Source organism: Lycium barbarum, chromosome 1 (assembly GCF_019175385.1).
Source record: "Lycium barbarum isolate Lr01 chromosome 1, ASM1917538v2, whole genome shotgun sequence".
NCBI lineage: Eukaryota > Viridiplantae > Streptophyta > Magnoliopsida > Solanales > Solanaceae > Lycium > Lycium barbarum.
In genome coordinates this window covers 156,117,394-156,188,782 of record NC_083337.1, presented here as the reverse complement: position 1 = coordinate 156,188,782, position 71,389 = coordinate 156,117,394, and the positions used below count along the sequence as shown (strand labels likewise).

General features: G+C 35.4%; 7 protein-coding genes across 8 annotated transcripts in view; 4 read left to right on the top strand and 3 right to left on the bottom strand.

The window, feature by feature from the left end:
- The window catches only part of LOC132616829 (uncharacterized), an 11,082-nt gene extending 9,655 nt beyond the window's left edge, over positions 1-1,427 (bottom strand). The window contains exons 1-4 of the mRNA XM_060331528.1: positions 877-1,427; positions 486-797; positions 342-408; positions 1-251 (exon numbers count right to left, since the gene is read on the bottom strand). The exon at positions 1-251 is cut by the window's left edge and continues 466 nt beyond it. Coding sequence (XP_060187511.1) covers positions 1-251; positions 342-408; positions 486-797; positions 877-1,427 — 1,181 coding nt within the window. The remainder of the gene's footprint in view (positions 252-341; positions 409-485; positions 798-876) is intronic.
- A 640-nt stretch (positions 1,428-2,067) lies between these two features.
- Positions 2,068-3,081, bottom strand: LOC132616822 (uncharacterized). Its single transcript, XM_060331518.1, has one exon. It carries the CDS (start codon positions 3,079-3,081, stop codon positions 2,068-2,070), a length of 1,014 nt encoding a protein of 337 aa, XP_060187501.1.
- A 23,329-nt stretch (positions 3,082-26,410) lies between these two features.
- Positions 26,411-28,391, top strand: LOC132599040 (chaperone protein dnaJ 8, chloroplastic-like). Of its 2 annotated transcripts, XM_060312257.1 has the most exons (3): positions 26,412-26,875; positions 27,284-27,352; positions 27,982-28,391. In XM_060312257.1, exons 1-3 carry the CDS (start codon positions 26,663-26,665, stop codon positions 28,162-28,164), a joined length of 465 nt encoding a protein of 154 aa, XP_060168240.1. In that variant the 5' UTR covers positions 26,412-26,662; the 3' UTR covers positions 28,165-28,391. The 2 variants fall into 2 exon arrangements, with proteins under 2 accessions (XP_060168249.1, XP_060168240.1); XM_060312266.1 differs by lacking the exon at positions 27,284-27,352 and having other exon boundaries at positions 26,411-26,875.
- Positions 28,392-32,459: 4,068 nt separating this feature from the next.
- Positions 32,460-45,391, top strand: LOC132599025 (magnesium transporter MRS2-1-like). Its single transcript, XM_060312230.1, has 6 exons — positions 32,460-32,784; positions 34,255-34,874; positions 43,939-44,067; positions 44,153-44,494; positions 44,575-44,622; positions 44,839-45,391. The coding sequence occupies exons 2-6, from the start codon at positions 34,284-34,286 to the stop codon at positions 45,067-45,069; spliced, it is 1,341 nt and encodes a 446-aa protein (XP_060168213.1). The 5' UTR covers positions 32,460-32,784; positions 34,255-34,283; the 3' UTR covers positions 45,070-45,391.
- A 683-nt stretch (positions 45,392-46,074) lies between these two features.
- LOC132599034 (protein LPA3) lies at positions 46,075-53,552 on the top strand. Its single transcript, XM_060312242.1, has 12 exons — positions 46,075-46,471; positions 47,775-47,805; positions 47,979-48,071; positions 48,163-48,225; positions 48,531-48,642; positions 50,820-50,905; positions 51,470-51,528; positions 51,654-51,756; positions 51,854-51,914; positions 52,715-52,797; positions 52,879-52,959; positions 53,147-53,552. The coding sequence occupies exons 1-12, from the start codon at positions 46,161-46,163 to the stop codon at positions 53,204-53,206; spliced, it is 1,143 nt and encodes a 380-aa protein (XP_060168225.1). The 5' UTR covers positions 46,075-46,160; the 3' UTR covers positions 53,207-53,552.
- A 1,625-nt stretch (positions 53,553-55,177) lies between these two features.
- Positions 55,178-58,619, top strand: LOC132599017 (phosphatidyl-N-methylethanolamine N-methyltransferase). The gene is made up of 2 exons (XM_060312218.1): positions 55,178-55,535; positions 58,101-58,619. Exons 1-2 carry the CDS (start codon positions 55,291-55,293, stop codon positions 58,348-58,350), a joined length of 495 nt encoding a protein of 164 aa, XP_060168201.1. The 5' UTR covers positions 55,178-55,290; the 3' UTR covers positions 58,351-58,619.
- A 1,590-nt stretch (positions 58,620-60,209) lies between these two features.
- On the bottom strand, positions 60,210-62,314 carry LOC132599006 (probable WRKY transcription factor 40). The gene is made up of 4 exons (XM_060312209.1): positions 61,987-62,314; positions 61,386-61,805; positions 61,141-61,257; positions 60,210-61,011 (listed from the first exon to the last, which is right to left on the bottom strand). Exons 1-4 carry the CDS (start codon positions 62,059-62,061, stop codon positions 60,565-60,567), a joined length of 1,059 nt encoding a protein of 352 aa, XP_060168192.1. The 5' UTR covers positions 62,062-62,314; the 3' UTR covers positions 60,210-60,564.
- Between the last annotated feature and the right edge of the window lie 9,075 nt (positions 62,315-71,389).

Genomic DNA, 71,389 nt, shown 5'->3' with positions numbered 1-71,389 from the left:
TTTTTGCCACCACCAGAATATTCCAGTTCTAGGATCTCCTTAATTACACCATAATAATCGACCCCGGCTTGGTTTCCATCGCCACCTTTAACCCAAACCCCGCTGTTGTTAGTTTTCGTATGCTTAGATCGTTCTTCGGTAGTAAATTTAAAACCATTTACCACATATTTGTCCATAGAATAGACCATACCGGGTCCCCAAGATATGTCCTTTAAAAGTTGGTCATGGTAACCATACTCTGTACTGTAAACCTATTAGTAGTTAAGAAATAGTAAGTTAGCAATAATATAATGCGCACTTTTTAAATTATATTAGCTTTGTGAAAAGGCTGCAACACTTACATAATTGTTAAACCACTTCCCAAACTGGTCGTACACTTTTTCAATGCCATTTAGATGCACAAAGTAGCTGTCCGACAAAATGGAGTTTGAGTTAGTTGTTATGCTTTGTACTTGGATATTTAGTGCAAAATAATAATAACTTACTCATAATATCGTTGAACTTCCGGGCAATTTAGCAAGACATGTATCGATGCAGATTTAGACTCCATATCATTAAATTGTCTTGTACGTTTTTTTGAACCTGAACCCGGTTGATTGAAGATTGATATTGGCTTTGCTAAAGCATCATTCTCACCTCCTTCATAATGCCGATTGGGTCTGTTTCGCAAGCATGGCACATCATTCCCAAAGTAGTAAGAACAGAAATGAGCTGTTTCCTTAGCAAGGTAGGCTTCGCAAATTGATCCTTCAACTCTATGTTTCTGCTTGATACCCCATTTAGACTTGCCAATAGTTCTACATAATATTATTTTAAGCGTTATTTTTTTTACAATAAATTAGCAGAGAGAAATAAATAAAAATTTACACCTATTACCTCTCGAAGGGACACATCCAATGACAATGAACTGGGCCTCCGAGTCGAGCTTCCTCCGCAAGGTGAATTGGAAGATGTTCCATCACATCGAAGAACCCCGGTGGAAGAATTTTCTCTAACTTACTTGTTATTACAGGAATATTCTGATGCATCCGATCCAGGTTGTCTACCCTCAACATAGTGGAACACAAGTCTTTGAAGAACAAACTAATTTCTGTCATAGGCTTCCAGATTCGGGCAGGCAAGCTACTAAATGCAATGGGGAGTAAAGTTTCCATGAAAACATGACAATCATGGCTTTTCATCCCATGTAACTTTCCTTCCGCCATATCAACACGTTTTTCCAAATTTGATGCATACCCATCAGGCATCTTCAAGTTCTTAACCCATTCACAAATCTTTCGCTTATGATCCATTGTGAATGAATAACTAGCCTTAGGCTTGAAGACCCCGTTCCCTTTGTCCTGCAACCATAACTCTTTACGCATACAATATTCCTGTAAGTCCAGTCTTGCCTTTGGATTATCTTTTGTCTTGCCCTTGACATCCATTACTGTATTGAATAAATTATCAAAGTAATTTTTTTCAATGTGCATAACATCAAGATTATGCCGGAGAAGATTATCCTTCCAATATGGTAACTCCCAAAATATGCTCTGTTTGGTCCAGTTATGTGCAAGCCCATACCCATCGAACTTGTACGGTGGTTCTTCAGTAACTTTTGGAAAGTTCTCAACCCTCTCCCATATTTCCACTCCCGAAAGTCTTGGAGGTGGATAGCTTCGTTCAATTTTGTTCTTCCTAAATGCATTTTTCATACTCCTAAATTCATGATCCATTGACAAGAACTGATGGTGACAATCAAACCATGAATTTTTTTTGCCATGCTTTAAAGTGAACGATTTAGTATTCTCCATGCAATAAGGACAGGCTAACTTTCCAGCAGTCATCCACCCAGACAACATCCCGTAGGCAGGAAAATCATTAATAGTCCACATTAAAGTGGCCCGCAAACTAAAATTCTGCTTAAGAGAAACGTCAAACGTCTCAACCCCTTCAACCCACAACATTTTCAACTCATCAATCAAAGGTTGCAAGTATACATCAATCAAAACTTTTGGATTACGTGGGCCAGGAATGATGCAAGTAAGGAATATATATGGACTAGTCATACACAACTCAGGTGGAAGATTATATGGTGTTAAAAAAAACAGGCCAGCAAGAATATGGTGCAGCAGAAACAGAATGTGGAGTGAATCCATCGGAACATAAACCCAACCTAATGTTTCGTGGTTCAGCCGCAAAGTCTGGATATGTTGTGTCAAAATGTTTCCAAGCCTCTCCGTCTGATGGATGACACATAACACCAGGCGGCCTTCTATTTTCACTGTGCCATCTCATATGAGGAGCGGAGCTATTTGATGCGTACAACCTCTTTAACCTTGGTGTAAGAGGTAAGTAATGCATTGCCTTAACGGCAACCCTCTTCCCGCTACGAGTCCGCTTAAAACGAGCTCTTCCATAAAACTTACAAGATTCTAGACCTTCGTCATCCTTATAGTATAACATGCATCCATTTTCACAACAATCAATTCTCATCGACGAGAGCCCTAACTTAGACACTAGTCTCTTTGCCTTATAGTAATTTTCAGGTATCTCTAAATTTGGGTCAACTAATTCATGTATAAGGCCAATCACAGCATCCATTGCACCTTGAGGAACATTCCAATCTGCTTTGATGCTTAATAATCTAACAGCAATAGACAATTGAGAGTGGGGACTCCCGTCATATAAAGGCTGACTAGCCTTTTTCAACTGTTCAAAAAAACGACTAGCTTCTTCATTTGGAGCTTCTTCACCATGGTTGCCGGATTCAAAATCGGAATGCATCCCATAAGCATCTTGAACCATGTCGTGCATTCTAGAATTTTGGACATTAGGTTCCACCGCCCTACTACTTTCACCAACAACAAAGTCTTGAAATCTACCAAAACTACTATTCATTTCTCCATGACTAGTCCACACTGTATAATCTTTTTGAAAGCCGTCTTTATAGAGATGAAGCCTAACAATCTCTGGATTCTCGTAATTCCTACATTGACATTTCACACAAGGGCACCTAACCAAACCATGACTTAGAAAAGTTTCAAGTGTCATTGCATAGCCAACAAAAGCATCGACACCATCTACAAATTCTTGCCTCATCCCCCCTCAGTTTTCGTTTGTCCTATTATACATCCAATTACGAGATTCCATCTACACAAATAACACCAAATTTGAAATTGTTAGGGAACAAATTCAATGTCTAATTTAATTCAATGTTCAAAATCCAAATCACCAGTTCCCCTAATTATCCTTCATTAATTATTTTCTTTTTATATTTATTTTTTTGTCAAAGTCCTACACGAACTTTACTAATATGACAAAATAGTCTACTGTTTTGGCCAGTTAAGAATGCCATCATGCCCCAAATAAAGTTGTACAAAACAATGGAAGACAAAAGAAAGCAACATAACAATTACGGTGTTTCTAATTCCAAATTACATGATAAAAGACAGCAACATAGCAATTACGGTGTTTGTAATTCCAAATTACATGACGAAAGACTGCAAGATAACAGTTACAGTGTTTCTAATTCCAAATTATATTAAGCATCAATTCAACAATTAAAATAGAGAAAGCACATTTTGAGATAGGAAAATACACACCAGAAATATTAAGGAGGCTGTCTACTAATCGTTAAAGCTGTCAATAGAGGCAGCAGCACAATAATCTCCTAAATCACTGAGAAAAGAAAAGGAAAAAAAAATAAGGGAAAGACTGGGTCAATTCCAGCCAAGGCTAAACATTTTAGTAAGAGTAACAAAAAAAGGGGAAGTAACTTTGGGAATTAAAATGAGAAAGGAAATTAGCGAATCAAAGGAGAAATTAGGGCTTACCTAGAAGATGGAAAATGAAGGTGGAGAGCATTGGAAGAAGAAAACGGGCGTGAGATATGGTTCCAAATGAAGTGAACAAAGTTTGAGAACATAGAAAATGGGGGAGAGATCTGGAAGAAGTAGTCTTTTTTCAGGTGGGTAGGGACGGCGGCGGCGTGGGGTGACCGGCCAAGCCGTGGTGGTGACGTCGCCGGAGTTAGGGTTAGAGTGAGAGGGGGAGAGAACAGTGAGAGGAGTGGGAACGAGTGTGTGTGTATTTTTGTTAGAGTGGGGGAGAGAACTGTACATGGGTGTGTATTTAATTTTGTTAAGGATTATACCGACCTCATCAGGTCGGTATACTTAATAATTTTATTTTTATTTAAAATAATACCACGAGGTCGGTATTATTTTAAATTAAAAATAACGTTATAACATTTATCATGAAATAAATTCCCGACCTAGTGAGGTCGGTATATTATTTTTTCAAATTTTGGTATAATATTACCGACCTCATGAGGTCGGTTTATTTTAAAAAAAAATAAAAAAAAAATATTACGACTTTACCGACCTCATGAGGTCGGTTTTTTGAGGTCAGGAAAATCTGTTTTTTGAGGTCGGGAAAATTTGAAGATAGATTTAATCCACACGTATATTGGTACAAGTGATACCTATCACAGAATATTCAAAGTACGTGAAATCTAATAGAATAGAAATATCATATTGGAAAGAAAAATACGAACACTATAGTGGTTCTCTGTCACGATTTGGATTGTAGTATCATAATTTCGAATTTCGGACTGTCAAATTGGACATTTTCAACATTTGTGTTAATTATGTAAAACACGAGCTGGTTGAAGGGCATGTTCGAGCTAAAAACGTAATTGAGGGTAAATTTGATCTATTTCAAATAGTGCAGCGGTATATTTGGCCTTTTTCCCAATATGAACACTATAGTGGTAATCTGTCACGATTTGAAAAAGCAGCACGAATCCAGCCTAAATAAATAAATAATAAAAATATGTGACAGTTAGATGTAAAAGGAATATTCATCAGCCACATATAAATAAAGGACAAGATATATAAGAAAATACAATTTTTGTTCAAGGACAGATAAGGTTCCATCCTATTTACCTTTTCTCTGATGATTTACAGTGGTAAAATGCAATTTGTTAATTAGGTTATAATGCTTAGTTTCTGCTCCCTCTGCATAAATAAAGCTTCAATTCAATTTCTCAAGCTTCATTAGTGAATTTTACATGTTAGTTTCAATTACTTGCAATTTATGTGACACTTTTCGCTTCTCGAGATTCAAACTGAACTTTGACCAACATTTTAAGATGTAGGTTTTCACCAAATTGATATGAAAAAAGTTGCAACTTATAGTACTTGTCATGTAGTTTTCAAATATATAAATTTAATCTTAACATATTGAGTAAATCTAATCTAATTGAACTTCAAAGGTTAGTCAAATTGACTCTCGAAAAGCAAAAAATGTCACATAAATTGGGACAAAGGGAGTAAAATGCTTTTCTGTCAAAAATACTTTTGAGTTTCTCAAGCTTCAGTGCTAATTCAAATGTTTTCTTTAGGAAATCATTTATTGATGTTGGATTGGGTATTGAAGTACGTAGCTGACAAGTAGTAATTGTACAGGTGTAGGACAGGGTATGAGAATAATATCTTGTTGATCCATTTTAAAAAAGAATATGACATATAAGTTGAAACAGGAGGAGTAATGTCAGTTTATATAAGTTAACTCATAAGTTAAACCAATATGGAATTTAAGCTTTTAGGACAAGCAAATATTTTGGTTCCATTTCCGTGGTTGGGCATATATGCCCTTATAAAAAGTGAATGGAGAGTAAGAAAGAAGGAAATAAAACATTCAAATAACGTGTACACCATCCTCCAAGTAGATCCGTATATAACCCCATCTTGTACTCGACCAAGACACTTTACACACTCAGATATCCCTAGATTTCTCTAATTCTCTCTCCTTTTCCAACAAAGAAGAGACCATCAAAATTATTTATCTCTAAGTAAGTAATTAAGAAATATGAAGAAGTTTGGTTTTGGTCCTTGCTTTATGATCATTTTGTTATGCGCCATAGCCTTAACAAGTGCAGCTGCTTCTGAAATTTCTCATGATGCACCAACAAACAAAAGCAAAGCTGTCAAAAAACATGTCTGTAGCGTACAAGAAAAAAACATGAGCCAAAATGATGGAAATAAGTTTGAGTCTTCAGAAAAGAAGCATAATTTGATAGTGGATGTTAAGGAGGTGCAGGAAGGAGCAGTAATTCATCGTCGAGCTGCTCGTCCTCGTCCTAATAGAAGTTCAGCACAATCCCTGAAGAAACAGCCTTTCATCTTTGGCTTGTCTCGTCTCCTGGTTTTGCCCCTTATCCCCATTCAATATTAATCCACCTACTATATATATCTTTCATCTTTAATATGTCAAATGTATCCCAACTGCACTTGTGATCATGTCGTGACTTATGATGTATAGCAACTTATTTTATTGATAGTAAGCTTCTGTATGTATGTGAGTGAAATGTCTTTATGTAACATGCATGTGTTTTCTATGCATGATTGCATGACTAATTATCAGTTGTTTTATCCTTTTTCTAAATGTCTTTACTCATCTTTGTTTTTTTTATTGAGAAAAGACATGTTTTAACCCCTGAACTTGACACGAAAACTCAGTTTGGAAACTAAACTTAACTTCTATTTATTTACCCCCCTTAACAACTTACGTTTCAATTATTTTCCACCCCAAATGCTGACGTGGCAAAAAAAAAACAAAAAAATAATAATTAAGAGAGTGAAAAACAAAAAAAAAGTGGACCCGCTCATATATATATATATATATATATATATATATATATATATATATATATATATATATATATATTATAAATTAAAAAATAAAATAAAGGTTATACAATTAAAAAATAAAATAAACATTATACAATTAAAAAATAAAATAAAAATAAAAATCATCTTCTTCACAATCCCCCTCCCACTCCACAACCCCACCCACCATCTTCTTCCCACTCCACAGCCCCACCCCCCACCCCCCGCCACAGCCCCGCCCCCAGCTGCTACTTCTTCTTCTTCTTCTTCACAAATCCCTCTTTCTCTCTATATTCTCATCATTCTTTTCTTTTCATTTTCACCATTTTTTGGTTTCTTGATTTTGATTTTTATTTTCTTTCAAAAATAAAGTTATGGAAGAAATGAGTTTGCTAATAATAATACTAATAATGGCCAACAATAACAACCAAAACAACCAATTTGGACGAATTTAAGTGTAAGTGGGACTAATTTGAGAAGGAGTTGGATGAAATTTGTTGGGGGAGATGATGGTGGCGGTTGTGGATGTGGGTTAAAGATGGTGGTGGTGATTTTTTTTTTTCTTTTAAGGGCATTTCGTCCAAACTAATGATGGCCAACAATAACAATCAAAACAATCAATTTGGACGAATTTGAGTGTAAGTGGGACTAATTTGAGAAGGAATTTGATGAAATTTGGTGGGGAGATGATGGTGGTGGTGGTGGATGTGGGTTAAAGATGATGGTGATGATTTTTTTTTGAAGGGCAGTTCGTCCAATTTTAAGGGCATTTCGTCCAAAAAAATTTTTGCGGTGGTGGTGGTGGTGGCGGCGGTGGCGGCGGCGGCGGTAGCAGCAGCGTAGTGATTGATAAAAGTAGGGTGAGGATGAGGAGAAAGAAGAAGAAAGAGAAAGAGAAAAAATAATAAAAGAAAAACAAAAAATGAAGTGTTGGTACAATGATGTGGCAACGACGTAGCAATGATGTGGCATTGACGTGACAATGACGTGGCGCGAGTGTAATACACCTCAAATTGTGAGAGTGATATTATTTTTTTAGGGTGAAAAATAATTGAAATGAAAATTATTAAGGAGGTATATAAATACAACTTAAATTTAGTTGCTAAAGTGAATTTTCGTGTCAAATTCAAGGATTAAAACATATCTTTTCTCTTTTTTATTTTGTGTCTTGCTTAAACAATATGCCCTACGGAAAGTGTGCGATGTTGATTAGTAGTCCTAAATAAATGGAAGAAGAAACAACAAATGAAAAACTTCGAGGAAAATGTGGGTCCGAAAATGTGTAAGCCCAATTCCCTGACCATCATTGACTTCTCAAATTTTTCGTTTTTGCTTTATTAGTATTCCCTATTCCCTATATGCACATATATTTGTCATACATTAAAATTTATTTATATATTATTTAATATTTTATAACGAATTTTTATTTAAAATAAAAGAATGAAAATATTAATTTCTTGTTTAAAATAAAATATTATCAAATATAACTAGACTTATCCAATCAAACATGAGATTAGGGATTACACTATAATGGTATAAACAAGATTGTAATTACTAATTACTATATTATGTAATTCCTTGATTGTCAATCCAGTAATTATATGGTGGTTTCAAATTATTTATTTAGCAGAACAATTTTATCAGGAATAAAGCTTTAGTATGTTAGAAAAATGGGTGAAAAATCATTCCCCCCAACCCCCAACTTTGCTTTAAAAATCAAACTCACTCCTCAACTTTGAATAATAAACATCCCTCCCACCCCAAACCCCTCCTCTTTATTCTATGCAATGTCTATTTCACCCTTGTTATTTCAATCTTCTATTTATTTAATACATTTTTATATTATATATAATATTTATTTTTTAACCTAGGTATTTATAGATTCTTATTTAAGTTTATTAACATTGTAAATAGAATACTACTTTTATAAATTTGTCACAAAATCTTATGTTACTTTTATGATTGTTATTTCACTATTATAGACATTAAGTATGTATATATGTATGTACATACATGTATCTGTATATTTAAGTTTCACTTCTTTCTAATTCTCTGTTGGTTATATAAATAAACAAGTTTTGGTTTTTATTAATGGAATATATCTTAAATTATAATTTAAATTTACTTACAATATTAGTAAATAATTTTTAAAAATTTGTCTCTATTTTTTTGTATTACCTGCATTGAAATATATTTACAAAGTTATTATTATATGTTATTTTCACTTGCATAAATAGATATTAGAGTTTTGATTATTATTATTAGTAATTTTTTTATTCTGCTAATTTATTCATTATAGAACATCATTAACTTATATACTTAATTAGTATTTCTTAGTTTTTTCAAGATAATAATTATTTATTTTTTAGAAATTTGATAAATATATCAAAAAATGAAAATATCATAATTTACAAAAGTTGATAATGTAAGGGTAAATTGGGGATGAAAATCCTTAGAAACATACAAGAAGGAGCCAAATTAGTTGCACGCGGTTGGTCAAGGCTTGTAATTTCGTAGTCGTTTCCTTCAACGTACAGTTCTATCACAATTCACAGCTATGCAACCCCATGATCCATGTAATTAAAGATTACAACAATTAAGAATTCATCAAGCTTAGGTTAAAGAGATAATCCACATCCACATTGCATGTACACCACGCATCTAGGGCCGTTCAAAATCAAACTGTAATCGATAACTCAACCGCAAAATCGGTTTATTGGTATTGGATTATCGGATTAACGATTGGTGAATGAATTAAAATTTTATTGTTAACAGCTTATCGGTGCAGGGTGGATTACTCAATTTTCTTATCGGATAAACTGTTAACCCGTTAAGAATTATTATATTTACATTTTTACCCCTAGATATATAAAATATCTATTATAAACCTAAAGCTAAAGCCCCATTAAGTATTATATTCCCTCTAGCAAAGGAGTTATTGATGTTTTTTATGAATTTTTGAGAGTACATCCAATTAATTGCTGGAAAGAAATGCCGGAACTTGACACTAGATACTAGAAAGCGGGATAGAAGTCTTAAAAAATGGTAGGCAAATGTACTCTATCAAAAGTAATAGAAGAAATACTAGCAATTTACATGTTGATTTTAATTTTTATGATCTCCAATATTTAGCTGATACATCGTTCGATAACATCTCAATAATTGCTAACCCGTTACCAAACCAACCGATATCTTATCGGTTAGCTAGCCGATTTGCACATTTAAAAGTCGATAACCGATAAGCCGATCCATTAAGTGTAATTATCCGCCGTTCGATAAGCAGCCTACACGCATCTCCTTAATTTAATTAATTACTATCTCCAGATCAAAAAGAGTGTGCACTTAGTCATTTGCACACCTCTTAAGAAAATATTAACTCGTAGACCAAAATAGGTAATTTGACTAAATTATATTGTCCCTACTTTAATAGGTATTGGCTCTATTGAGATTTAATCACGTAACACTTAATAAAAATAAATCTAAAAAAATAAAATTAATTATTTCTTGATTTGATAAGTAGATCAGGAGGGAACGGTATTAGGTGGCTGAGACATAGTCGTTGTTGGCTTCTACACCCGCTAAACCACATTCCAAATCCGCGCTTTTAGCTCCCTCGTACCGTACTATCACTATTCAGCCATGTGTTTTATGACCTGGCTCCACGTTGGCAGCAATCTTGTTAACTCTGTTTTTTTTTTTTCCAATCGACCAAGTACTCTTCTTAAAACCTTAATCAATAAATACACGATAACCGTGTATTTACTCATGAATTTTATTACTCAAGTATGATTAATTAATATGTCAAATTATCGGAATCGAACTTTAAAAATATCTAACCGAACACCGAATGTTCACTCCTAATTATGGGTGTAGAGAAATAACTATTTTCCTAATATATCTTGTGGGCAAACAAATTAAACGATGACTAGAGAATATCTAAGATGTGAAATCTAAGAAATTTATCTGTTTTGTGATAATTCCTTCCAATCAGTAATTCAACTGTGGTTGCAAAGAATCCACTTTCATAAGCTCGGAAAAGCCCCTAAATCTCCTAAACTAATATCTACATTGAAGTTCTACGAAGTACGGTACTTAAAAAATAGTCCAATAATATATTTCCTTAGAGAATATTGTGATTCAAATGTCAAGTTTGATCTCCTAATTTTATCGAAGTTTCAATCTAAAGCCAAAGATGCATTGACCAGAGGCGAATCCACGATTTCAAGAGGATGAATTCACCATTAGCTATGGGGTGTTTTGATTTCTTTTGCTTTTGGTTTGTTGCAGGTTAGCGCCTATGGAATTTTTTTATTTCTTTTGCCTTTTGGGATTTGCATAATTAGAAATAAAGGGGGAAAAATTCATTAGATGTAATATAAAAAGAACACGTTTTTTTACTTTTAGGTAATTAGAATTATAGAAGAAAAGGTATTCAGAATAATATAAAAATGAAAGTTAAAAGGCTGCTTTAGAAAATAAAAGTATAGAACGTGCAAGGGCTCGGGTTTGAACCCAAGACCTTGAAGAAATAAACACAGCCCCTAACCAGTGCTCCACTCAGCCTGGTTTAAGCATGTGTTCCTTCAGGTAATATTAAATATATTTTCAGAATTATATACATAATATATTGAGTTTAGTCGAGTGACCATGTGTTCACGTGACCCAAAATTAATACATAAATTCTCCTCTGGCATTGACCCCTGTTAAAGCTTAAGGAGTACTTATAATTTTAGTCCACAACTTGAGATCAACAGGATATACAACTCTTTGATAGGATATTCTTGTATTAAGGGAAGACTCGATCAACTTGGCTACTAGTAGTCGAAAGAGGGGAATAACTAATAGACAAAATTCTATCCGCCAACTTGTATGAATGTATGAATGAATCTAAATCGAGTCAGACAGTAGATATTTTCGCATAATATCTTGAGAAAAATAGAAAAATTAAATCTTCGTAATCCAGTAAATAAGAGTTTTCAGAATGAAAATTACCCCGTCCCTTCGATTTTATGTGTCTTAATTTAATTAACCAAAGTTTAATAATGTAAAATAGACTTTTGTATTTTGTAATGTTATTTAAAAGTGCGTATAATATACATATAGACATAGTATAAAATATCAATTGTCATGATCATTCCATTCCTTTAAGAGATCTTTACGTAAGAATAAACTGAAATATTGAATCTAAAAACTTATTTAAATACAAAAATGTTAATCTTTTTTAAAATATAAGAAAGTCACCTCTTTTAAAACATACTACTGTCTCCACCCCAATTTTGTGCAACTGTGTTTCCTTTTTAATCCATGCGGAAAAATGACATTTTAAACTTTCTATTTTATCTTAAATGAGATGATTTATAGTCCTAATTCTTTTTATTTAAACCTCTAATTTAAATTTCCTTAAAAAGAAGGTTTGTGCCCAGTTTGTTATAAAATAAAACTAAGCACTAAAATAAGTAAGTAGTATGATTCACACACACACAGAGAAACGAAGAATACTTTGTTTTACTAATTTTTGTTCTACCATCCATCAACAGAATGAATGGATATATATAGCCTCATTACTTGAGAATGATATATTACTACAATGATGGTCATATGGGCTCACATGGCAACATCATCATGACTTTGTCATCATAACTTTGGTCATGTTATACCCCGTACATTTATACGACAAATTACCCGCAAACAAATCGACTCAAGTTAAAGACGGGATCATTTTCGGGCACGAAGTAGAAATCTTTAATTTCCGGTTTCTATTAGAACATGAATTGCTTATAAATTTTACTTAGTGTATAAATATTAATGGATATTAGGGATTAATTAACCATGATTAGATTATTAAGTGGGGATTAAAAATTAATTATTCACGAATTAGGCACTAGTGGTCGTGTGGGCCCCACCAAGACATGTGGCCAAATTTGATGGGCTCAAGCCATGAGTGGGACATGTGTCCAACTAGTAGGCATGATATTTAAGTCAAATTGATGACTAAGGAACTCATTTATCATCTTTCAAACTTGAGAAAACTTAGAGTTAGAGAGAGGGGCTCTCAAGCTTAGAGAGAGAGAGAGAGAAGTTCCCGGAGCCACTATTCACGGCGGCGCACTGTTCACGGCGCCACTGTTCATAGTGGCGCACTGTTCACTCGCACTGTTCATGCCACCACTGTTCACGCGCCACTGTTCACGGCCAAGAGGAGAAAAATCCAACCCCATTTCTAGCCTTCCCAAAAATAATTCCTTGGTGTTAACCCACTATTTGGAGGTCCCTAAGTAGCGTGGAAGCATTATTGGAGCGATCAAACCATCCATTTTTGTAAATCGCAAACCCTAACTTTCTTGTGGAGTAAAGAACAAAGGTAAGAATTTCTATTGTTTTATGGGCTATAAATATTTTATGCATATTGTGGTATGTTAATATGGATGAAATTGGTGAAATATTGTATGTTGGAAGTGGGTTGTGTGCTTGGGGAGCTAGCCGTGTAAATGGGTGTGTGATTGGGTTAATGAATAAAATTTTTGTAGCATGTTTGATTGTTGTAGAGTGGAGAAGAGAATAAAAACCATCAATATATGTGTATGTGTGTAGTGTGGCCGTGTATAGCCCCAATGTTTGGCAAAGGATGAATCAATATCGCTTAGTGTTTTAGTTGTCGTCGTTATGAATTCTAGTTTGGAAATGAGAGTTTAATGTCCCAAATTAATATGGTGAATGTTGCGGACTGATTTGGAGAATTTTGTGAAATTAATGCAATCTTTATATTTATGAGAATTATATCGTTATAGTGTGGATTGTTGATACAAATCATGACTTAAAAATGAGGAATGTGGTAAAGGGGCTGCTCTCGGTTTTTGGGGCTGTTTTCGGCCCAATTTGGAGAAATTGTTGGATCGTTGGAAATATTATGTGAATTGCTTAGAATGTTCTTGAATGTTGTTAGTATGGGTTTGGGTTAGTATTTGAATGTATAGGCGTTGATGTTGGCTTGAAGGTAAGCCGTTGAATTGAATATTTGGAAAGTTGTCGAATGATGAAAAAGAGAGTATTAATGTAATATTGTCTTTCAGATTGGTTATTGGAGTTGCTAGGTTGGTTATTGTGGTTGTTGTTGTTGATTTTGAGCGAGTTAAATTCTCGGGTTGGCCTATTTACAGGGGAAATGCTGCCGAATTTTCTGTAGAATTTAATGTTAGTTTGGAATGAATGGCTTAAGTGCCTATGTTTAATATTGGATATTCGTTGGCATATTTGTAGACCTTGGGGAGCCCGAGGCGTAGATTGTGATTTACTTTAGATTGGCTATCTTGGAGTGCGTACGAGGTATGTAAAGCGCAACCCTTCTTTCTTTTGGCATGCCTTAGTTTTCAATAGGCTAGATTATAAGCCTTGAGGAAAATTCTAAGATTCAAAATCCGAGCATGTTATGACCCTTATGTATCCCTTGGCACTCTTATGTATGATTTGATGAAATATGAACCATTATGTCTTTGAAATAATCGCTTTCCGAACTTTGCATAAAAAGATTTCACTTTAAGGAATTTCGAAATTTTTTTTAACGCCATATCTTTCACAGAAAGGCTCGGATTGCTTTGATATGTTCGTAGAAGTTTGTATGGCGTATGATAAGTATGTTTTCCATAGGCGGGCCCGGCTCGGGTCAATACCCGTCCGTGGGTCCCGCGACTTTCCTTTATGTAATTCGGACGACTTTTGAAAGAATTTGGTATGATTATCATTTCGAATTTCAAGTATGGTCATTTACTTATATTTGAGTCTATAATAATGATTTTATGCATATGGTTACTCATGACTCTACTCGTGCGTTCTGTTATATCTTTCGCCGGTTCCCGGGCCGGTTCTGTTATCGTGCGCACTTTGATATACTCCGGAGTTATGCTGTGTTTATGGTTCACCGAGCTACTCGCAAAAGAGGGTCGGGTTCCACCTATATTTGGTGTTATGCTGTGTATGGCGTTATGTTGTGATATGTGACGGGGATACGGAGATTTGAAACATTCTGGTGTTATGCTGTGTTATGGCGCCATCGACGGGCGGGCGACCATATTCTTCTGTACCCTACGCATGACTTACATATTTTTGAAAGTAAACAAATTTTGATATGTTGGATTTATACTTATGTTCTGTACTACTATTTCGTTTATGCCTCAGATTTGTTTCTGTATTTTCTGCTTTGCATACTCAGTACATATTTCGTACTGACCCCCTTTCTTCGGGGGGCTGCGTTTCATGCCCGTAGGTACAGACGCACAGTTTGGTGATCTACCCATTTAGGACACCCTCTTCTGCTGCTTGGAGTGCTCTTCTCATTTCAGAGCACACATTTTGGTATATATATTCGTTCGCTATGTATATATGTATTTGTTCAGGGGCACGGCGGGGCCCTGTCCCGCCATATGATTCGGTTTGTCTGTTTAGAGGTCTGTAGACGTATTTGTGGGTGTGTGTGCCTACTTCTGTACGGATGTGTTTGCATGACTCTATTCGTTATGGCAGCCTTGTCGGCTCGCACATGTATATGTTGTTCTGTTGGCCCTGTGTGGCCTTTGTTGGTATTTGCTGTGTACAGGGTTATTTTGGATAGTCCGAAAAACAAAGGAAACTCTGCCGAAATTTTCTTTGAAAATCTCATAAATATGAAACACCGCCTTGTCGGCTTCTGTTATATGCCTGGATGGGTTTGATATAATCTGAGGCAGTGTTTGATATTTGTGTCGGTATAAGTTATCTGTTTGCCACTCGGATTTGTGATTGTGTTCGGGTGCCCAATTCGGGCACTAGTCACGGCCCACGGGGTTGGGTCGTGATAGGTCATCCACTATCTCCCTCCACTATCTCCACTACATGGACATCCACTATCATTTCATAACACTCTCCCTTGGATGTCCATTAATTAGATGACGTGCCTCGTTAAAACCTTATTAGGAAAAAAAAAACCTGTGGGAAAAATTTCTAGTGAAGGAAAAAGAGTACACATATCTAGTAATACGCTTTGAGAGCTGCCTCATTAAAAACCTTACCAAGAAAAACCCAATGGGACAAAACCTTGGTTAAGGGAAAAAGAGTACAACACGTATTTCACTCCCCCTGACGAAGACCAAAATTCAGATGTCGGAGTCTTCGCATTCCAATCTTGAATATCATCTTCTCAAGATTTGAAATTGGTAAAGATTTGGTGAACAAATCTACAGGATTGTCACTTGAACGGATTTGTTGCACATCAATATCACCATTCTTCTGGAGATCATGTGTGAAGAATAACTTTGGTGAAATATGTTTCGTTCTATCTCCTTTTATGAAACCTCCTTTCAATTGGGCAATGCATGCTGCATTATCTTCATATAAGATTGTGGTATTTTATCACATTTCAAACCACACTTTTCTCGAATGAGGTGTATCATTGACCTCAGCCACACAACTTCACGGCTCGCTTCATGAATAGTTATTATCTCAGCATGATTTGATGAGGTAGCCACAATAGACTGCTTTGTAGATCGCCAAGATATGGCAGCGCCCCTACAAATAAATACATAGCCTGTTTGAGATCTAGCTTTATGTGGGTCAGATAAATACCCTGCATCGGCATAACCAACAAGATCGGGACTGCAATTGCTAGAATAAAATAAGCCCAAATTGATAGTCCCCTTTAGATACCTCAATATGTGTTTAATTCCGTTCCAGTGTCTCCTTGTAGGAGTACAACTATGTCTCGCTAACACATTAACTGAAAATGCTATGTCAGGCCTTGTGGTATTGGCAAGATACATTAGTGCACCAATTGCACTAAGATATGGTACTTCTGGACCAAGAATTTTCTCATTCTTTTCTTGAGGTCGGAACGGATCTTTATTCGCATCAAGTGATCGAACAACCATCGGAGTACTTAATGGATGTGCTTCATCCATATAAAATCGTTTCAACACTTTCTCTGTATAGGCAGATTGATGGACAAAAATGTCATTTGTCAAATGTTCAATTTGCAAACCAAGGCATAATTTTATCTTTCCAAGATCTTTCATCTTAAATTCCTTCTTTAAATAATCAATTGCCTTTTTTAGCTCTGCAGGAGTTCCAATAAGGTTTATGTCGTCAGCATATACAGCAAGTACAACAAACTCCGATATTACTTTCTTTATAAAAACACATGGGCAAATTTCATCATTTGTATAGCCTTCCTTTAACAAATATTCACTAAGGCGGTTATACCACATGCGCCGGGATTGCTTCAAACTATACAATGATCTTTGTAATCTGATTGAATACATTTCCCGAGACTTTGAACTACATGCTTCAGGCATCTTAAATCCTTTAGGGATTTTCATGTATATTTCATTTTCAAGTGATCCATATAGATAGGCTGTAACCACATCCATCAAATGCATCTCAAGTCTCTCATGGACAACGAAACTAATGAGATAACGTAATGTTATTGCATCCATAACAGGGGAGTATGTCTCTTCATAATCAACACCAGGCCTTTGTGAAAATCCTTGTGCAACAAGACGTGCCTTATATCTTTGTATCTCATTTTTCTCATTTCTTTTTCGCACAAAACCCCATTTATAACCAACAGGTTTAATGCCATTTGGTGTTTGGACTACAGGTCCAAAAACTTCCCGTTTGGTAAGTGAGTTTAACTCTGATTGAATTGCCTTTTGCCACTTTGGCCAATCACGTCTTTCTTGGCATTCTTTAACAGATTGGGGTTCAAGATCCTCACTATCTTGCATAATTCTTGTTGCAACATTATAGGCAAAGACATAATCCACATTTATTTCCAATCTATTCAAATTAGTCCCAACATTAATTGGATTAATTGATATTTCCTCATTTTCTTGAGTCTCAGGCTCATTGATTTCTTCAAGAATATCATTATTGCTCAAATCTCGAATTTCTTTGTGTGGTTCCTTCGTAGTGTCATCTTGACCATTTGTTTTTGTTTTTCTAGGATTTCGATCCTTAGAACCCAATGGTCTACCACGCTTCTGGCGTGCTTTGGACTCGTTTGCTATGACACTAGTAGATGGTCCTACAGGGACATCAATCCGAATCGGGACATTCTCTGCAGGGATATGTGATTTGGTAATCCTTTTCAAATATGTAAATGCGTCTGGCATTTGATTTGCTATTTTCTGTAAGTGAATAACCTTTTGAACCTCTTGCTCACAAATAAAAGCACGTGGATCAAGATGAGACAATGATGAATTATTCCACAAAATTTCCCTTTTTATTTCATTATTCTCTCCCCCTAATTTTGGGAAAATTGTCTCATCAAATTGACAATCTGCAAATCGAGCAGTGAACAAATCTCCAGTTAATGGTTCAAGGTAGCGAATAATGGAGGGCGATTCAAACCCAACATATATTCCTAATCTTCTTTGGGGACCCATCTTGGTGCGATGTGGTGGTGCTACAGGCACATATACGGCACATCCAAAAATTCTTAGATGGGATATATTAGGTTCTTGACCCAAAACCAATTGCAACGGAGAAAATTTATGATAGTTTGTCGGTCTGAGACGAACGAGTGTTGCTGCATGCAAAATAGTGTGACCCCAGACAGTCGTGGGCAACCTCGTTTTCATGAGTAATGGTCTTGCAATCAACTGCAAACGTTTAATTAATGACTCTGCAAGGCCATTTTGAGTGTGAACATGAGCTACAGGATGTTCAACTCTTATCCCAATTGATAAACAATAATCATTAAATGTTTGGGATGAAAACTCTGCAGCATTATCAAGGCGAATAGACTTTATCGGATTATCAGGAAATTGTGCCCGTAATCGAATTATTTGTGCCAATAATTTCGCAAACGCCAGGTTGCGAGATGACAGTAGGCATATATGAGACCATCTAGAAGAAGCATCTATTAGGACCATAAAATATCTAAATGACCCACTCGGGGGGTGAATTGGTCCACAAATATCCCCATGTATACGTTCCAAAAATTCAGGGGATTCAAACTCAACCTTTGTAGGTGATGGCCTAATAATTAACTTGCCTTGATAACAAGAAGGGCAAGAAAATTCATTGTTTAAAAGAATCTTCAGGTTCTTTAATGGATGCCCATTTGAATTTTCTATAATTCGTCTCATCATTATAGATCCAGGGTGTCCCAATCGATCATGCCAAAGTACAAACGTATTGGAGTCCATAAACTTCTGGTTTACGACAGAATGTGCCTCAATTACTCCAATTTTTGTCCAATATAAGTCAGAAGACAAAGCAGAAAACTTTTCTATAACAACTTTCTGGCCAGAGACATCCTTGGTGATACCAATATATTCAAGATTCATCTCATCCATTGTTTTAATATGGTATTCATTTTGACGGATATCTTTAAAACTTAATAAGTTCCTTCTGGACTTAGGAGAGAACATGGCATCCTTTATAATGAGTTTTGTTCCCTTAGGCAAAATTATGGCGGCTCTTCCGGAGCCTTCAATCAAATTAGTACTACCAGAAATGGTATTAACATTTGCCTTACCCATAAGTAAATGAGAAAAATATTTCTTGTCCTTGAAGATCGTGTGTGTGGAAGCAGAATCAATCAAACATATGTCTTCATAATTGGATTTTAATCCAAACTTACTTTGAGAGTTATCCATATCTTCTAATGAAATGACACAAACAAAGCAAAATAAATACTAAGTATTAGAAATTCCAGTAAACTAAATACAAACCAAAGTTGTACAAACAAATGAAACTACATACCAATACAACGTTCCAATATAATAATCCAAGTCAATATATCATTTAGGATATTTACTTAACTTATTAGGTCAACAGACTAATTTAATAACACATTTCTGTGGATAACCAAAAATTTCTTATACCGAAATAAGGACTCGAAATTAAAAATTATGATTAACAGAGCTGCTGTAAACAATCGCTATAAATAGTACTGTACCCATAATTTCCTTTTCTTTAGTTAGGAAAAATAAGCATTTACGAGGTGTAAAGCAAGTACAAAAAAAAAATTGTGATTTGATTGCTCATCTTCTTGTGGCTGAACAAAATAATGATTTGCTGATGAAAAATCACGAGAATCGACCTACTGGCGTTGCACCACTCCCCGAAGTGAATGAGGTGTATGCCCACTACTCCAGGCGTGGAAAAGGTCGTGGCCCCGGTCGTGGTCATGATAATAGTTGTGGTCGTTATAATGGTCAAAGAAGAAATTATTTTTCTAGTGTTAATCACTCTTCAAAGAAAAATCACCACCAAAAGGGGAAAAAGAAGGATGATAGGCAAGAAGTGCCAGAAACACGTGGCTCAGAAAACAAATGCTATCGATGTGGTGGAAGTGGACACTGGTCACGTACCTGTCGTACGGCAAAGCACTTGGTTGAGCTTTATCAGGCATCAATTAAAAGAAAAGAGAAAAAATCTCGAAGCTAATTTTATCTCTGAAAATCAAATTGACATCACACACTTGGATGTAGCTGATTTCTTTGAGCACCCTGAAGGAAAGATAAATCACTTGATTGGTCATGGTTCTGTGGTTAGAGATGATTGAGTTGTTTATTTTAATCTTTACTAGTCGTAGTAGTTGATGAATAAAAGACCATGTGACAGTAGCTGTTTACATGAGTACTATTTTTAATTGGTCTAGATTTAGTCAGCTTGTTATAGTTAGTTATTAATAAAATTTTAATCTGATTTGTCGTGAGTAAATCATTAATGAAGGTGCAAATTCTATAACCAATTTGGTTAAACATTATAACTGCAGCTGCATTGAGTTCTATTATATACATATAACTATTTAATTTCCATTTTTTTTACTTAATATATATGGAAACGGAAGAATAGAGATGTGGTTACAAAGTGATTGGGTTGGATTAAAAGTCAACCATGGTTTTCACCGCATATTGTTACTTCTTTACACCACAATTTTTGCCGCAATTGTGATATGATGTCAATAGGAATTTAGTTTACAGTGAAAAAGATCCGAGGCAAGTATAATTGATTAGCAAAGCAATATGCAGAAAGCTTTACAAATGATGTCAAGAGAGAGTGAAAGAAAAGATGCTGAATGCGAACAAATTATTTTTGATAGTAGAAGAATTTAATATTTGTTATTCCCGTCTCTCCATACTGCTTTACGATTGATTCTCACGTGATTAAGGAATAACATGTGTAAATTTTTTATTTTTTTTTGAGAAATGTATTGTGATTTGATTGCTCATCTTGCTTTTTCATTTAAATTAAGACGGAATGAGTAAAAAAGAAAGAAATGAAATAAAGAAAATGGGGCCGAAGTCAAAAACAAAATATTTTCTCTGTTTCAATTTATATGAAACATTTTATTTTTTAGTTTATATAAAAAAAAGATACATTTCAATAATATTTCTATAGCTTATTTTTTATTATAATTTTTTTAAATTATGTATCTAATCAAACTATATCACAAAAATTAAAAGGGAGTTACAAAATAGAGTCGTCATATAATGATTCGAACATCAGACCCCAAAAGTCGGATAAGATCGTGAAGAGCCGTCTCATTTTTATTTTTCTGAACAGCTCCTATAAAGCACAAAGGCAGACACGTCAGCTTCCCATCATACAAGGCACCCACTTTGTCCCCTTTTGTGGACCCTGATACAATACCATTTTCTCTCTCTCTTATCCCTTTTTCTTCATCTTTTACATGTATTTAAACAGACTCTCCTTAACGCAAAACATATTCATACATCCACATTCTTAATTCAATTCTCCTCTCCTGCTGTTGACCTTTACATGAACAATTATTCGGCCTAATATTATATTAGCAAAACAGTCTCATTCACATTTGGTTTGCCCTCTTTGATCCGTTCTCATTCAATATTCAATTATTAACTCATAATCTATTTAAAGATAGTACGTGTTCTTGGTCCTTACAATCACATAAAAATTTCAATCTTTTCTAAAAATTACCTGATTATTTGTTAAAAATATTACTCAATGGCAACTGCTATGGGAAATGTTGGGGGTTGTGGGTCAGCCTCTGCTTCTTGGATTAGTTTGACAAAGAAGAATTTGAAGGGTGATAAAATTAGATTTAATGTTTCTTGTATATATTCGCTTTCTCTGAGTTTGATTGGATTTGGTTTGGTTGAAAATGATTTGAACAAAAATGGATTGGGTTTCAAACCGCCCATATTTTATGTGGGTAAATATGGGTTGGGTGATAAATGACTAGGTAGGTTATGGGTTAACCCATATTATACAAGTGTAAATATTATTTCAAGTGTATGTTTATGATTTTTTTCTTTTGTCAAGTTAAATTATTTTTTTCATATAAATTTCAGGGGTGAGGGGTGGGGGTCGTGGAGGGGGTAAGATTTTTTTTTTTTTTTTGGCGGGGGTTGGGGTGGGGGACCAGAAATTCTTTTCCATTATTTATAAATTTTTTATACAAGTAATATATATGAAAATTGAAATTTGGGGGGGGGGGGGGGGCGTGGAGGGGGTGGGGCGGGGGTAAGATTTTTTTTTTCCAGTTTTTATAAAAGTAAAATATTTGAAATTGATTTTTTTTTGGGGGGGTCCGGGGGGGGGGGGGGTCGGAGAGGGATGGGGTGGGTGGGGGTAAGAATTTTTTTTCCATTTTTTATAAAACTTTTATAAAAGTAAAATATTTGAAACTGATTTTTTTTTTTGGGAGGGGGGGGGGTGTTTCGGAGAGGGGTGGGGTGGGAGTAAGAAATTTTTTTCATTTTTTATAAAATTTTATAAAGGTAAAATATATGAAATTGATTTTTTTTTTCGGGGGAGGGTATGGGGGGTGGGGGTAGGGATCGGAGTGGGAGGTAAGAAAAAAGTTCTCCTTTTTTATAAGCTTTTTATAAAAGAAAAATAAAGTATATGAAATTTAAAAAAAAAAAAGTGTGTGGGGGTAGGGGGCATGGCTGGGTGGGTGGTGGGGTAAGGGTTGGGGTGGGAGGTAAGAAAGAAATTTCTCATTTTCAAAATGAGTTGTTATTGGATCAAGTGTGTTCTTATATGGATACTCATATTTTACCCGTATTTGCCCATATTTTTATGGGTTAAAGAGAGACTTCAAACCCATACTTACCCACCTAAAATATGAATGACCCAACTCACTAACATATGGGTAAAATGAGCTAATTTTCTAAATATGAGCTCAAATTACCACCTCTACCCTAGATATATAAAATATCTATTATAAACCTAAAGCTAAAGCCCCATTAAGTATTATATTCCCTCTAGCAAAGGAGTTATTGATGTTTATTATGAATTTTTTAGAGTATATCCAATTAAATTGCTGCAGAGAAATGTCGGAACTTGACATTAGATACTGAAAAGCGGGACAAAAGTTAAAAAATGATAGGCAAATGTACTTTATCAAAAGTAATTGAAGAAATAGTAGCAATTTACATGTTGATTTTAATTTTTATCATCTCCTATATTTAGTCGATACACCGTTCGATAATCGCCTGATAATTGCTAACTCGTTACCAAACCAATCGATATCTTATCGGTTAGCTAGTGGATTAAAATATTTAAAAGCCGATAACCGATAAGCTGATCCGTTAAGTGTAATTATCCGTCCGATCCGTCCGATAAGCATCTCTACACGCATCTGCTTAATTTAATTAATTACTATCTCCGGATCAAAAAGAGTGTGCACTTAATCATTTGCACACCTCTTAAGAAAATATTAACTCATAGACCAAAATAGGTAATTTGACTAACTTATATTATCCCTACTTCAATAGGTATTGACTTTTATTAGAATTTAATCACGTAACACTTAATAAAAATAAAATTAATTATTTCTTAATTTGATAAGTAGATCAGAAGGAAATGGTATTAGCTGGCTGAGACAGAGTCGTTGTTGGCTTCTACACCCCCTAAACCACATTCCAAATCCGCGCTTTTAGCTCCCTCGTACCGTACTATCACTATTCAGCCATGTGTTTTATGACCTGGCTCCACGTTGGCAGCAATCTTGTTAACTCTATTTTTTTTTTCCAATCGACCAAGTACTCTTCTTAAAACCTTAATCAATAAATACACGATAACCGTGTATTTACTCATGAATTTTATTACTCAATTACGATTAATTAATATGTCAAATTATCGGAATCGAACTTTAAAAATATCGAACCGAACACCGAATGTTCACTCCTAATTATGGGTGCAGAGAAATAACTATTTTCCTAATATATCTTGTGGGCAAACAAATTAAACGATGACTAGAGAATATCTAAGATGTGAAATCTAAGAAATTTATCTGTTTTGTGATAATTCCTTCCAATCAGTAATTCAACTGTGGTTGCAAAGAATTCACTTTCATAAGCTCGGAAAAGCCCCTAAATCTCCTAAACTAATATCTACATTGAAGTTCTACGAAGTACAGTACTTAAAAAATAGTCCAATAATATATTTCCTTAGAGAATATTGTGATTCAAATGTCAAGTTTGATCTCCTAATTTTATCGAAGTGTCAATCTAAAGCCAAAGATGCATTGACCAGAGGCGAATCCACGATTTCAAGAGGATGAGTTCACCACTAGCTATCGGATGTTTTGATTTCTTTTGCCTTTGGCTTGTTGCAGGTTAGCGCCTATAGATTTTTTTTATTTCTTTTGCCTTTTGTGATTTGCATAATTAGAAATAAAGGGAAAAAAAATTCATTAGATGTAATATAAAAAGAACACGTTTTTTTACTTTTAGGTAATTAGAATTATAGAAGAAAAAGTATTCAGAATAATATAAAAATGAAAGTTAAAAGGTTGCTTTAGAAAATAAAAGTATAGAACGTGCAGGGGCTCGGGTTTGAACCCCAAGACCTTGAAGAAATAAACACAGTCCCTAATCAGTGCTCCACTCAGCCTGGTTTAAGCATGGGTTCCTTCAGGTACTATTAAATATATTTTCAGAATTATATACATAATATATTGAGTTTAGTCGAGTGATCATGTGTTCACGTGACCCAAAATTAATACATAATATATTGAGTTTAGTCGAGGGGAATAACTAATAGACAAAATTCTATTCGCCAACTTGTATGATTGTATGAATGAATCTAAATCGAGTCAGACAGTATGTATACGGTAAAAATCGAATATATGCTAAACCGGTAAGACCGGAGTCCGAGGGAAGAAAGAAATTAGCACGAGCATGAAGACTTTCTTTAAGGATCAGAGGAGTGCTTGATTCGAAGAAAGCGAAGGATATCGTTTGGTCCGGTTTCTCCATAGCCAAGATGATCGTGGCGGTTGATTCGGTTGATCCGTTACGCGATTGCCACGCGTCGATACCGTCCTGCCATGTTTAACTGTCAATCGTACGGGTGTCAGACCGTACGACCAACCTAATCCAACCTAATCCATTTTAGAGTTTTTCTTTATTTTTTAGGGCCTCTTGTTGTATGAAGCTCATGGGACAATACTATAAAAAGGGGTCATTGTCCCACTTTTGAGGGGTTGGCTTTCTCATATCAAGAACATCTTGTACTAGAAAATATATATAAATCTCTCTCCCAATATCAGATTTTGGTCCGGATTCATTGTGTTCATCTCTTAGATTTGTTCATATAAGTAATACTCATATATTAATAGATACATTGATCTATAGCGAATCTCTGATCATTATTACTCTCTTCATATCATATCCATACATACCTTTTTCCACCAAATAGATTGAGGCTTAACCACATATCCTATACCTACTCACAAATTTAATTGATTATTCAAATTTGGGGTAAACACAGTAGATATTTTCGCATAATATCTTGAGAAAAATAGAAAAATTAAATCTTCGTAATCCAGTAAATAAGAGTTTTCAGAATGAAAATTACTCCGTCCCTTCGATTTTATGTGTCTTAATTTAATTAACCAAAGTTTAATAATGTAAAATAGACTTTTGTATTTTGTAATGTTATTTAAAAGTGCGTATAATATACATATAGACATAGTATAAAATATCAATTGTCATGATCATTCCATTCCTTTAAGAGATCTTTACGTAAGAATACACTGAAATATTGAATCTAAAAACTTATTTAAATACAAAAATGTTAATCTTTTTTAAAATATAAGAAAGTCACCTCTTTTAAAACATACTACTGTCTCCACCCAATTTTGTGCAACTGTGTTTCCTTTTTAATTCATGCGGAAAAATGACATTTTAAACTTTCTATTTTATCTTAAATGAGATGATTTATAGTCCTAATTTTTTTTTTAAACCTCTAATTTAAATTTCCTTAAAAAAAAGGTTTGTGCTCAGTTGAAAACTTTCACTTAAATTAAGACGGAATGAGTAAAAAAGAATGAAAAGAAATAAAGAAAATGGGGCCGAAGTAAAAAATGAAATATTCTCTCTGTTTCAATTTATATGAAATATTTTATTTTTTAGTTTATATATATAAAAAAAAGATGCATTTCAATAATATTTCTATAGCTTATTTTTTATTATAATTTTTTTTAATTTTTTTTTAAAATTATGTATCTAATCAAACTATATCACAAAAATAAGAAGGGAGTTACAAAATAGAGTCGTCATATAATGATTCGAACATCAGACCCCAAAAGTCGGATAAGATCGTGAAGAGCCGTCTCATTTTTATTTTTCTGAACAGCTCCTATAAAGCACAAAGGCAGACACGTCAGCTTCCCATCATACCAGGCACCCACTTTGTCCCCTTTTGTGGACCCTGATACAATACCATTTTCTCTCTCTCTTATCCCTTTTTCTTTATCTTTTACATGTATTTAAACAGACTCTCCTTAACGCAAAACATATTCATACATCCACATTCTTAATTCAATTCTCCTCTCCTGCTGTTGACCTTTACATGAACAATTATTCGGCCTAATATTATATTAGCAAAACAGTCTCATTCACATTTGGTTTGCCCTCTTTGATCCGTTCTCATTCAATATTCAATTATTAATTCATAATCTATTTAAAGATAGTACGTGTTCTTGGTCCTTACAATCACATAAAAATTACCTGATTACTTGTCAAAAATATTATTCAATGGCAACTGCTATGGGAAATGTTGGGGGTTGTGGGTCTGCCTCTGCTTCTTGGATTAGTTTGACAAAGAAGAAGATGAAGGGTGAGAAAATTAGATTTAATGTTTCTTGTATATATTCGCCTTCTGCGAGTAATCCTTACAAGACGTTGAGGATTCAACCTGATGCTTCTGAAACTGATGTCAGAAAGGCTTTTAGACAGCTTGCTCTTCAGGTATATATCTTCTCTCTTCTAATATATATGTCTGATATTTTAATTTCGTAGGTGTAAAAATAGTTATTCCCCTTGATATATGAGTTGGGGAAAAGTAGCAGAATATCGTAAACTTATCAGAATGCGTGTATGTTGATCCAAACACCAGGATTATAAAAAAAAAAAGTAGTTTATGGTAGAAAAAGTTGATGATGGAGTAACAAATACGAGTATTATGATTCGTCCTATGCATGGTATTTCTCTCTTTTAATGGAAAAAAAGTGTTTTTTGTTCAAATATGTATCCTCTTAGGTGAATTAGTTAGCTTTCTGTGAAATTGTTGCCTTTTCATCTTGCTATTTTAGGCTTTTTTGCTTCTCTGTTTGTTAGACTTGTTAATTAATGAAATGTGTTTTGATGGGATTTCAGTATCACCCTGATGTGTGCAGAGGAAGTAATTGCGGCATTCAATTCCACCAAATTAACGAAGCATACGACGTAGGTTTTCTGCATCTAGCCAATTGACATTTCTTTTGGTCCATCTCATTTTTATTTTTTTAATTTTTATTTTCTTATTTTATAGTTATAAAATTGTGGATTATATGTTGCTTTAGCTCTAACTTTAAATTAAAAAAAAAGTTGGGTGAAGCAGAGAACACAGTGAACCAAAATGAAAGAAGGTTGACAAAGATAAAGCTTGGATTCTTGATACTTGATAGTGTGATTTGTATTTTTCTACTAATCCTACTAATCTATTCCTAATAATAAAATAAAAAGGGGACTCTAGTTTAAGCCACTAACAGAGCCTCAAAGGATTAGTATGAAACTTTATTCCGTAAACAAATGCTTGGTAGGTATCAATCACTTCATCCTTGGATTATTTAATCATGTAGGGAACCAGTGGACACGTTTTAGGCAAAAGGTCCTTTTCACTTTATGTTAGAAAATTGAGAGGTGTAAATTACATTATCTAATAATGTCACTATCCAGATTTTCAATTAGTATTACGTACTAGAACTTCTTTGTGTGGGTCCATTTCTTTTAATATAATATTTTAGGATCAATTATGTTAAACTTCTCAATTATTCAGTCTCTTTAATTTCTTTAATGTTTGGTTATTGGTGCAGACTGTGATGAGTAACTTGAGAGGTGAAACCAAGAGTGCAGAGATATTTGAGGAATTTGCTGATGATGATTATGATTCCATGAGAGGAGTTAATGATCCAGATTGGGATATGTGGGAAGAGTGGATGGGATGGGAAGGGGCTGGCATTAGGGACTATTCTTCACACATCAACCCTTACATTTAATCTTTAATCTGGATTACTATAGTGTTTTTGTGAAATACTAAAAAGAAAACCCATCCATCTCTTCAATTTAAAGATGGTTTGAGGTTTCTGTACAAACTCAAGTGGGAAGATGGAGGAGTTGTATATTTTGTACATAGATGGAAGCCTATCCTCCTTTGTATTTACCGATTATATAATGATAATAATGCACGGATTATATATCAATGAGAATTTACATTACTGGAAAATATTCTATTGTCCTAATTCCTAAAATAATTATGAATATTACAGCTTCAAGAACTTTTAGTTGTTTAATGTTTCATAATCCGTTGAATGTTTATGTAGAATAGGTCAATATGGATTGAATAATGAATTGAAATTCAAGAAGTTCAATTGTAACAGAGTCAAAATCAACATTCTTATGTGTCGAATTGGTGGATTTGGTCAATTTCAGGGGATAAAGTCGGATTGAACCAGTAAATGGGGATATTTTTTATTTCGGAAAAGGGCCAGATATGCCCGTGGACTATACGATATTACACGCATATGCCCATATTTTAAATATTATCCCAGACGTGGCCTTATCGTTATGTTTTGCAGTCACTCGTGCCCTTGATTTAACAGAAACCCGAAAAAAATATTTGAGGGCATATTTGTGCACTTTCACATAGTATAGGGGCATGTTTGATCAGTTGAAATTCCTGAACTACATATTGTAGCAACAGTTCCTAGATTTTTTTTTTATAGTGCACTTTATGCTAGTCAATGTTCTTTTGGCACTGCATTTTGAAATTTCACGCGTATAGTGCAACTCCACACTTTGCTCCTTATTCTTTCACTTACTTATACAATATCCGATGCTTCGAGTTCTTCAAATAGTCATGGAAGAGTTTGTGGATGTGGAGTTGCGGCACTCCATCTCACATCATGGACTTCAGATGTCATAAGTCTGATGTAAGTTATCTCTTTGTCCTTGTAATTATTTTTTTGCGGCAGATCAATGAATTTTTTTATGTTTATGTTTATGTTTTGTTGTGGCAGATCTGTCCCCTTGTGATTTTTGTTGCATGCATTATCATGTAGATATTTGAATTGAGAAGACGAAAAATTTCCAGAAGGAACTATCTAGGTCATTAACAAATTGAAAAATAAAAAAGATGTTAGTAATAGTGAAAGAATATTTGAAAAGATAATATGGTGCTCTTATTAGCAATTTCCGAAAAAATGGTGCTCTTGTTAGTAAAATCAATCTTCAAAAGATGGATGTAATTGCATTTAATCTTTTAGTGGTATAATTTAGATGTAATGTAATGGTGGATGGATTGTAAATGTTTTTTTTTATGTTTTGGAAATCAATGATATTTTGTGCCGTATTGTTGTTTTTGTGCCATAATATTCAGGAATCTCAATAGATTGAACATGCCTTTATACTATGCGAAACTGAACAAATATGCTCTCCTATATATTTTCATTAAATCAAGGGCACAAGTGACTGCAAAACATAACGGTAAGGGCACGGTTGGGACAACATTTAAATTATAGGCAAAAGCCCATAATATCGTATACTCCAAGGGCAGATCCGGCCCTTTTCCCTTTTCATTTTGAGCCAATTTTTTTTAAAAAGCATGTGGAACCAAATTAACAATTTATGTGAAGTCTCTTTCCGAGAGAAGCACAGCCGGTGGGGGTGATGACTGATACTGGGATGTGTGAGGGGGTTCCTTTCTATTTTGTCAGACTTTATTGCACAAGACAATATCGTAGTGGTCACTTTCGAACAATAATAAGATGAGTAAAATTCATTGCACCGAGCAATTATTGATTCATTTGTAACACATTGATAACATCCTTTATGACTTTTGGGATTGGGAATTTGGAATGTGTGAGCCGTGTCGTTTTGGCTGGCTGTTTATCAAAAGAGAGAGCAAAAAGAATGTCATGGAAGAAGCACCGTGGCAAAACAAACACAAACGCCTTGTGATGAATACCTTGGGAATTTTTTTTAATACTTGTGATGTTTTACTGACATTAATTGTGTGAGACTCCTTTTTGTGATATAAAAGGTTGCGAATTGTTTCCTTTTTTTTTTAGTTATTATTCTCTCATTAAAAATGGCAAAGAAGTTCGCAGAGGTGGTAAAGAGTTGACTCCCTCCGTCCATATTACTTGCATGTTAGCTCAAAAAAATCAATTTAAAAAAAAATAGTTACTTTAGAAATTCAAAAATAAAATTGACAATTATTTTCAACCATATCCTCAATATTAAAGAAGTTGTTCTTTTTTAATATTGTTTAATTATAAAAAAAATATTATTATAGAGATAAGTGGTAATTTAATAATTTATACTTTGTATTTATTGTTTTTTCTTAATGTGCGTGAAAAAAGCAAAGCGACAATTAAAATGCTACATATTGAATAATAACAAGCAAAAATTGATAAATCAAAGTATGAAAACTATGGAAATACCAAATATTTAACTGCATATCCATTTCATTAGTATTACTAAACCCATCCTAATAGAAAAAGCAAAAGTAAATGAACAAGAAAAAGAGAAAGAAATAAAGAAAGCAAGCAATCAAAATTATGACCTAACGATCACCAAAGTTAGGAACTTAGGATTATTATTATAGGAGATTTGAATTCGAACCTCAGTGAAGATAAAATATTACAAGGTAATTTTTTTTATTTGTCTAAATTTTTTTATGATAGATTTACTCCACACTTATATTGGTACAAGTGATACACATAGTAGAATAGTTAGAGTACATGAACTCTAATAGAAATACCACCATGATCTTGAAAAGGAAAAATATATTTTTTATCATATTGGAAAGAAAAATATGAAATTACCACCTTGTTTGGACAGTTGTTTCCTATTGTATTGTTAGTTTAAATATAACGATTCAGTGTCGGAGCCAGAGTGTCGAAGACGAGTTCGGCCGAACCCACAACCTTTTGTTCAAACCCTATATATTTTTTAAGAAATATATGTAATACGTATAAATTAGTAATTTTGGAACCCAGTAACTTAAAGAGTTTGAATTCGGAACCCACAAACCTCAAATTCTAGCTCTGCTTCTATAATGATTGTTTCGATTGTCACTTAAATTTTATTATATGTATCGTTAAATCCATCGTTACATAAAGATGAAAGTCTCATGTTATGTAACGACTGATCTGGTGCGATCAGGTCATGAAATTATTTTTTTCTCATTTTATCTTTATTTAATAGCTAATAATCATATTTTACTATGTACCATACTTTTTTTATTATACCTCTATACTGTTGAATACTCTTCTTGTAGGTTTATCCTTCAAATTGTTGGTGTCTGACATAAAGTAACGACGAAAAACTACTTATCAAAATAATACAACACAAATACAATACGACAATATGTAACAATCATCCAAACAAGATGTGGTTATCTCTCACGATCAGAAAAATATGAATACTAAAGTGGTTAGCTGTAAAGATCTAGATTATATCGATCGGTGTTTTGAAAGGCATTTTTGGGGCGAGCCTTGGGGCGAAAGTCTCAAAAGGCGTATGCCTAACGATTCGGGGCATATGCCTGGGCGTGTGGGGCGAGTTTTTTGTGTTGCGACGTACGCCCAGAAAACTTCTCCAAATTAAAACAAAATTTGTTAAATAAGTCCTTAATATAATGCCCAAATTCTCAAAAATCAACTTGTAATTACTTAAATGTTTTAAAAGGAATTAAAACATTAAATATAAAGGTCAAGACCTTTTTTTTTATTGCTGGATGCCTAATTTATGTTCTTCCCAATTCTTTACCTTGTCTTCTACTATATCAAAAAAAGTTCCGAACAATTACTTGTGCTTGTAAATAGCATATAATAGATTGTTTTGATTAATTTTTTGTGGTGATGGAGCACATATATATATATTTTTCACTTAATTATAGTTTTCTTCAGTTATTTATGCAATTTTACCTATATACAAATATTTATTATAATTATATTATTTTATGAATATTAAAAATTAAATACCCATGGGCTTACACTCTGTGCCTTGCGGCCTCGGGGCTTACGGCTAAAACGCTTCACCTTACGCCTCCACCTTTTAAAACATTGGTATCAATGCATGCATCATAATTTCGACGATCGGACTATCAAATTGGACACTCCCAAATTCGTGTTAATTATGTATTAAAAAAAAAAAAAAGGAAAAGCAGCACGAATCCAGCCTAAATAAATATATAAATAAAAATGAATGACAGTTAAATGTGTAAGGAATATTCATCAGCCACATATTATTATTATTATATAAATAAAAGCAAAAGATACATAGGAGTAAGAAATATACAATTTTATTTTTTCAGGACAGATTTTTATATTTTCTGCAATTGCAAATTGCGTAAATTACAATTACTGTAGTGCTGAAAAGAAATCAATCTACACTCATTTGCTCTATACTATCAGCTTATTAGGTCAGGTGACTTCTACGTTTTTTCTCAATCGGCGAATTTCCGGTGTGCCACGTGGCGGCGGAGCTACAGTGACAGTTCCAATCGAAACCCTAACCCGTAAAGTAAAATCGGGTCGAAATTTGTACTGATTTAGGCCCGCAATTTCAAATGAGGGCCCGGTTAATTTGGTGAACACCGATCTACAGTAAAGGTTCCTTCCTATTTACCTTTTCTCTGATAATTTACAGTGGTAACATGCTGTTTGTCAACTAGGTTATAGTAATGAAGCTTCAATTCAATTTCTCAAGCTTCATTACTGAATTTTACATGTTAGTTTCAATTACTCCCTCTGTCCCGTTAGTCCCAATTTATGAGTGACTTTTCGCTTCTTGAGATTTAAACTGAACTTTGACCAATATTTTAAGACGGAACATCTTTTTTTTTGACAAGGTAACAGACTTAAGACGTAACTTTTCACCAAAAATTGATATGAAAAAAGTTACAAACTTATAGTACTTGTCATGTAGTTTTCAAATATATAAATTTAATCTTAACATATTGAGTTAATCTAATCCAATTTAACTTCGAAGGTGGGTTTAATTGACTCGAAAAGCGAAAAATGTCACATAAATTGGGACAGAGGGAGTAAAATGTTTTTCTGTCAAAAATACTTTTGAGTTTCTCAAGCTTCAGTGTTAATTCAAATGTTTTCTTTAGGAAATCATTTTCTGGTGTTGGGTTGGGTATTGAAGTAGCTGACATGTAGTAATTGTACAGGTGTAGGACAGGAATGAGAATAATGTTTTGTTAATCATTTCTGAGTTTTGATTAAAACAAGTAGGATTGAGTAAGAGTTGGATGTTTGTAAAGGAGTATGATACCTCACTCTTATGTGAAGAAGTAATGGAAAATATTTGCTGATACCTCACTCTTATGTGAGGAAGTCATGGAAAATATTTGCCACATTTCAAGGTAACCAACTGCTCCTAGGAAACATTCTGCTTCATACCTAACACACTCTTGATGTCATTTACTATATCTTTCATAGTATCCAAACAGCCTATTCCACATATACTGATTTGGGATGCCATTAAATCCCAAAACTAATTTAGCCACCGGGTGTTGTATTACAGAACTTGATAAGGTAGGGCGGAACTCATAGGCAGAATCGATACTTTCCGGGAAGCTGCTGATGCTGAATGTAGACTAACTGTGTTTTTTAGTACAATTGATGATGTGTATACAGTTAGCATTGGCTCACCTTTGACTCTGGCCTCTTAATTAACTCGCTACTTTGTCAACTTCTCAGTACCTCATGAGTCATGAGTGTGGCACACACATCTACATCTTTTCCTATCTATAGTCAACGGACTGCTGCTCATAACTACTAACTATCCATCTAAGCCACGATAGCAAAGGCTAAAAAAAAAAGAGTAGGCAGTTTCATCCATTGAAGCTTCACGTAATTTATTGCTGGCATAATGGACCAACTTATCTAAATTCCTACATGGCCCCTACAAACCCGATTAAACTTAATGAGGGAGTCTATGGAGAATCATGGGTGGGGATGGAGGTTTCTTTCACAGTTACTTGTTTGGGTTTTCCAGTTTTACTCTTGAAGCTCATTAATTTTTCATTTGTTCCAGCATCTAAAAGTTTTTTTTTTTAATCTTTGAAACAGTTAACATTAGCATCTAAAAGTCTTCATTGATGGCTGAAATCAAAGAACGCCTGCTTCCACCAAAACCTGCATCAGCAGTAAATCTTAGAGAAGTATCTTATAGGCCCCCGGGGGCCTCTGGTCGTCAACCTTTTCAAGGTATAGATGTCTTGGGCCTTAAGAAGCGAGGTCAAGGACTTCGATCATGGATTCGGGTTGATACATCTGGCAATTCCCAGGTCATTGAGGTTGACAAGTTCACTATGATGCGTCGTTGCGACCTTCCAGCTCGTGATCTACGTCTATTAGATCCATTGTTTGTTTATCCATCAACAATCCTTGGCAGGGAGAAGGCAATTGTTGTAAATCTTGAGCAGATTCGATGTATCATTACAGCTGATGAGGTTCTCCTATTAAATTCTCTTGACAGCTATGTCCTGCAGTATGTAGTGGAGCTGCAGCGGAGGTTGCAAGCTGCAGGAGCAGGTGAGGTTTGGCAGTCAGAAGGTGAGTTGAGCAGAAGAAGAGGAAGCAGGAATATTGAGAATATTTTTGGTACTCCATCCCCGGATTATTTGCCCTTTGAATTCCGGGCTCTTGAAGTTGCGCTTGAGGCAGCTTGTACTTTTCTTGATTCTCAGGTATGTAGTGAAAACACCATCACGGGGACTTTGTTTTCATCTATATATTGTATGAGTATATGGTACAAGTTTTGCAATAAAAATCTACTAAGACCTTATGTCTGAGTAGCCTCAAGTTACATTTCACCCGTGGAAATATATATGCATTAATGCAATAGTATGGAAACACAAAGTGCGCCAATGGCATTAGTTGCTTTGAAGGGGAAAAATACAAAGATACTTCTTCCAATTTTTGCCGGAAATAGCTTGAGTTTTTTTTTTTTTTTTTTTTTTTTTTTTTTTGTGATAACCGAGAAATCCTCGAGCGCCCGTGGTGGTGCACGGTTCGAAACTCGAAGGATAATGGGCCTGTTTCTCTATCGTTCTCCACTTATGTATCAGGTTTTTCCCTACAGCGGGATTCGAATCCATGACGTACGCCTAACCCACACATCACAAACTGCACTCTTATCACTAGACCAAAGCCTGGGGGCTAGGAAATAGCTGAGTTATTGCTCTGCATACTTAATAACCCCATATCCTTTCCCTTCACTTGCATGATCTCTAGCTGATTCAAAGCCTAAATATCATTTTTAATTGTTGGAAATATCTGACGGGATTCATACTCTGAACTTAGATTATAAAATGGTTGCAGAGTAGTTACGCTGCTCAATTTCATTTTGGTTCTATTCAAAATACTTGATATTTCGGTTTAAGCATGTCCGCTCTTCATGCTCTTGGGGAAATGGAGATGATTGTAAGTTGATATAGACAGAGCACCGAGCTCAATCCAGGACCCTTTCCTTTTTTATCAATTAAGGAGAAAAAAAGAAGATAATGATTTACTAGTAAACAGTAGGAGAGCATAAAACAAAACTAGTTAATAGGAGAAAGCTCTTGATGCAATAATCAAAACGAAAATGAAGAAAGAAGGACAAGAAAGTAAAGGATAGATAATTTGACACAACTAAAGACCCAAATTAGCAACCAAAGTTCTTAGATTAACTTGACCTCTAATTTAGGAACTAAAGAGCACCAAACTCTTAGGATGACCAATAGGGATTTGAAACCCTAGTAACCAATCCTCTCACAATGTTCACAATCTCAAGCTTAGCAAACTCTCAACACTCAAAAGAGTTTTAAAATCTCAAAATATCAATCATCAAAATAGTCTAAGTCTTCCATGAAGAAGAAGAGAACTATTTATACTATGCTAGAAATAAAAGATAGCAAAATGACATAAACACCCTTAATGAGACAAGGGCCTTGTTTGGCTATTCTTCTTTCTTCAAAATCTTGAAATCTCCTTTGCAAGAATAGCCAACTCTTCATCTTTTAGCCATTGTGGTAACTTCCCATTTCCTCTTCTTCTCCCCAAGCAATCTTCATCAACAAATGGACTTGGGATCCAAGGTGCTCATCAAAAGTATACTCAAGAGCCTCCCGCTTCATGAATATGCTTTGCAAGTGTTGTAGTTCCCGGACTTGGCTCCTTGTAAATGGCCTTGAGGCAAGTGGGCTTGCATCATTCTCCCCATCTTGAAGAGAATTTGTCCTCAAATTTGATGGCTCATCACTTTCCATTACCATGGGAGATAGGTCACAAATGTTGAAGGTGTTGTGAACTTGATATTCCGGAGGGAGATCAGTTTTGTAGGCATTATCATTAAGCCTCTCAAGGACTTCAAAGGGACCATCCCCACACGGCATCAACTTTGTCTTTCTCTTGTTTGGGAATCTTTTTTTTCAGAAGTGCACCCACACCCAATCTCCCGGTTCAAGGACCACCCTTTTTCTCCCTTGGTTTGCCCTTTTCGCCACCTTTTGATTCTTCTTTTCAAGTTGGAGCCTTGCCTTTTCATGGATCTTCTTCATAGCTTCGGCTCTCTTGTTACCATCTAAACGCAATACCACATCTTGAGACAAAGGCGTTAGATCCAAGGGGGTTAAAACCATACAACACCTCAAAGGGTGACATGCCAATAGTGCTATGAATAACTCTATTATATGCAAATTCTACTAAAGGCAATTGGTCTTCCCAAGAGGCTAGTTTCCCTTTTACCATGGCCCGAAGCATAGAACCTAAAGTCCTATTGACAACTTCGGTTTGGCCATCAGTTTGTGGGTGGCAAGAGGTGGAAAACAACAACTTCGTTCCAAGCCTACCCCACAATTCTTTCCAAAAGTGGCTAAGGAACTTGGGATCCCTATTGCTCACAATTGTCTTGGGAATGCCATGCAATTTAACCACATTTTCAACAAACAAAGAAGCAATATGGGGAGCATCATCAACCTTATGGCAAGCAATGAAATGGGCCATTTTCGAAAAACGATCAACAACAACAAAGATGCTATCTTTCCCCCTTTTTGTCCTAGGCAATCCCATCACAAAGTCCATGGAAATGTCAAACCAAGGTTGTTGAGGGACGGGGAGGGAAGTGTACAAGCCATGGGGTTGAAGCCTAGATTTAGCTTTTCGGCATTCAAGGCATTGGCCACAAATTCGGGCCACATCCCGCCGCATGTGGGGCCAATAGAATTGCTCCTCAAGAATCCCCATTGTCTCGTCAATCCCAAAGTGTCCCATCAATCCCCATTGTGTGCCTCCCTCACAAATAACTCCCTCCAAGAGCTCATGGGTAAACATAGTCGCGTGTTCTTGAACAAGAAACCATCAAACTTAGAATAGGGAGTAGAAGATCTATCCCTAAGTCACCTTTCCCTTTCCTATTCTTCGCATTCTAGAAAGATTTGTGCAAAGACGGGGTCCTTGGGATATAATGTCTTCAAGCTCTCAAAACCCATCAATTTGGAAGACAAAGTATTGATCAAAACATGTTTCCTTGATAAGGCATCCGCCACTACGTTCTCCTTTCCCTTTTTGTATTGGATTACATAAAGGAAGGATTCAAGGAATTCAACCCATTTGGCATGCCTTTTGTTCAACTTACCTTGGGCCTTAGGATGCTTTAAGGACTCATGGTCGGTCCGAATCACAAACTCTTTAGGGCATACAACTCAAGATCAAGATCATAAGTAGTATAATTCAAAGTCCCCCCCTTGAGTTTTTCACTAAAATAGGCTATGGGCTTTTGGTCTTGCATTAAAACGGCTCCAATACCCACTTTGCTTGCATCACATTCAATCTCAAATATTTTGTCAAAGTCGGGTAATTGCAACAACGGTGCGGAGCTAAGCATTTGTTTTAGAGTTTCAAAAGCCTTGGCTTGCTCCACACCCCAAGAAAAAGGTTTATCCTTTCGGATTACCTCGGTCAAAGGAGCGGCTATGGTACTAAACCCCTTAACAAACCGCCTATAAAAACTAGCCAATCCATGAAAACTTCTAATATCACCACTGGATTTAGGAGTTGGCCAATTCTTAATAGCGTCTATTTTGGATTCATCAACCTCAACGCCCCTTGAACTCACAACAAAATCCAAGAAAACAACTTCATCAACACAAAAAGAGCATTTAGCAACATTAGCATAAAGTTGTTCTTGTCTAAGCACTTCAAACACACATTTCAAGTGAATAACATGCTCATCCATGGTTTTACTATACACCAAAATATCATCAAAGTAAACAACCACGAATTTGTCAATAAAAGGTTTCATGACATGATTCATCAATCGCATGAAAGTACTAGGAACGTTAGTGAGACCAAATGGCATCACCAACCATTCATATAGACCAAACTTGGTCTTGAATACGGTTTTCCACTCATCTCCGGGTTTCATCCGGATTTGATGATACCCACTCCTAAGATCTACCTTAGAGAATATGCATGAACCATTCAACTCATCAAGCATGTCGTCAAGACGAGGTATGGGATGGCGATACTTTACCGTTATCTTGTTGATGGCTCGGCAATCAACACACATGCGCCATGATCCATCTTTCTTTGGCACCAAGATTACGGGCACGGCACAAGGACTCATACTTTCTCGCACAACTCCCTTTTCAAGGAGCTCATCCACTTGCCTTTGAAGCTCCTTAGTGTCATCCGGGTTGGCTCTATATGCCGGTTTGTTAGGCAATTGAGACCCTGAGACAAAGTCAATTTGGTGTTCAATTCCCCTCAAGGGTGGTAACCCCTTTGGGAGTTCTGTTAGGAACACATCATCAAATTCCTGCAAAAGAGAAGAAATAGAACTAGGAAAAGAAGGGGTTAGTTCATTAGTGTGCAATGCATAGTCCCTATGCATGAGGAGAATCACCGGTTGACGCTCCCCCAATTCCTCCCTAATTTCCCCACAATTCGCCAAAAGAGACACCTTGGTTTTTCCTCTAAGCTCTCCTTTCTTTCCACTCACCTCTTGAGAACTACTCTCCTCTACTCCCTCTTCCCCCACATTCTTCTTTTGCAATGCACCATGACCCTTCTCCTTTAACTCCCTTATTTTGTTATAGATCTCACCCACTTGGGAGGGGGTCATGGGATTCAAGACACGTTTGACACCATTGTGGACAAGGGTGTATTGGTTAGTTCTCCCATTATGGTTGACAGACCTATCATATTGCCATGGTCGGCCAAGTAGAAGATGACACGCTTGCATGGGAACATCACATAACACCTCATCGTGATACTTCCCAACCGTGAATTTGATGATAGCTTGCTGAGTCACCTTCAATTCACCACATTCATTGAGCCATTGAAGTTTGTAAGGGTTTTCATGGCGGGTAGTGGGAAGTTTCAAGAAATCAACAAGGGTGGAACTAGCAACATTGGCACAACTCCCACTATCAATGATCATGATGCTAGTGTTTTGGTTAATGATGCACTTGGAATGGAAGAGATTTTCCCGTTGACTTGGGTCATTCACTGCTTTGCTTATCATGGTTCTTCGCACCACATAGTGAGGTACAATAGGCTCATCATCACCTTCAACACCATCCCCTTCACTATCATGTTGTTCATTCTCATGATCGCCCTCATCATCTCCTTCCTCACATTCTTCCTCATCCTCACTATAACTGTCTCTCAAAATAAACGCTCTACGATTAGGGCATTCGCTTGCTCTATGACCAAAGCCATGACATTTAAAGCATTGAATAGGAGTTTTCGTACCTCGTTCTTTTGGAGCAAACTTCGGAGGTTGCTTGTCAACTTGCTTCTCAACTTGAGAATTCTTCACAAATGGTTTCTTGGCTTCTTGCATGGGGCCCTTATTCTTTTGCCAATTGGAGGAGGAGGCTCCTCGTTCTTTGTTATTGTTCCATGAACTCACATAGCCCCTTGACTTATTGATTTTGTCTTCCTTGAGACCCTCCTCTATTTCAATAGCCGCTTGAAGGGTTTCTTCAATGCTCCCATAGTTGTGGAGTCTCATTTGGGAGACAATGTCACTATTTAAACCGGCTCGGAACCGAGTCATAACATTTAACTCATTCTCGTCAAAGTCGATTCTCATGTTGACAATTTAGAACTCATCATAATATTCTTCCACACTCTTTTTGTTTTGCCTTAAAGTATACACCTTCTTCAGTTGTTCTTGTTTGTAGCGTTTGGTGACATACTTACGCCACATGGCGTCCTTCAATTCATCCCAAGTAGGTGTGGGCGGAAGTCCAATAATTCTTCTTGCCTTCACTTGAGTTTCTCGCCATGTGGAGGCGTACCCTTCGAATTGAGCAATGGCATAAGATGCCTTCTTCACCTCGGACATGTCATTCGTCAAGAAGATTCTATCACAATACATCACCCAATCAAGAAATGTATCGGGATCACTACTTCCTTTGAAGGTTGGGAGAGTAACCTTGATGGAATTGAGACTCGTGTCTCGCCCTCCTCCATAATCGTGATTCCCATTGAAATCTCCATCATTATCATAACCATGATGGTTACGACCTTGGTACCCTTCACGAGCTTGATACCCTCTTTGCCTACCCATGTGAGGGTTAAGACCATGCCTTCCACCCCTCCCTCGATAACCTCCTTGTGCTTGCCCTCGTTGCCTCCAACCTTGGTCACCATATAGTTCGTGCTCAAGTATAGCTTCTTCTATCTCGTCGTCATTTGGTTGTTGGATGTTTGGACGGTTTTGGAGTGGCATTGGTGCATTTAGGTGTGGATCATTAGGGGGTAGATCATTTGGATGTGGGTCATTTAGAGTTTGATCTTGTGGGGGTGGATTGTTCCATTGGCCTACGGGAATGTTGTTTGGTGCGGTGATTGTTGTGTTTTGAGGAGTGTTTTGGGGAGTGGGGTTATATAGATGATGGAAGGTGCCGGGTGACAATGTAAGTGAAGTGTTTCGAGTAGCTCCACTTGTGCCTCCTTGGTCTTGCACTCGGGGCGAATACGAGACCTCCCTACTACCTCCTTCAATTGCTTCAACCCTACTACCCAAGTTTTCCATTCGACCATCCATACTACCAACCTTATCGTTCAAGGCTTGCAAGGCCCTCATTACATCAACTAGTGTAAGTTCCCCGGTGGGGACTTGTGTTTCATCCTCCGTAGCCATGATACCTATTCAAGACACTCAACAAAACAAGCAAACACGTTAGATTAGTAAAATCAACTCACAATCGCTCAAGTATGCGCACCTTTAATTGCCTCACAAATTGCTTCCGCCAAGATTGTGTGCTTGTTAATGTCGACTAGTCACAAGGGTTCAAATTCTACTCTTGGTCGGAATAGATTCTTGTTAGACTAAGAAAGACGGACGACTCAATTCAATCTAACGGACTTAAACCAAGAAATTAACAACGAAGTAAAAACGAAGAAAAGCACGAAAGAATTGGCACGAAAGAAATGCGAACACAAGTAGGAACAACTACTAAATGGCTACTAGTTGAGAGACACAAGAAAATGGAATGCAAAAATCGGGAAATAAATAAAATTTCGGGCCCGGGTAGGTGATAATTTGAAAATGCGGTCTTGAAGCCCCAATTGATCCAAGGTATCAATTTGAAGTAACGGAAATTTAAAAATTTCTATACTTTTTTTTTTTTGGTTCCTTACCTAAGAATTAAGGAGACAAACAACCAACCAAGGATCAAGGGAATTTTTTTTGGAAAAGAAGTGAAGGAATTGAATCAAATGTACCTTTTCGTTGTTGGAATTTACGGTCTGAACTGGGGTAGTTATACGGTCCGTATGTTTTTGACGGACCGTAGATGTAGTCCGTAAATGAGGAACAGAATCTACGAATTTGGACTTCAGATTTACGGAAGGGACTTCTTCAATTATACGGTCCGTATAGAATGTACGGTCCGTATATGGTCACCGTAAATCAGCAACAGTAGCGTAACAAATTTCACTCCAATCTACGGTTGGGAACTGCTCTCAAATCTACGGACCGTATCTTATTTACGGTCCGTATATAGCAACCGTAGATCTCCAACAGTGTTCAACTTTTCCAAGCTTCAATTTGACGGACTGGATTAACGGTCCGTACTTCTTTTACGGTCCGTAAATTTGGACCGTATCTTTGCTTCAGTGATGACGTATTGCACGTATTTTCTTGGATCTTGGGCTAGGTTTGTTGACTTTTTTTTTGACACAATGGACCCACTCAACCTAGGACGATTCCATTTGGGGCTAAAAAAAACACTTTTCCAAAACTTGGGTATAAACTTTTGGATCTAGCTTTCCTGTTGAGTCTTCTTCCCCACTTGAATCTATGAATATAACTCAAGAACACATGAACATTCAAATTTCTAGCTACCTTCAAATCAACTCATTTTACCCCCAAATTTCGGATTTAGGCTCCCTTAACCTAGTAGAACAAAGCCCAATGGTTATCAACTCCCAATTTCGTCACAAATCAAAACCCACCAAGTTGTTCTTCAACTTTTTCTAAAGCTTCAACCCAACAATGGTAGATTCGTCAATATTGACCCAAATGACACGAAATTTGAAGATTTGAAACCCTAACGTACTAAGGAACAAGAATCTAATAACGAAACAATAAAACAAACACAAAATTTTTGGGGTTTTTGGTGGAAAATTTTCAGATTTTTTTTTTTAGCAACAAACCCTAGGCTAGATTTGATAGAACAAATCTAATCCGAGCTCTGATACCAATTGATGCAATAATCAAAACGAAAATGAAGAAAGAAGGACAAGAAAGTAAAGGATAGATAATTTGACACAACTAAAGACCCAAATTAGCAACCAAAGTTCTTAGATTAACTTGACCTCTAATTTAGGAACTAAAGAGCACCAAACTCTTAGCATGACCAATAGGGATTTGACACCCTAGTAACCAATCCTCTCACAATGTTCACAATCTCAAGCTTAGCAAGCTCTCAACACTCAAAAGAGTTTTACAATCTCAAAATATCAATCATCAAAATAGTCCAAGTCTTCCATGAAGAAGAAGAGATCTATTTATACTATGCTAGAAATAAAAGATAGCAAAATGACATAAACACCCTTAATGAGACAAGGGCCTTGTTTGGATATTCTTCTTTCTTCAAAATCTTAAAATCTCCTTTGCAAGAATAGCCAACTCTTCATCTTTTAGCCGTTGTGGTAACTTCCCATTTCCTCTTCTTCTCCCCAAGCAATCTTCATCAACAAATGGACTTGGGATCCAAGGTGCTCATCAAAAGTATACTCAAGAGCCTCCCGCTTCATGAATATGCTTTGCAAGTGTTGTAGTTCCCGGGCTTGGCTCCTTGTAAATGGCCTTGAGGCAAATGGGCTTGCATCAGCTCTGGAGCTTGTATGCCTAATTTAAGTTGGGAATCAATATATTCACTTGGTCTAGTGTGGGCTGGCATAAAAATATGTGAAAAAAGCTAGTAACCACTTGACAGAGCCAACACTCATACTTGAATACACAAGTATTATTTTAACTCCTTGTATGAGCATTAGAGCATTTCTTAGATTTGCAAGAACACTGGTACCAACTTGAGCACCAACAGAAACACTGAAATGGCTAACTGTGAACTAAGTGTGTTGTTACAATTGAATATATATGGGCATGACCTAGAACTAGTTAAATAAACAACTGTAATAAGTATTCTATAACAGGATTTTCACAAAGTAGATAATTTTTTTGGGTAGTTCTGTATTATCTGGTTGGCGTCAACCTAGGTATTTTAATTTTGTTTCTTTCCAAATGATCAGGCAGCAGAACTGGAGATTGAAGCATACCCATTGTTGGATGAACTTACATCTAAAATTAGTACTTTGAATTTGGAACGAGTTCGTAGATTGAAAAGCAGGCTTGTTGCTTTGACTCGTAGAGTTCAGAAGGTATCCTAGTTATTTATTGTTCTTAGTATTTTTCAAGCACTTATTACTGATTGTATCATCTTAACTTCTACCATCTATTATCTAGGTTAGAGATGAGATAGAGCAGCTTATGGATGACGATGGGGACATGGCTGAGATGTATCTTACGGAGAAGAAAAGACGGATGGAGTTGTCTTGCTATGGAGATCAATCTTTGCTTGGCTACAGGTCAACAGATGGTGCGTTGTCTGTGTCTGCTCCAGTTTCCCCTGTTTCTTCACCTCCTGAGAGCAGGAGGCTTGAAAAAAGCTTGAGCATGGTAAGAAGTAGGCATGAAAGCATGAGAAGTTCGGAAAGTGGCGCTGAAACTCAGAGCATAGAAGAGCTGGAGATGCTCTTGGAGGCTTACTTTGTTGTCATTGACAGCACTCTCAACAAGTTGACATCGGTATATTCCAGTGTCTTATTGTTTGTCCTTTTATCTTGTATTCCTTTTCTTAATCAAGCTTTTTTTTCTTCTTCTGTCAGTTGAAGGAGTATATTGATGATACAGAAGATTTCATTAATATTCAACTGGTATGCATTATACACTCAAGTTGGTTTCAAATGAATTTTACTTCACATTAAACCCTTCTTGACTTGTTATGACATCAAAGTTGTAAGATTGGATTAGTTAAAAACATGCAGCTTATTATAATTTGAGTTATAGGTTTTCTCGTGTCATGGGCAATTCTTGGTGCAGTAACTGTGTACATGTGATATAAACTTGATTTGAGGATATTTCATTTGCAGGATAATGTCCGGAATCAGCTGATACAATTTGAGTTGCTGCTTACAACTGCAACCTTTGTGGTTGCCATCTTTGGGGTTGTGGCAGGAATTTTTGGGATGAATTTTGAAGTACCAATGTTCAACGAACCAAATGCATTTAAATGGGTCTTAATAATTACAGGTGTAACTGGAGCAGTGATCTTCTTTGCATTTTTATGGTTCTTCAAATATCGAAGATTGATGCCACTGTAGATGCTCGAGAGCACAGCCAATTGAGAATACATCCGGTGCAAGTAAAGTGGACGGCCTGGTGGTGATATTGGAAGGCATTTGACAGTGGATCCTATTTGTGGAATAAATAACACGAGCCTACGAGAAATAAGCGCTTCATAGAAGACCAGTATCTGTCAACGCTATGTACCAGGAAATCTGATAGATCTACTGAATCATGTGATATTCTTGCTACTAGCCCTTGTAGCCTAATGGTAGTTTCAAAGTTCTAGTACATTACTCATTATAATAGCATTGTATTCTTGGAGTTCAAAAGAATGAAAATGGGTCATTCTTGTCAAAAGCAACCATTTCCAATCATGCAGCAACTACTCGAAAGTGCCAAAAAGTTTAATGTCGAGGGCTTCAGTTTATTTTGACAGCAAAAGTAATGACTGTCCTTATATGGCTTAGGACCAAATTGATCACTTTTGGAATACATTAAGGATCATTTTCATCATTTTATATATTATATATAATAAGGAGCAAATAAAGTTATAAAACCAAAGGCCATACATTAAGGACCATTTTGATCATTTTTTCTTGTAATGTTCCCTAAACCTCCTTTTTTTTTTTTGGCACTATTGTACGACAAGAATGGTACAATTACTTTTAATTTTTGTTTGGTAAGGAGAAAATAATTTTATAAAAGATATTCTTGTTGAAACGCCTTCCTTTAAGAAATTAAATTTTAAATTATTTTTCCGTGTTTAATTAGATACGTTTAATTTATACATTTTTTTTTTTTAGCCTATTTTAAAAAAATCACATTTTTATATGCAATAAATATTTAATTCCAACATTCTCATATAACATTTTTTATAAAAATTACACGGTATATTTGAAACGATAAAATTTAAGGATTAGTTTTAATTTTTCATCATCATCTATCTAAATAATCTTAAATAGTAGGATGACTAAGATGTCTCTTTCCTGAGTTGTTAAATAGAATTTCTAAAAAAGAAAAAAAAAACGGGTTTTCCAATAAAACACCTTATCACCAATCCAATGTTGGTTATATTTCCCTCCACAATCACCTGTCAATAACACCAGCCAACCAACCAACCATTGTCATGGCCGGAAATTCGGCCTTACAGACACTCACTGTTCCTCGCTGTAACCCATCTCCCTTTATGTCTTTTTCCTTTTCCCTTTTCCCCAAACGCCCAGTCTTTCACTCACCCACTAATTACAAAACGTCTGTAAATTCAGTCCCCTTGAAGTTGAAGGGGATTAAGTGCATCAAGAATGAAGTAGGAACTGACCCAAAGGCCGGCGTCAGTGTTTACAAGCCAAGATCATATGAAGTCCTTGTTTCTGATGCCGCCAATTCTCTCTTCTATGCCCTTAATCATGGAAAGACTCGACTCGAAATTGACTTCCCGTAATACTACTCCCTTCTTCCCTCTAATTCTCTCTTTTTATGTCTGTAGAATTAACTTGTCCACTTTCTTCTTCGGTTTAACTTGCCTGATGATACTTCTACTAAAGGACTATAGCTGTTTCATAATCTGTAATAGAAAGACAAATTATTTGGTATTGGAATGAAATGGGTCCAAACAAATGGATATTCAGGATTCATATAGCTGACTTTATTAGTTTGGGATTGAGGCACGGTAGTTGTAGTCTTTTTTTTCCAGTAATTTAGTTGTTTTCATGTATTTTCTGCTGCACAGTTTCCATATTTGTGGGATGCAATACGAGTGGTTCTTTACCACTCCCTCCGTCCCAATTATGTGATATAGTTTGACTACGCACCAAGTTTAAGAAAAGAAGGAAAGACTTTTAAAACTTGTGGTCTAAAACAAGTTGTAAATATTTGTGTGACTGAAATTCATTTCATTAAAGGTAAAAGAGAAAGTATCAAGTTAAATTATTTCTAGCTATAGAAATGTATCATTCTTTTTGGGACAGACTAAAAAGGAAAGTGTATCACATAAATTGAGAAAGAGTGAGTAGTAATTATGAAGCAAACTTGTTAAAAAAGTTTGTACCTGTAAGCGATGGCGGAGCCAAGAATTTGGCAAAGGGTGTGTACCTTTTCTTCTCACTTATGTTAAGGGTGTTCAAAATTAAATATATACTCACAATAACTAACATTCTACCTATGTACACTGCGTAATTTTCTAGCAAAGGGTGTGCACTGGACTACCCTTCGCCTAAGGTGGCTCCGCCCATGCTGGTAAGTTGAAATTATTCCTAGTCTAAATCACCTGAAAGGAACAAAATTGAAATCTTTTGAATGAAATCACTGGCGGGGCAGTGGGAAGTCTACTTAAATTGCGTTATATGCAAATGTAAGTGGTGGGTTGGAAATAATCCCGTTTTATGTAGAACAAAAGAACCAACATAAGGACATACGTCAAGAAGTATTATTTGTGGATTAGGTGTACGTTACATTTTTGTACATATGAATTCGTGACCTAGATTCTGTTGCAACTCCTACTTGTTGTTTGTTTTATAACTTTAAGTCAGGTCGTTCCAATTGAGAAAACTTCAAGGTCTTTTAGGCTAGTGTCAGCTGTATATTAACTTTTTGCCTTTGAATTGTCAATACGTTCATGAAATTCGATAGGGGTTTAACCTTTTTGAGTACATGCATATTCTTTCAATAATTAATTTGTCATATCTTCTTTCCTGACAACTTTTTCTGTTTGTTTCAACTCTCCATTGGTTTACATCTGCAGGCCCTTGCCCACCAGCATTTCTTCTTATAAGGTATTATATTAACCATCTTAAATGTTGAAATTTTATGTACCTTGCTATTGACATCGTATTGTTGCTGGGAGTCGTTCTATTTTTCTGGATGATTATAATTTCTCATATTTTGCATCTTACTGATTATGCAACCTTGCAATGAGCACAACCCTCAAATTTCTTAATATGTGAAGGGATCTTCGGATGAGTTCAGTGATGCCAATATCCAACTTGTACTAGCTGTTGTTAAGAAGCTTCAGGAAAAGAAGGAAACTAGAGCTTGTGTGGTGAGTAGAAACTTTGTCATCCTTTCTTTGTACAAGTTATGATTCACTAAAATGCACAGAAGCAAATCTGACAAGATCCCTCAATTTGTAGGTGTTTCCTGATAAACCAGAAAAGCGTAGGGCCTCCGAGTTTTTCAAATCAGCTCTTGACTCGGTACTAAATAACCCATGTAGATTTCAATTTTCATTTCTGATGCCGTCAACCATAGCATTTTGTTCTAGTAAGGAATGCATTCATGTGTAAGTCGGGTGCTTTTGTCAGTGTGTTTAGTTTTGTCTTATCTAAACCCCTCCTTGAACTAGAGATGAATGATTAACTTTTGAGAAACAATTTTAGCTGTTTATGATATGATTCGTCTTCTTTCTCTTTTTGCATTTTGGAGTAGCAGTTCATGCTGTAGTTTTCTGCTTCTCGCAAAAATCTCATTGAAATTATCATCCTTTCTTTAACTCTTTCAGATAGATGGTATTACCATTAGGTCCTTGGATGATATTCCTGCTGGCGCTGTGACTACATTCTTCAGATCTATAAAGAATACACTGGACTTCGATTTTGAGGATGAGAATGAAGGTTAACTTCGCAAATTTAACTGTTCTTATGATTCCAACTCTTTCATCAGCTTAGCCACTGTTGCTCAATAACCCAATTCTCTTCAGATGTTACAATAAATCTATTTTTATTTCCGGATAAGCTTTCTTTCTTGTTCTTTTCTTGGAGGGGAGAGGGGAAGGGTGATGCAATCCTCTTGTGTCCTTCAAAGAAAAAATAATAGGAAACAGTCTTTTGAATCTTGTCTAGGGGTGTTCATGGTTCAGTTTGGGTCGGTTATTGATTAAAATCATAACCAAACCAATTTCGTCGGTTTTTAAATGTCTAAAACCATAACCAAACCAAATAAAATAATAACCACCAGTTTGGTTATTGTCGGTTTGGTTCGATTTTTCGGTTTATGACTAGCCGCCATGAGACTTATCAGTAAAACATTAAAAAGTTGAAAAAGACATGTCTTTTTTTTGGTTCAAACGATAACTTTTATTTATAGTTTAAGGTGGAACATACATCATAGAAACATTTTCTCTATTAGTGATAGTGATAGTACTCAAGTTACCCAAAGTTGTTAAACTACTACATATAAAGCTAAAAACTAACTTAGTAGTGGCTGCACCATTTTTGTCATCTTAATACACATACGTGGAAATAAAGTAGAGCATAGGAGCTTTTAGTTGTTGTTACAAACATACATATTAATCAAACATAAAGACTACCTGAAATTAAAATTAAAATATATGAAATAAAAAAACTTTGTGTAACGATCCCAAACTTTGGGGCAGAGCTTGCATTGTGCCCTCAATTCTCCCATTTTATTAAAAAACTTTGTGTAATGATCCCAAACTTTAAATGTTTTTCTATCATTATCCCCCAGGCTAGGGTCTTGACTACAAGGAGTTGTTCTTTTCTACTTTTTAGGAGGATTACCCACGGAAGAAGTATTAGGGCATTACCATGTGCTTGAGTTGCAGCAAATGCTGATGTTACTGAAGTATCTTCTATAGGAACCTCCAAATCTACAATCTCTGTCCTTTTCATATGAAAAATATTAGAAGTTTAGGACCCATTCAGACAAGAAAAAAGAAAGGTATATATTTGGAAAAAAAAGGAAGAAACAACCTAAAATCAAATGGCTGACAAAGAAAGGGTAAAAATTTAAGTTAAAGACATTAGACTCTGACGTGAGCGTCTGTTAGTAGATTTACAGTTAACACTTAAAGAGTTAAAAGACTTAAAGACATGGACTTGGACATATTCTTAAAAACATGGGCCTTAAACAACTATGTGAAATAAGTAGACCAAAAATCAAATTAATGATTAAAAGGTATAAAATATTTATAATTATTTATGAAAAACTAATATTATACATATAAATAATTATAAAATTTATGTATATAATTTATCGGTTTGGTTCGGTATTTATTCGGTTATTTTTTAATAGAACCATAACCAAACCAAATATTATCGGTTTTTAAAATTTAAAACCAAATCAAACCAAACCAAATGTCGGTTTTTTTATTTGGTTTGGTTAAATTTCGGGGTTTGGTTTTGGTTTTAACCAAAACCATGAACAGCCCTAATCTTGTCAAGTGTTTAAGGCTTTTAAGTCTTTATGATATGAATTAGAAAGCCTGCAAATGTTAGGTTCCTGTATTGCATTCAACTTGAAAAGAACTGAAGATCATCAACAGTTTAACATGAGTGCATGCGTCTTGTACTGATGCTACCCAATCCTGTCTCAAATCAGCTGGAGCTTTTCTCCTTTAGCATTTGCGGTATTTCCTCAAACAGTTTGTTTTAGTCGTTGAAAGTATTTATGTAGGGAATGTACTCTGCATAAAATAGTACAGAGATCCCCTCATAAAGTTATGCAGGTATTATGTAGGAAGAAAATCCTAACCAAACATTGTGTATGCTATGCTAAGTTTTATACGGAGATTAACTATCTTTAAAGCATCAACCAAAGAATCTAATAAATTATGCAGAATTTTATACATGGATAGACTACTCCCGAAATACCAACCAAACGGGCCTTAGGGTTAAATGGGTATAGCTATTTTTTCTTTCTACATCTGTTGTGAATTTTTTGAAGCTTTTTAAGCAATAGCTTGGTTCCCCGTTATTGCAATGATCATCGATCTTTTGCTTATGCTATGTGTACTATATCTAAAAAGCTTTATGCATCTTTATTGGCTCAGATCGTTGGAAGTCTGACCAGCCTCCTACACTTTATATATTTATCAACTGCAGCACTCGTGACCTTTCGTACATTGAGAAGTATGTGGTAAGATCTGTTGGTATTAGAAAGTCATGCTATCTAATTTCCAATTCCAAATTTACAAGAAATAATCTCCAATAAAAATCAAACTTACTAGAGTACCAATGTGTGGTCATCCACCAATTGTGTCACGTGTTCTTTGGTGAAAGTCTGTTAAACTTTTATGTCATCAACCAACTTGAACTGGTGATTCTATTGGCTAATGTTCTGACTACTTTATTCTCACCATTCCCCCTGGAGAGAAAAAAGGTACAAGGAAGAGATAAAGAAACAAGCAATTTAAAGATGGTGAAAGAAGACATAATGGCCGTTCAGAAGAGCCTTGCATGATAACTTTTCTTGAAGTTCTGCCCTACTAATTTTTTATTAGTTTAATTTGTTTGTAGAAATAACGCGAACTTCCTGGGACGTGTTTCCTTTGCTCTTCCATGTAACTACCTTAGAATTGCCTTGTCCACCCTTTTCGTATTCACTTTATTTGTTTATTCTACTGTACTTTCAAATGAATGTTTCTTGTATGCATATTCAAGGGTTGATGATGTTGACATCTACTGCATTGACAATGTGCAGGAAAAATTTGCTATGTCAACCCCTAGCCTCCTTTTCAATCTAGAACTTGATACCTTGCGGTAACAAACAGTGATCCCTTTCTTTGATGGATATTTTGCTGATCAATACGTTTTTGATTAGTATATTTTTTTGGTTAATTCCTCGATGATATTCTGATTAACAATAAATTTATTCAAAATTGCAGCGCTGACCTGGGTATTGTAGGCTTTCCACCCAGGGAATTGCATTACAAATTTCTTTCTCAGTTCATCCCAGTTTTTTATATCCGAACAAGAGAGTACTCAAAGGTGGAAAGTTTGTGATCTTGGTTTTATGTTCATCTGTCTTTTATCGACCTTGTAATATTGTAATACATAATTTCTCTTTTCTTTTTTCTCATGGAAGACAGTTGCAGTGGCACCTTATATTGTGAACTACAGTGGAGCTCTCTTCCGTCAATATCCTGGTAAGATTTTGTTCTTTCTGTTATACGCTTATTTAGTGATTTTTGTTACTTCCATTTCATCTTTTCCCAATTTTTGTCGACTTCTATTCTTGTTTCTCAATTATAGTTCCTTCTTTCTGATACCAAACCATGAGTGCAGATTATTTTCGTGGTGTTCAATCCGGTAAAACAATGGTGGACCAGAAATTTGAGGATAGAGGATATTAGTTGTTTAAGTTTAGTGCAAGGCTACTATATGCCTAGGTTATATTATGAGTGTAAAATCAAATCTGATCCTAGGAACTGTTTTCTCACTGAAAATGTGATGAGAGAAGAAAATGAAACCCCTTATTTGAATTCTTTCTTTGTTTGTGAACCAAAATTAGGAAGACATATTGTAACATTATAATTCTTTGCTTGTTATAGTTATTGTGGAACTTCAGAATATTAAGAATAACTTCACATTTAAGAAAATTTAAATGCTCTAAATGAAAGTATTTGAAACTAGATAATTAACATCATGTCAGAATAAAAGGTGTAAGCATTTTTTGTCTTATTAAAAATGGATGTTGTGTCTGATATTCAGGCTTCAGCACAGGTAATATATATGCCAATCACTCACCATTCAGGGCATTAGGATGCTCTATCTTTTAGTTGGTAAACAATGAATATGCTGAATACAATATCAACCCCACCCTGCAAAATAAGCAAATAAATAAAAGACAAAAGAGCAGCACCTGCTACAAGTAAGGTTGTGTATGTAGTGTCTCTGTACCAATATGGAATACCGACAACCTTTAGTTTTGTTTTAAATTTTGCAGGGCCTTGGCAGGTGATGCTGAAACAGACAGATGCTTCTTTTGTTTGTGTGGCAGAGAGCGCAACTCGCTTCACTCTTAACGAAGTAACTATACATCTTGTTTATGCTCTTTATGCTTCTAAATAACTTTTATGGTAAATAAGTTGCTCAAACGTGTTATGGCAGACCAAGGAAGAACTATTGAGAGTCCTTGGACTGGAAGAGGAGCAAGGAAGCTCACTTCAATTTCTCAGAAGAGGATACAAGGTCTTGTTATAGTAATTTCAACTTTACATAGTTTTTGTGTTTATTTGTATATTTTTCTCGTTACTCAAAACAACTACTACAGTTCTTTGGAAGGACGAATGGCTTTATTGCTTATACTGAGAAGATTAGTGAAATACGCAATAGATTTGAGAATATGTCTGAATGCTGCTTAAATGCCTTGCTGCAGACTGCAACTTGGTGGGAAGAAGATGTTGATTTAGAAGCATCCTCTGCATGGCGTAGTTGAACAGAAGATTACCACAGAAGAAGAGGATGGCTGATGGAGACTTATAATAGACACTCGGATGGTGGAGGAACAAGCTACTGAATTACCAGAATTGTTGATCCAGCATTTCCTTCAGAAAAATGCTCTATGTATTTATCTTATCTTTTAGTAACTTGTATATTTCAACCAAAAAGAAGGTTGTCTTAAAGACGTGACAAGTCCTTTGAGGATTCTTTGTGCCGTCCCACCCCTGCCCTGCACCATTGTCACCCTTATTTTTCCCTTTATATTTATTTGACTATGAGTACTAAGCTCAATCTCTTCTCCAACTTGTGAATACAAAAACATTAAAGAAGGTTGATTCCAAGTGTGTTCCCCTCCTTCTGAATGTTGCTCTTATCAGCCAAAGGGAATTCTCTTATTCTGCAATGTAACTATTGAAAGATATTTTAAGCAATCAGGTATAGATGTACACTAGAGATTTTTACTCTACTTATCACATTTTACATGTACACTATCATTTGCCCTTACTTTAACCCAGTTTAATATCTATCAACATATGCATTCACATCTCAATTTATTACTTGACTATAGTAAAGATATTAGTGTGGATAAGCATTTTTGGGAAGGTTACACATTTGGCCACTCGGTGAAAAATATTTACAGTTGCTAGTCAATACACATATATTATACGCTAATTATATATCTGTCGACATTTTTCTTGGGCACCAGTCATTTATGTTAATTTCTCAACATGGCAGTCCGCCCAAATGGTACCAACCGGGTCATTCGCACAAATACCTATTCCGGGGCTGTCTTTAATTTTTGCCCTTCAACGTTTTTGGCGCGGCATAACTTAGATTTTTGCTCGGCATGACTTAAGTTTAGCTTCAACATATGCATCATAACATCCCACAGATTATGCCGGACAAGGCAAATCTTTCAACACTCAACATAAAAACAACATAATTTTAGATTTTGCTAGGCATAGCTTATGTTTAACTTCGGCATATGTATCATAACATCCACAAAAGTTATGTCGGACAAGGCAATACTTTCAACACAGAGGCGGATGGAGCACTATAATTTAGGGTTCAATTGAACCCCAAACTTTTGATGCGGGGTATAAATTTATTTACTAAAATTATAATAAATAGTAGAGATGAACCTATAACTTTAGAAATATAATGGTTCAATGCTAAAAAATTTAGAAGGTTGAACCCCTAGAGATTAAATCCTAGATTCGCCTCTGTTTCAACACTCAGCATAATCTGAAAAAATACTACACAACTCATGCCACATAACTTATTTCTTACGGATTTTGTGCCTAGCAAGGCAAAAGTTTAGTTTCCGAAGATAAAAATGTTACAAAAATATGCCCAGCGAAGCAGGTTTCGATATTTTCATTAAATAAATAGCAGAAGCAAAATTAAAGACCACATATACGAGGGACAAAAATTAAAGAGCAGTGCGTTTGAAGTGCAATCCGCGCAAAAAAATGTATGATAACAACTGGGTAATTTGCAGGATTGTCCTTTGCTGGGGATGGTCTTTTATTTTGTCCCTCAAATCAGTGGTCTTTAAGTTTTGCCCTTCGCTAAAAGCCCCTTGGTTCGGGATTCAAACCTCTCCTCAATCAAAATTTAAAAAACAATTCGCAAGACATAAGTTGGGTTTCAAACTCTGCTTTAAGGCAAAACAAAAAATAAGTTATTTTGCAAACCTTTGCCTTAAGGCCTAACTTTGTTTCTGCTCCGTGAATCCCAACTTATGCCTAGGTTCGAACTCAAGACCTCTGGGTGTTAAGCGAAGGACGAATATTAAAGATCACCAATTTGAGGGACAAAAATTTAAAGACCACCCCAAAAGAAGGCCAATTCGCGCAAAAATAAAAAGGTAAGAGGTTACTAGGAAGCCCAATAACATGGTGTCCACCAATCGGCCCAAACCTATCCAAATATGCTGCGGACAACATGGACATAGTACTGGCCAGAGGGGACTTTCTTTCTGTTTTTGGGACTTGCAGGTTAAAGACACAAATTAGGAAACAGAGCAATAGTAGTAGAGTGACACTTTTCTGCAGAAAAAAGGCAAGCAAATCAGAAATGGGTTTATGGGCATGCTTAGGAGTAATATCACCATTTCCATTCTACTACTTTCTCTGGACACATCCTCAAACATGGGTCGATCTGTGTGGAAAAGGACGTGACCCTTGCAAAGTTATGGCTATCGTTTCTCACTTTATAAAATTGCTACAATTCATATCCCTCTTATCCGTTTCCACACTTTCATGGCCACCTCCCTTTTATTTTTGGCCTCTTTTCATCTTTGGCCAGTTTCTTAATTTCAGGTCAGTTGACGAATTTCATCTTCTTTCTTGCTATGTTTTATGGTCGTTTGGACAATGTAAAGATTGTATTAATTTGTGAATTGTCTGCATATGCAGCCCTGAACTTGTCCCCTTTTTTCATGTTGGCACCTTAACTGAGTGTTGTTCCTATTGAACGCTGACCTCATCTTTAAGTGTGTCTATCAAACACAATCTGACTGACATAGTATTCTATCTTCAATGTAGCAATATGCTAATATATTAACGCTTAGTTGAGGTGCCAAAATGGAAAAATGGGACAAGTTCGGGGTTGCATATGCATTAAGTAACATATACCTTGGTCTGTTGCTGTTTGCTAGAAATTGGATTCTTGAATTTACTAAAATGAAAAGTGATATATTTAGGATTGGAGTGAAATGGGTGTCTAAACAAAGCTGAGTATATACAAATGATTGATTGTTCCCAATGCTTTGGTTCAAAGAGAAAGGTACTTCAGAGAGGGATATCTCAAACCAAGTCTGGTATTTAAGTGGAGAACTCCATAGAGCTAACATATGTAAGATTAATATAGCCGACCCTAACTAGTTTTGGTATGGACATGTAGTTTGCCGATGAGTTGATTGACAAATGAGATATCTAGGTTTATGTTAATTGTTGGGAATTTTTAATGCGTGGAGGAAAAGGATGGTTCCCCTAATCCCTTGTCATCAATTCACTAGAAGCCGGTTAAATCATTCTTTACTGAGAGAAAGCATCTTTGATGTAAGTTCCTCCTGCACTGTGGAATCATATAAGCCTCCTAAAGACTAGTTGATATTGTGAAGATACAGTGAATGCAAAGCACAAAGCTGCATATTGATAATTTGATAAAGAACTAGTACATATTTGTGACTTGTGCGAGAAGAACTATATGTTGTACTAAGGCACATCGCCTCTCTGGGGTCACATGTGGGGTTTTAGAGGTTTATATACATTTCTCAGTCAGATTATAAGGTCTCATATTGTAGCGAAGAAGAGGTTTGTGCAATCAATTCAGAAAATTGATGTGCCAGTGCCATCTTGGATTGCTTAAATTTTACAAATCTCATTAATCCAGTTCAGCCTGATCACATCAGCTGATTAAGTTTTAGGAGATGCTATAGGGTAGTCCAAAATTGGACCTGCAATCTAAGTTGCTCGGACTGGGGTGCGGGTATCCGATACGGGTATGGATCCGAGCGTCGGATTCGGCAAAATCTAAATTTTAAGATCTGGGGTTGCGGATCCAGGTATGGATACACGTGTGGGGATTCGGCTAAGAAAATTCAAAATTATAAAAATAGAGCTATAAAGAACACGACCCCTTGAATTCTTGGTTTCTCTCTATTTGGCCTGAAACATGAAGCAACGAATATGAGACAAAAGGACTATAATATTGAAGGTATGCCATTTCCCATCTCTTAAATCTGTTTTATCTTTCTCAATTTTCCCCCCAACTTTGTCCACAAGTCCGTCAAAGTATCCAAAGTTGGTTGATCGTATCTGAGACGTATCCCGCACCACACCCATCCCGTGTCGAGACGGGTGCGGCATCAAAAACGAAGAGTCCGCACAACTTAGCCTGCAATCACCATTATCTACATGCTAATATGCTATCCATTTAACACGTCCGATGTAATAGTAATGACGGAGAATTTGTAGGTTCAAATGAAACCCTCCAGCTGAAACCAAACAAAGGCATCGAAGTAGTGAATCTATGTGCAATTGCACTTTGACATAATGACCGGATTATTTACTAATGTTTCTGGAGATATGAGGGAGAATTCAATGATTTGTATCCATCACTGGTTTACTGACGCTCTTTACCTCCCACCTCACTTTAATGATCAATCCGTACTCGGCTAGAGAATAAACCCCAGATATTTAGTTCTGACTAGAGTACTGGCTGATCTTATTTACTATGCAGATTATTTCGGCTATAGAAGAGTAATGATTATGAGGTTCACTACCTAACTTAAAATATAGTTATTAAGTTTAGGTTTCTTTGGATCATACATTCATATACCTTTAAACAAGCGTTGACCTAAAGACTAGTTCCAAAGCAGTAGAGTTTGAAAGGCTTAAAATAGTGAAATACAAACAACAACAACATACCCCGTATAATCCCACCATGTGGGGTCTGGGGAAATTAGTGAAATACCTAGGACAGATAATTGGATCCATTTATCAAAAAAGAAAAGTTGGTCAGAATCTCATCATCTTACGTGTTTTTTCCTATCATCTTCTTAACTGAGTATAATATTGAAACATATTAGCGACAGAGGCCAACCTGATTAAGAGCCACATTGATAACAATTATCGGAGAGAGATAGTTGTCATTCCAATGGCAATTTTCAAATAAGAGATCTGACACAATCACTTTAGATATTCTGCTTACAGCTTATTACTGGTTGTTTTGGATATCACGATTCATATCTTGAATGAAGCTATTTCTGGTTCCATCTTATCAGGAGTGACTGCTATGTTAGACGTGCACCTCCGATTGCTTGTCCAGGTTTTACATTTAGTTCTTTACGTTCATGGGTGTAATAATTTACAAAACTGCAGGGTCTACCAACTGTTGGGAGAAGCTGGCACTTACTATGGTGTACGATTTGGGAAGACTATCCCTTGGGTAACAGAGTTTCCTTTTGGAGTAATAAGAGATCCCCAGTACGTGGGCAGCATTTTGAGTCTGCTAGCTTGCCTCTCGTGGGTTCCTTTCTTGTATATTTCCTTATGGGTACTGGGATATGTATTTATGATAAAAGTAGAATCAAAGGAAGATCCAGTTACTCGTGCAAAGCCGCTTGCTTGAGTTTATAGAAGATACAGCTGCCAACTTGAAGGAACTGGTGCTGTTTGCTTCTGCATTCTTTAGGAGGAATCTTTTTTATCAGGTTCTTGTATTAAGGGTCTCTTGAGTTCTTGATTTCTTTTTTAATCAGACTTAGCAATATTTCGTAAGATTCTTTAAGTTTCTTTTTCTTTTTATTTGAGATTTTGAGTTGGCCAACATAATTCTGGCCATAACATGTCTTTTAGGATTAGAAAACTGGTAGCCAATAAAGAGCAATTTCCTTCTTTTGTTTTTTTTCTATATTGACAGAGCAAACTGAATGATTTTGTCAGTTAGTGCAATTTTTCAAAGTAGGAGCCTCCGGGTAAGATATGTGGACGGTGGAGGTCAGAAAGTTAGAAACTGCAGATATTATGTGATTATGATTGAAGACGGAATATATAAGGCATCAAATATGAGTATATTCAATGGTCAATTGCTTGAGTCTAAAAAGTCTTTGTTTACTGGAAGAGGAAAAAAGAAAAGAAGAGTACTGTTTAGTGTTAAGAGCCTGTTTGAATGGGCTTAAAATAAACAGTTTATAAGCCAAAAAAAAAATAAGTTGGGGTAAGCTAATTTTTTTTTTTTTTTGCTTATAAGTTGTTTTCAGCTTATAAGCTATTTTAGATAAGCTAAGCTAAAAAGGCCCAATTATTTTTTTGGGCTTATTTTATGCACAAAATGGCTTTAAGCTGGCTAGCCAAACACTCAAAAAAAGCTGAAAACAACTTATAGGCAACTTATAAGCCAATCCAAACGGGCTCATAAGTAGCTTGAGGACTTGAACATGATTTTGATTTCATGTTTGTTGAGATCTCTTTATCAGTGGTGCAGATAATCAACGAGTTTGGGCCCTTCGACAAATACATATTAAGACATCAAAAGCTGAAGGAATAAGTAAAGACTTAGTTAGAGGAGTTGGACCTACTGAGGTTTACTCTCTCATATGCAAGTGGTTGGAATTAGGAGCGTCGGGCGGGTTGGGTTGAATTTTGTGCTGGAATTTAATTTTTCCCCTCATAACAAACTACTTTTTTGCGGGGTATAATTTTATATTTTAGCATCATAATATCTCACAAGTTATACCCGCATAACTAAAAAACTTACTCCACTATGCATAAGTAATAAGTTCGATTGTGAAAGGACAAACATTAAAGACCAGCCCATTTGAAGGGCAAAACTTAAAGACCAGTTGATTTAAAGGACACTTTGTGCAATTTCTTCTTAATAAATAGCCTGGCCATTAACCTGTCCAAATGTACTTGGGTTGAGAGAGGCTAAGCAATAAGCAATTGGTAACCCAAACCGCACAATTTTTACAAAGTTCTAATTTCCTTGTTTGATTACTTAAACTAATTAATTATCAAACAATAGTAATAAAACTAACTTTCTTTCTTATGGATATCTATTACATATCAAGCAAAAAAAAATAAAAAAATATATTGAAATAATATACTTTGACAATGTTTTTCAAGGGTCAATTTGGGTCAACAGTTATAGCTGAAATTAACTCAACTTTTAGATAGGCTGAATTTTAGACGGGTCAAAACTAGCTCAATTAATAAATGAGCGAGTTAATGACCTGTCCAAGCTCATGCAGATCATGTTTTAATGAGAGCTAATTTTGCCACCCTAGCTGAAATCACAAATTACCGTCTTATTTGTTGCTTTCAAATTCATGATTGTTTAACTATAGCTGATTATTTATACTATATTTTATCATGCTTGTTATAATTATTGCATGTAACTTGAATTTGCTGCTGCAAAAGAATTATACAATGTTGGTGTACATAACTTAAACCCGTACACAATAAGTTGAGCATCCAGAAGCAATCAAATTGGATAAGTATTTCTTGATCTCATTTCAATACTCCAAAGTTGTCAAATTCAACAACTTAAATGTTACAAGGACAATGCAGTCTCAATCTAGCCAACTCATAGCGAGTCCATGAGCAGGGGACCCAATATGGCTGCTGTTGAAAATTTGTCCTGTCCAGAAGTTTCCATTGTCACGTGCACCTCCAAGTCCAACTTAGTGGTCCAAATGTTACAAGCTTTTCCTGTATTTACATTGAACAATAACTTGTTTCCTTTTCCCTAAGAACTTTCCAAATGAGTAAAGTTGGAAGACATTGAACAATTGTCTAAGCCTATCCATACACAGAATTGTTGACTCCTCTCCTGGACTTTTGTTTACCATCTGCCTGTATGATTATTATGTTGGAACATTTTTCCTGAAATGGCTGCTGCAAGTGCTGCTTTGAAACTTGGATCTTTAGTTAAGGAAGTAGCCATGTGCTCTATCAAGAACTGTTGGAATTCTGGCCTATTTTGATATTCACCTCCTGTTGTTGTTGTTTTCATGCTATTGCCACCTGTAGGACTAGTACTGTGGTTCATCTTCGTGTCGCGTTTCTCTACTGTTTTCGGATCAGTAAGATCGAGGGTAATGGTAGGTCCTGAGGGATTGAGAGTTGTAGAGCAAGGGACTGAAGCAGTAGTACCCGCGATAGTTGTCACATTTAAACGACTGGGAGTAGAATTAGTATTAGTACTTGCGCCTGCTTCTTGCTTTGGATGGTTATGTTCTCCTTCATATGTTGCTACCACAATAGACTGATCTTCTATGCTTCTCTGAACCTGTCAATCGCCAAATGCACAACTCATTATTAGAACGTTCGCGCAAACTGACTCGAACAGAACAAATTCATTCTTCACTATGATTGTGAACTTATAACTAAATTGGGGTTAAATTAGAGTTTTAATTACCTTCTTCTTGACAGGGCAGCTAGGTGCAAATGAGCACTTGAAGTAAGCTCTTGGACAAGGGTTGTCTCTGGTTACTTTCTGACCATACTTCCTCCATTGATAACCATCCTTTACAATCTGCAAATAAATTCACATTTCTTTATCTCATTAGTCTCGGCACGCTGAAGACATAATTAAGTAAAATATTAGCTTGCTCTCTCTAGCAGTTTAATCAAATAATTTTTTAAGTGTCATTATGGACTTACAAGAGAGGTATCAGATCCATCAGTTTTCATAGAAACAACTGTAACTTTGGCTTTTATGTGCTCTTCTTTAAGCTTCTTGTAACAAGACTCTTCATCACTTGAACTGCTTTCTGATGAACGTCCTTGAACAACATCCAAGTTGTTAATCTTGTTATTGTTGTTGGGATTGGAAGTGCTTTCGGCTTTTCTTTTCCTTGATCCTGCACTATCATCTGCAGCTACACCATTTTGGGTGCTCATATATTCCATTATTTGGTTTCTTAAAGCATTGTAATTTTCACAAACCACAGTTAGCATCTCTGTTAGCTTCTTGTTTTCACTGCTAACTCTGTTTAGTTCCTCTAACAAATCCCCTCCCTCATCTTTCACCACCATATTGTCTCTGCTCAATCCACTGAAATCACTCTGAACTTCTTGTTTCTGAAAGCCCAAAAAAAATCAATATTTAGCATAAAAAAATTAACTTATTATCATTTGGGCATGAGCTATAAAAACCAAAAATCTAAAATATGCCCTATTTGCATTTTAGTGGATTGGTTTGGTACGAGAAGTTATAGGAAAGAGTATATTACAGTATTTCTAATTTGTGAATCACACTTACCGGAACTTTATCAAGAACTGGACGAGGCCTAAAACTCAAATCCAATGAAGTATCAACCAAACTTGTAAAATCCATAGCTTTAAATTCTTCAGAGGTGGTAACAAGTTGATTAAAATTCCAACAACCCACAAAGCTTTAGATCTTTCTTCAGGTGTTTGGAAACAAACACTTCTTTTTTCTCAAATCTGATGATGTTATACAAATGAAGGTGGTAAAGGTTTAAATAACAGGTCTTAAAAGAATAGCAGACCAAGTTGTAGGAAGGTAGGAAGAAAACCGAGAGAGGGATATTATTAAATTGATGCAAATTGAGAGTTGGAAGTATCCTTCGTTCTTTCTTATTCACAGCTTACTTATAGTTGTCAAATTTGTACCTAGCAACACAAGTGGTGGGTACAGTACCACATGTATATTCAATAATAAAGTTGGTATTAATAATTGCTTTTCATGTCGGCCCATCTTATTTTGAATTTTTCTCCTCTAGTCAAAGTCAAGACAACCATTACGAAACTAGAAAGGAGAATGTATATTATATGGACAAAAGAAAAGCAAAGAAAAGAAAATTTAAAAGGTACTTGGTTCTGGATATAACATTATTAATGCATACGTTGAATTTTGAGTCTTGTTTTGACCAATTACTCACTCATATGAATCATTTGGTGCGTCAGCATTTACTTTTGTACAAAATTAAACCAAAAGATGGAACATTTTTTATTTGATTGAAGTGCTTGTTCACAAATATTTTCCACGTTATTTCAAGTTTTTATTTCCTCCTGTGAGGTCTGAATTCTGAAAGAGCAGAATATTTAAATATGATATCAATACTTACTCTCACTCTGAAAGAGCAGAATATAACGATTATGTGAGTAAAAATAAAAAATATATATTAATTAATGATAATTAAGTGAAAGAAATTTAATTACAAACACATGATATATATTTACTGGTTTGACATGAACGTCAATACAAATAATTTTTTACTATTCGAATATTGAATTAGACTTATTTATTAAAGCATATAATATAAAAGAATATGAACCACACATTTCACCAATTTAACTGTCCAATTCGTGTGCTTTATGTGTATGCCACGACAGTATAGGAGGCATGGATAGCTATTTTCTATTGGGCAGAAATTGATAGTACTAAATATATAAACAGATAGGTCCAATACTTAAATTCTAATTCTTTCGTCAGTTTTATCCTATTCGTATCCAAAACTACAATTATGCTAAATCAAGTAATAGTCGCTTGGGACTACGGATATTAGAAAAACTGAAACTGTTGAAATTTTCGAAAGAAAAAAAGTTGAAATTTCAAAACTTCATTTTCTAGAAAAGGAAAATTCAGAATGCATTTAAATGATGCCGTTGACAGTTACAAATTGAATTCATCAAGAACTATGAGAAAAAGACCAAACATGTTGTCAATGTATTTCACACGACAAAGTCCTTTTTTTAATCAGTCAAGTATGGTTGATTCGATGAAACAAAGAAGAAGTATGGGAGATTAACTTGGTCTCTAGACAAAATGAAAATAAGTCTAATTCAGATGCAATGTACAGTAAATTACGTGTCAAAGTTGGCTACCCACCTACCTTAGCTGTTTATGGAAGACGGATATACAAGTTGAAATCATCAGTGGTAAGTTTAATTGAAAATATTTAATTTTAAATTTCTCATTTTATAATTCATTACATGTTTAAAGCCGTATCTTGTAAAGAAACTTTTGTGCTAAAAATCATATTCTTCTTAAACTTTCTGTCCAATCAATAACCTCGTCTAAAAAAATGGAGGGACTAATTAATTGTAAATTTTACTAAAAGTGAAGTTGAAGAAGAATATAAGAGTGAAACAGGAGAGAAACTCCGGATTAATTTGGTAGATGGATGACACTCAATTCGCATTTTGCTACTAAAGCATTGTGGAAGTCGCTAAACTATTTTTTATAATGAAAAAAAATACTCAATTTAACTTAGGTATTCCTAAAGTCATTAAAGTACTTTTTGTAACAAAAAAGTAACTTAACGTTGTCTAAGTATCACATAAAATAATTAATAAAAATATATTATATGACACTTAAGGCAAAGTACATTTTAATTTGGTCAAAAAGAATTGCTTAGTTACTTGTTGGGACTTTTGAGAAAAAATTGAATAATTTTTTTGTTAAAAAAATAGTTTAGGATTTTTGTGATACTTAAACAAAGTTAACTAACTTTTATGTTATAAAAAATAAATCAGTAACTTTGATTCGATTAATTAAAAAAAGAAACTCACATGGTTGCTGATCTTACTTGGTAATTAATTCCTTATCTCGTTATATGTTGCAGATGATCAGAGCAATTTTTTTTGTATATATATCACTGAGCCATATTATCACAAATCCAGTAGTACATTAGTGTACTTGTACCCTTAATTAAATAGCCAGGACCTCCAAATATTTGTTCATTTCTCATTCTCGTAATTAGTTGTAAGGAAAAATACAAAAAGAAAGGTTTGAGGAGGAAGAAAGAAATAGAAAAGAATAGCGCAGCGTTCAAGAGTCAACAAGAAAAACAATTGTTGAATCATAAACTCAACCCTCCACTATATTCTTAAAATACTAGCAAGAAATCTATCAGAAACCCACTTTCGGTTGTCTCAAATAAAAAAAGCAGCAGTTTAGTCATATATACTAGCTAAGAGTTGACATTGAAATCGAATTAAAAAAAAAACAAAACTGAAATAAAAGTGTATAAACTATTGTCATGACAGTCGTAGAAGATAAACTCACTTAAATTATCAAATGTGAACTGGAAAATTAAAGGGAAAAAATGTAACACCCCGTAAACTTGAACTAGGTGTGAATGTGTAAAAATCTAGTATTAAGATGATATTATATCTATATGAATCCATTTTTGATGAATTCGGGTGGAAGATGATCGTTTTGAAATCAGATCAACTAGTGAAGTTCTTAAGGCCTCTTAAATTCGCCTAAGTTTTGGTAGGCCTGTCTTCTGGGCGATTTTCATGAAAATGTGTTGAGAATTTGGAAAAACTTCCTTCATGAAAGTTGTAGATCTTTGAAATAGATTTCCAACGGTAGGTCACCCAGCCCAAGAAAAGTTACGTACAAGAAGTTATGTCCATTTTACCGAACACTGTGCAGAACCGACACCCTTCGGATTTTCCGGCGCATGGGAGCGAGTGCGATGGCCCCGCACCGCGGGCCGATCGTGCAAGTCTGAGTATTGACCTACAGACTGTTGCGCGATGGCCCCGCATCGCGAAACAGGTCGGGTTCGGGTCAAAAAGTCGGGTTTACGCGTTTTTAGTTATATTTAAGCTTGGGGTTTATTTCCCTAACACCCCTAGTCACGAAAAATTACCCTAAAGTCAGGAAGAACAAGTCCCAAGCCTTAAGAACCCTGCAAGGTAAGTTTTATCATGATTCTAGGTTGAATTCAAGTTCCTAATCCCTTTTTAACATCAAACCCATGATTCTTAACATGATTTTGTGACCAAAACCTAGGGTTTGCAACATAATTCTTCCCAAAGTGATTCAAGCTAGGGTTTGGGTGTTCTTCATTAGAAAGTGATTTGTTAAACCTTGTTTAACATATTAAGGTATGTCTCTATTTTAAAAACCTTATTACGGATATATGTCTGTTTCTCGAAAGTTCTTTATTGAATAAAAAGGGTGAACTTCTCATACAAAACCCTAATGTATGCCTCTTTAAAAATAAAATCCTTTTTGAATATAAAGGTAATTTGTATGTCTCTTTTGAACATACTGTTTCTATCGGTTTTTACGAACTCTTTGGTTGTAATTTGTATGTCTCTTTTAAAATCACTTTTGAAACTATTGTTGGAAGTATTAATTTTATTGATGATTCTTTAATGAATGAAAGGAAAAGTAATTCTTTTCATGGTTCTTAAACTCCAATTCATGTCTAAATGGTGGTTGGTGTGTGTGAGGGGACAAACCCACATTAAACCTAGATTGTAACAAACCCTATATATGTATATGATATTATGAATGTTTTCCTCTATAAGAGATGCTTAATAATGAAGGATAACGATTGGTAATGATATTGGAATTCTCTTGATGGATGATTTAACTAGTTACTTGAAAGGTTGTTGACTCATAAAAGTATGTTATTACGAATTGTGGAAATTGAAACTTGTTTAAAGAAGTGAAGCGTTTTCAAGACATTCCTTGAAATGATTTATCTTTACGATATGGCATAACGAACCTTAATGGTAAATGGTGATGTGACTATCTTGAGATGAATTGTAATTTGGCTTTTATGCTATGAACTCTGTTGATGTGATTTTGCCTAGCCATTCGGGAGGATGAGTGGTCACCGAGGGTCTCATATTCCGGAGTGCTTATGCCTAGCCATTCGGGAGGATGAGTGGTCACCGAGGGTCTCATATTCCGGTGTGCTTATGCCTAGCCATTCGGGAGGATGAGTGGTCACCGAGGGTCTCATATTCCGGAGTGCTTATGCCTAGCCATTCGGGAGGATGAGTGGTCACCGAGGGTCTCATATTCCGGTGTGCTTATGCCTAGCCATTCGGGAGGATGAGTGGTCACCGAGGATTTCATATTCCGGTGTGTTTATCCCTAGCCATTCGGGAGGATGAGTGGTCACCGAGGATTTCATATTCCGGTGTATTTATGCCTAGCCATTCGGGAGGATGAGTGGTCACCGAGAACTTTATAATCCGGTGTGGTGCGCTGTGACAAGGGAACCCTACGGTCATCCCCTTGATGTGATTGATTCTTGGGCCTGTATCGGCATGTGTGATATTCGTAATCTCTCATGGAACTGTTGTTGACAATCATGATCAATTTGAAAGGCATAATTGAAAGTTGTAACTTGACAAAAGACTTTATAATCGGTTTTGATAATTCTTATTGAGATACACATGCTGAATACTTGTTTTATATTGATTAATGGCTTTGTAAACTGTTTAACAAATGATATTAAGAATCACAAAGTGGAATGACTGTTTTTATGTCATCTTTTCAGAACTGATTTCTTTATGTATTATTATATTTTATTTTTATAATATTAGTTGTCCCCGAGGCACTCATTGAGTACGAAAGTACTCACGCATACCATTGTTGTTTTTGATGGTATGTTAGGAAACGGAGAAGAGCGGGTTTGTGATACTCCCGACGCTTAGGAGAACTTGATGCTGTTGTTGGTTTGGTGAGCTCACATCTTCGTTCGTGGGACACTCTATTTATTTAATTCCATTTACTTATTTTAGTTTCCGGGCTGCGTCCCGATGGGTTAGACATTTACTCCTTATTCTTAGAAGCTCCTTAGTATACATTCGAATGTAAGTAGAAGAAGAGTTGTCGTTTAACTCTTTCGGGCACACTATCATGTTTTGGGGTGAATCATTTAAATTATAAAGTCTTCCGCTGATTTAATTCATGTTTTCATGATTTGTTACATTTAATTTATAAATTGTTGGAGGCGAATGTTGAACCTGGCGGGTTCAAGTGTTATTATTGCATTGTTTAGGTTCTTCCGATGTTGTTCATGATGTCGGATGCCGGTCACGTCCAGAGTGGGTTTTGGGGCGTGACAAAAAACTGTGGAACGGAGTATGGAGTAGTGATGGCACCATGGTCTAAAGCCAGGAGCAATGATGGTGATCCAATTTCCACCTCTCCTTAATTACACAAATATGCTATTAATCCCATTTAAGGAGTTGTTTTAAAACAATTTTTACGTCAGAAGTTGAAGTCAATTATTGACAGATCACTAAAAGACTAGTCTTGCCATTAGTCATAGTGGCGGACCATCAGAGTTTAATACAAAAGTTACATTACTTGTCCGCGCTTCGCGCGATCATAAAAAACGATCAAAATGTATGAACTAATCTTTTCCTAATATGCAAATATTAAAGAGATTTTTAGTATCCAAATCCAAATAGATTAAATTTTAAAATTTGAACCAATCGCACTCTTCATGCTTAATTTTACATTTTTTTCCAGCGTTTCATTACCTAATCAAATTCCAAGCAATGACTTTAGATATCTTCGAAAATATTCAATGGCGTTAGTATCTCATGTAATAGATTTTATGTCGATAGTTATAGAATTAATGCTCTTATAGAGTTCTCCCTCGTTTAATAATCCTATTTATATAGTTTGGATTGTCCAAAAAATATGTTCTTTTCCCTTTTACGTAGTTTCTCAATTCTCTAGATGCTTATTGAAAAATTAAAATCCGACTTTTCGCCTTTGGACATATATATTTGCACCTGTTTGGTACAACCTCTAAAATAAAACTACCAATCTCAAATAAATAAAATACGTTCATTTTTTTTAAAAGGAACTTAATTCTCTATCAAGTTTAAATGCAATTAATAAAAGTTTCAACTCTTAACTTAATACTCTTCCCTAAAAAAATTTAAAACTCAATTGCAACCGAGAAATAGTAAAATGCATGTTCAATAACTTTGGCATAATTAAGGTACAACAATTTTAGTTCTAACGACAAACTTATCTCGAAGTAAAATTCCAAGAACAACACGATGTGTATATAGTAGAGAACTTTGAAATCTAATATAAGCTGTCAAAATTCAATCGAATGAGAGTAATTTGACATTTCCTTTTCCTCGATATACTGTCATTTTAACAGTACAGCTACTATTTAAATAAACAAAAGCGATAAAAGAAGAAAATAAATATTATGATAAAATTCGTTCTTAACCTATTTACATAAATAACACAAATCTTGTCTATCTACAAAGGCAAAAAAAGTTTAGTTCATAACAATTCTTAGGATAAGCAAACAACAATTAGATCACAGTAAAAAGGATGTACAACTCAATTCAACATCCTTTTTGAAAATACATGCACATCCTTTCAGATCATATCCTTTCGAAGCATACACTAATTAAAAAAAAATATACCGCAAAACCTGTAATACAACAAATCCAAGAAAATTGATCAAGGAATAATTAGAAAAATAGTACCCCAAAACCTGTGATACATCAAATTCAAGATAATTGATCAAAGAACTCATTTTCGGTTGGAGCCAGCACCCATAAACTTAACAAATTTAGAGAATGTTTTCTATGATGTTTTAACCAAATATGAAATCCCCTGAGATCAAAATAACAAATATAAAATACAAATAATAATATAAAATGAAAGAAAAAGGTTTAAATACCAAATTTGATATTAAACAGAATTGTTACCTGTAATTCCATTTGCCGACATATGATTTCAATTCTCAATATTGCACAAAGCCCTTTATTTTGCATCAGCTTGATGAACCTTACGAAATCCATATGATCCGAACAAATCACACCGAACTTACAACGTAAAAAAGAAAAGAAAAACATTACAACAGAATAAGAAAATAGTACCCAATGATTTCTAAATTTGATTAAAGAAACATGTCATTACACTGGTTTAGGAGTATTCTGTAAACCATATAGGCGGCCTTAACTGTATTAAAAGCTTCCTATTTAAATTTCTTAATCAAAGATGGCTACATCAACATAACATCATATTTGAAAGCAACAAAATTTCAATAAGATTCTAAGCTGGAAAAAAAAAATGAAGATGAACTAATGCTTAGAACAATATCATATTGGTGATGTTGTATTCCAGATAACCTACCATTTGGAATTTCAAAAATATATTACTCCGAAATAAATTATAGCCAGCAAAGTGGTCGTTTTTCTGAATCCAAATTATGAAAGCAATTGACTTATATCTTAATCCCGTATATGGTAAAAACCGGATATGCGTTAAACCGGGTGAGACCCGGAACCTTGGGAAGAATGGGACAAGAACGTGCATGAAGACTTTCGCTCCGAACCGGAGAAACGCTCGGACCAAGGCTAGGGGAGGGCATCATTTGGTCCGATTTTCTTCATGGCCGAGTTGGTCGTTGCCGTTGGTCCGTTTGATTGTGGCCGTTAGTCCGTTTTATCGTGGCCGGTGGTCCGGGAGATCTGTTGCGCGGTTGCCACGCGTCGATAACATCCTGCCATGTTCAACTGCCAATCGTACGGGTGTCAGGTCGTACGGTCAACCTAACCCAACTCAGAGCTTTTTCTTTATTATTTTATTTTTCATGTTGTATGAAGCCCATGGGACAATACTATAAATAAGGGGCCTTGTCCTCCTTTTGAAGGGTTGGCTCCTTCATATCAAGAACTCTTGTAATAGCAAAATATATATAAAATCTCTCTCTCAAACTTCTGATTCGGTCCATATTTGTTGTGCTTATCTCTTACATTTCTTCAATCAAGTAACACTCATATACTAACAAACATACAAGTGCATAGCAGACCACCGATTATTATCTGCCTCCTCATAGCATATTCATATATTTCTTTTCTCCATCAAATAGATTGAGGCTTAACCACATATCCTATACCTACTCACAAATTTAATTGATTATCCAAATTCGGGGTAAACAAATCTTTTTGTCAGTAGACCCAGAGTAAATCATTCTATACTCCATGAGAGTATACTAAGGTGAGGGCATTAGAAGTGTTAAGGTTTAATGATGCCCTTTTAATTATGTAGTTAAAAGTGAGATGACATTTAAGTTTCCATGACATGCACATAAAGTTATTACCAAAAAGAATGTGTACAGACGTGCTCCCCTTTAAACCAAATTGTTTCGGTTTTTTTTTTTTTTTTAAACTAATAAACCTCTAATTAGATTGAATTATTTAAAACAAGAAAGTAAATGAAAGAGTTAATATTCTTAAATGTCTTTCCCTTTTAATTCAGTAATGAATGTACATAATTATACGCTTGATCGAGTAATTTTATTTTACAGCAAATATAAGAGAGAAAGGTCAAAAAATTGACAAAAAAAGATAAATACCAATTGAGATCTAAGAGAGGTGCCACATCACCTACTTAATTCCTAGTTTTACTATTACTATGAGCCCGTTTAGATTGACTTATTTTAGATGCTTTAAGCCAAAAATAGCTTTTAAGAACTTTTGTAGTGTTTGAGTAAAATAAAAAAGTAACTTTAAACACTTATTTTTAAGCCAAAACAACAAAAATAAGCCGTAAGCCCATCCAAATGGGCTCTATATATATTGATCGTTGTTTCCATGATCTCGCCGAGCATGACGGAACATTTGAGCTGTAAGAGGTTACAATGGGTTAAATGGAGTATTTGGTAATTAAGAGGTTTAGTGGGCTTAAATGAGATGTAAGTTACAATTGAGGTAATAAGTAATGAGAGTTATTAATACTAAAAAATGGAAGAAAAGGCCTCACCAATCCCTTCAGTATTGCCTCAAAATGGAGACGGTATGCGTTCTTTTTTCTCCATAATTAAAGAAATTAACATTGAGCATCAAATTGCAATAAGTAATCTTTTAATGCTTGTATTTAATTAGGTTTTTTCCATGAT

Coding starts and splice junctions, on each gene's coding strand:
- LOC132616822 (XM_060331518.1), bottom strand. CDS start 3,081: ATGAGGCAAGAATTTGTAGATGGTGTCGATGCTTTTGTTGGCTATGCA.
- LOC132599040 (XM_060312257.1), top strand. CDS start 26,663: ATGGCAACTGCTATGGGAAATGTTGGGGGTTGTGGGTCTGCCTCTGCT. Junction 26,876..27,283: donor TTAGACAGCTTGCTCTTCAG/GTATATATCTTC, acceptor ATGGGATTTCAG/TATCACCCTGATGTGTGCAG. Junction 27,353..27,981: donor AAATTAACGAAGCATACGAC/GTAGGTTTTCTG, acceptor TTATTGGTGCAG/ACTGTGATGAGTAACTTGAG.
- LOC132599025 (XM_060312230.1), top strand. CDS start 34,284: ATGGCTGAAATCAAAGAACGCCTGCTTCCACCAAAACCTGCATCAGCA. Junction 34,875..43,938: donor GTACTTTTCTTGATTCTCAG/GTATGTAGTGAA, acceptor CCAAATGATCAG/GCAGCAGAACTGGAGATTGA. Junction 44,623..44,838: donor ATTTCATTAATATTCAACTG/GTATGCATTATA, acceptor TTTCATTTGCAG/GATAATGTCCGGAATCAGCT.
- LOC132599034 (XM_060312242.1), top strand. CDS start 46,161: ATGGCCGGAAATTCGGCCTTACAGACACTCACTGTTCCTCGCTGTAAC. Junction 51,915..52,714: donor TCTCTTCCGTCAATATCCTG/GTAAGATTTTGT, acceptor TAAATTTTGCAG/GGCCTTGGCAGGTGATGCTG. Junction 52,960..53,146: donor TTCTCAGAAGAGGATACAAG/GTCTTGTTATAG, acceptor GCCTTGCTGCAG/ACTGCAACTTGGTGGGAAGA.
- LOC132599017 (XM_060312218.1), top strand. CDS start 55,291: ATGGGTTTATGGGCATGCTTAGGAGTAATATCACCATTTCCATTCTAC. Junction 55,536..58,100: donor GGCCAGTTTCTTAATTTCAG/GTCAGTTGACGA, acceptor ACAAAACTGCAG/GGTCTACCAACTGTTGGGAG.
- LOC132599006 (XM_060312209.1), bottom strand. CDS start 62,061: ATGGATTTTACAAGTTTGGTTGATACTTCATTGGATTTGAGTTTTAGG. Junction 61,806..61,986: donor CAGTTCTTGATAAAGTTCCG/GTAAGTGTGATT, acceptor TTGGGCTTTCAG/AAACAAGAAGTTCAGAGTGA. Junction 61,258..61,385: donor ATGGATCTGATACCTCTCTT/GTAAGTCCATAA, acceptor ATTTATTTGCAG/ATTGTAAAGGATGGTTATCA.